This window comes from Gorilla gorilla, chromosome 4 (assembly GCF_029281585.2).
Source record: "Gorilla gorilla gorilla isolate KB3781 chromosome 4, NHGRI_mGorGor1-v2.1_pri, whole genome shotgun sequence".
In the NCBI taxonomy this organism is placed as follows: Eukaryota; Metazoa; Chordata; class Mammalia; order Primates; family Hominidae; genus Gorilla; species Gorilla gorilla.
The window spans coordinates 184,957,441-185,029,094 of NC_073228.2; the positions used below are offsets into that span (position 1 = coordinate 184,957,441).

Genomic DNA, 71,654 nt, shown 5'->3' on the forward strand with positions numbered 1-71,654 from the left:
GAAATGTTTCAAGTATTTTATTTCCACAATTGTTAATGAGTAGTATAATTTTTTCACTTCTGAAGTTTTGTAAAAGTTCCTTAGTTGAAAAGTATTTGTTCAAAAATGTAGCTGTAACCCTGGAGGAAGTGTACATAGTAAGGACCCAGTAAGTTAGTGTTGCTGACTCACAACCCTGACCCCTCACGGCGTGGTGGTGCACACCTGTAGTCCCAGCCACTGGGGAGGCTGAGGCAGAAGGAGCACCTGAGCCCAGGAGTTCAGAGAGTGCTGTAGAGAGCTAGGATCACTGGACTGCACTACGTACAGCCTAGGTGGCAGAGTGAAATCCTGTCTCTCTAAAAAAAAAGCCAAGGCCAGGTGCGGTGGCTCACGCCTGCAATCCCAGCACACTGGGAGGCCAAGGCAGGTGGATCACCAGGTCAGGGGATGGAGACCATCTTGGCTAACACGGTGAAACCCCATATTTACTTAAAAAAAAAAAATTAGCCGGGAATGGTGGCGGGTGCCTGTAGTCCCATCTACTCGGGAGGCTGAGGCAGGAGAATGGCGTGAACCCGGGAGGCAGATCTTGCAGGGAGCCCAGATCACGCCACTGCACTCCAGCCTGGGCGACAGAGCGAGACTCCGTCTCAAAAAAAAGCCAAATGATAACTCCTAATCCCCAAATCTAACATTTTAGAAAGTAATAACACAAAATAATAACAGTACTCTTTTAAATACATTAAAAAGTACTCTTTTAAACGTTTCTTGCATTAAAGGACCTCTAGCATTTAGAAGGAAGGCACTGTTTGAAGCCCAGTTGACAATATTTTCCATATGATCTTATTTGATCCTGGCTCTGCTGGGGGTGTACTGGGGCGTAGGGAGCACACAGTCCTGGTGAGGCCAGGCTGATGGGTCCTGACAGGCACTGCTCATTAAGACCAGGGTCAGAGGACTTGTAAGAAAAGCTGTTTCTAGGCTGACGACTTGTCAAAGTATAATTTTCAAAAAACTTTTAAAACATGACTCATTCAATTATAAAATGATCATGTGTAATAGATTTTATTCAATTCCTTAATTTGAGGTAACCAATGATGTGGTAAAGACTAGTTCAAACAGCACTTCAGGAATTAGATGTTTAAAAAAAAAAAGGAATTAGGTATTTAGAGGCAGTTTAATACAGAAACGTTGTGGTAAGACTGCTGCCTTATCTACAGAACTGGATAATCTCTTACAAGGCGATAAACCATAACCTTCTGGGTTATATTTTTCTACTAGGTAGAAATTAGTTGGATGCATGCAGTGGCTCGTGTATATAATCCCAGCACTTTGGGAGGCTGAAGGGGGAGGATTGCTTGAGCCCAGGAGTAAGACCGGTCTGGGCAACATAATGAGAACCCCATCTCTATAAAGAAAAAATTAAAAAATTAGCTGGTCACCTGTGGTCCCAGTGACATGGGAGGCTGAGGTGGGAGGATCACTTGAGCCTGGGAGGTTGAGGCTGCAGTGAGCTGTGACTGTGCCACTGTACTCCAGCATGGGTGACAGAGCAAGGCCCTGTCTCAAAAAAGAAAAAAAAATTATTTGCAACTCTACTGGACAAAAGTCTACAAGTTAATTATGCAAATTCACTAAATCTGGGGTTTTTAAGTAATGGCAAACAGTAATCAAAGTACACTTCCATAAGTAATCTGTGGCTGGGCCAGTGCCCACATGACACTCAAAGGACATGTTACCTACCTTTTTGCCTTATTTGGAAATTTAACATAATTTTTTTTCTTCAAACGTTTTCCTCCTGTTAAAGCAAACAGTATTATTTGTTCACTAAAGGTGCCTGGAGAGAGTGTGGATGAAACAGGAGAACCCACCGTCTGCTGGGGACAGCAGGTTTGAATAACCAAGAGCACCCTCTTTAAGAAACGACCTGGTTATTTGTTTTTAATTTGTAATGGAGACAACGTTTCACTGTGTTGCCCAGGCTGGTCTAGAACTTCTGGGCTCTCGAACTCCTGGACACAAACAAGACCCTTGCTTCAGCTTCTCAAAGTGCTGTGATTACAGGCGTGAGCCACCACGCTCAGCTCCCCCTAGTTTATTATTATTATTATTATTACCACCTGTTTATGCAACTCAAACCCTGTCAAACTCTGCGTTTTGACTGGCTCTCTGAAAAGGTGTAATATAAGGGCACCAACCCACTTCCCTCCTACAAATGGTCAGTACTCAGATGAGCGCTGTTCTCACAGGGTCTCCTCCATAACCAATGGTCGGGACTCAGATGAACGCTGTTCTCACGGGGTCTCCTCCATAACCAATGCTCACTCTACCTGGCGTAAGCCCGCAGCTGGAGCTCCTTATTCTACCCACTTCTGCGTGTCAGGAGAAGGTGCTGGCTACTTCCTTGCGGCGAAGGAATTCCTCCCAGCTAGGGATGCTCCGTGCTGATCCCTTTGGGCAGCACCACTCAAGTCACCCTCTAAAATGGCTTGCCTTGGGGAGGTCAGGCTGTTTGGGAGTAGAGGGTGTGTGTGGCTCCTGCAGCCCCCACAATCTCAGGAGCCAAAGATGAGCACCTGTGACTCTGAGGGCAGCAGTGGGCCTCTCCTATCTCCCAGTGCCTGTGCACGTCTCTATCTGTGTGACAAAGCACAATGGGGGGCACTGTGCCAGCTGACAGGCACAAGAATGTCAGTGTGAGCTCCCTGGAGAACGGAACAGGAGAAAATGAAAATGTAGTAAGGAGGCTCAGGGGCCGTGTTGTGGGCTGCCGGGGAAGGCGGATGGGGGATCGTCAGAAAAGGAGGAACTCACTACTTGCGAGGCTGGCATGACTTTGCTTCTGTCTCCTCTGGTAGCCCACGCTGGGCGTGAGAATAGCCTTTGCCCTGGGGATGAGGATTCTCCCATTAGCCCTTCCAGAATGCCCTCAGACGACCTCATGGTGAGGGCTGCTGTGCACCACGGAGACTATATAATGGGGCATGTTCTCCGCTGTCCAAGTGATGGCTCCATGCTAGCCTGGCTAGCCCCTAGCCTTTTCCTACCCCACACGTGCTAATCACCTCCCTCCACGTGATGGCCGCTGCCATCACAGGGGCTGCAGCAGGGAGGCCTGGCTGGGGCTGCATACTTCACGGAGCCAGTAAGAGCTCCGCCCCTTCTGAGATGGGGCGGGAGCTCCCCGGGTACCGCTGCAGTCACCCAAACTGTGACTGCAGACCCAGGCCTCCTGCTGTACAGATCAGGCAGGATCCCAACCCTCCTGTGTGGGTCTACAGCCACCCAAACTGCAGCTGTGGATCCAAGCCTCCCTGAGCTCCTGGGTGGGAGCCGGGGGCAGGCAGGATCTGCCCTTCTGCATGCAGCTGCAGCCACCCAACCCACAGCCGCAGACGTCGGCCTCCTGCTCCACAGAGGAGGCAGGAGCCAGGACAAGCAGGAGCCCTGCCCCTTCCGAATTGATGGGGCAGGAGCTCCCCAGGTGCAGTTTCGGCCACCCTCCCAGGAGCAGGACCCTGGCATCTGTGCATCCTGCACCTCCAGGGCCTGGGAAGAGCCACCCTGTACCCAGGCCCCCAACCCCCATCCCTGCAGGCTCAGGGCTGTCTGCTTGCCACTGCCTGGCCTCTCTCTGCTCCCACTCTCAGAGCGGGGTTGGGGCCTAGCCAGGGACCATAAATGGCAGTGGGAGGCAGACAGAGTCCCTGGAGTGAGAAGGCGGGTCCCCAGTAAGTCCCCACCTTCAGGCCAGGGAGGGCCTGAAGGCCTGGCTGCCAGTCCCTCCGACTGGAGTGGGGACTTATGGTGTCTCCCTCTGGCTGCCCATGGACCAATCAGCATGCACTTCCTCCCCTCTGAGGTGCATAAAAGCCCGAGGCTCAGCCAGAGCAGGGCAGAGGATGGAGAAACGATGGGATGGCCAGCTGCAGAGAGGAGCTACCCTCTCTGCCTAGAGCTTCAGAGACCTGCAGAGGCGTTCAGAACAACTTGCCTGTGGAGAGGAGCCACTCTCTCCAGGGACTTCTGTCTGCTGAGAGCAGCAGGTGGCAGGAGGACCAGTGGGCAGAGAGGAGCTACCCTCTCAAGGGCCTTCTCTGCTGAGAGCTGAACACTCAGTGGGAGGGGAGGACTTACCTACAGAGAGGAGCTCACTGCAGATCACCTCTGAGCTGTTCTAGCATTCAGTAAAGCTTCTCTGCATCTTCTTCACCCTTCACTTGTCTGTGTACCTCATGACCTCATTCTTCCTGGAGGCAGGACAAGAACTCAGGTGCCACAGAGGTTTCTGGGAAGAAAATTGACACCCAAAAATCCCACACAAGGACAGATGAGGGTCCATTCTCTCCAGTGGCACCTATAGTCCGCCAGGGGTTCAGCACCTACCTTCATTTTGGATCTGAGCCTTTATGCATCTACTGGGTCTTGGAATGGGAGGTTCGGCTGGCAGGGCACAGCCGCTGTCTACGTCTTTCCTACTGCATGATGCACCTGATATGCAGGCGGTGGTGGCAGGTGGGGTCCCCCTCCCACATCCCACCAGGGCTGTGTCTGGGAGCCACAGAAGTGGACTCTGCCCATTTCTTTCTCTCTTTGCATTTCTGCTGTGACAATCTCGCCTCTCCCCAGGCAGCATGGAGGAATCCAACCTAAGGGCAATGAAAAGTTTAGGCCATGTTCTCGTTTTCGAGCAGCCCCTCTCTACAAGTGCAATTTTCCTTCTCTTTCACTTCCCTATGTGGCATGCAAGGGCCTCTGCAATATGGTCCCATCCACTTCTGTTCAACCTTCCCTTCCACTAGTGAGCCACACACTGGTCTGGCTAGCCCCTAGCCTTTTCCTACCTCCCACATGCTAATCACCTCCCTCCACGAAGAATGTCTGTCCTCGCAGGCTCTGTCCTCCCGGGCTGCCCATGGCTTCCCTGATCCTACTGTTTATGCAGCATCCATCTTAAGTATACCCTGTCCTTGAGCCCTCCTCTGTCTCCCCAGGCCTGGGGAACTGCACCCACTGTTTGAGCTCACTGTTCAGCGCCTTTTGCTGTCCTAGGGACATCTGTTCACATTAATAAGCTTGGGTGCCCAGTCTCACCAGCCTGTCTGAGCACAGACAGTCACCTCCAGGTCCACTCCTGAAACTTGCTGGCTCCTGTCTCCCACCCATGTAGCGCCCTGTCACCTGCACAGGCCCCCCTACAAACACAGGCACTTCTGGGAGTCCCTGGGGTGTGCTACTGAGGCAGAAAATTTAAAAATACATATGCATTCATTCACTCCAAGAAAAGTAACAGGCAAGGCAAGGGTTAAAAAGTAAAGGACAAGTTTTCCTCTGCCTAGCAAGCCCACTGCAAGGACAGTTATAACAGTGTCCAGAAAGCCAAGGCCAAAGGAATTGGCTCCAGATACCCCCCGCCCCACTTCCAGAGCAAGGTGGAAGGAAAAAGAGAGAAAGACAAATTCTTTTACTGTTACTGTTTTCCCAGGCTTCTTAAGCATGATTGTGTTTTACAAATATCTGTACTTAGCCAGTTCTTGTTTTTCTTTCAATGCAGCTACAAAGTCACCAGCTGTGCAAGGCCACAAGTTATGCTATGCTCTAGATTATGTGACCTGTCATATGATTAGCTGCTTTTGTTTTATTTATCGTAAGTCCACTTACAAAAACCCCGCTCTGTCTTTGTTTAATGCTCAGCTTCTTGGATGTGAGTCCACTGAGCCAGTGTGTACCTAAAATAAACAATCCTCCTGCTCTTCACATCGGTCTCTCCGGTCCTCAGTTTACCACGACACTGCATGTGCTCCAGCTGCTCGTGCCTCAGCTCTGGCCTGTTCCCTGGAGGGGACGTCAGTGTGGGCTGCAGCTGGGTGGCTGGCGCCTCAGTCCGCTGATGCCCAAGTTGCACCATGGCCTACAGTAAGATGGGGTGGGTTGGGGTGGGGTAGTGCTTGCTGCTGCTTTTCTGACCTCTTCTCCACTAGAGAAATCCCAATCCAGCACCCTCCTGCATTTCTAAGTTGCACGTGAACAGGTTTTGCAGGTTGCGCTAACGACAATGCCCCCAGGATTTATTCCTTACTGACCTTGCCCTGAGGAGAAGGTTATGGCGGGTTAAAAATTGGGCATCAGCCCCTTCCTCGTGGTTAGTTAGTGGAGACTACAGTCTACTCTCTTTCACTGTTCAGGGACTGCTACCCTTCCTCCTTGGAGTCCGAGCTTCACCGGCACAAAGACCCTGAACCCAGCTGGAGCGTTTTCTCCTCACTTTGAGCCTCTGCAGCTGTCGCTCTCTACAAAGCTCTCAGATACCTTTCCCCTCCTTCTGTGACCCTGGAGAGATATTTTACATGGGAATTCAAGATTTTTCTCAGAGACAGGATGTGACGACTTCCTTCTTTTGTTCTATCCATCTTGGTTTTCATAGCCAAGGGCAGAGCAAACAGCATATATCTTAGGGTGGAAGATGGATAAATAATTCTGTCACACGGCCCTGGCCTCTGGAGCTCAGCTGCGAGTCCATGTCGAGGGAATCTTAGCATCTGGGACCAAGACACTTTACAGCAATCATCACCCTTTGCAGAGGAGGTGAGATCACCAGGACTCATCTGCCATTTCAGACCTTTTGCTGCTACCTGCCAGGTAAGTGGCTCATTCTCAACAGCTGCCTACACCTCCATCTTTCAGAAACGGCAATCAGAAAATGAAGGTGGGAGGCTTTGGGAGGGCGTACAATTAGTGGCACTATTTTATTATCCGAGCTTGGCCGCAGCATGGGATGTTTCGAGTGTGGCCAAGAGGAGATGTCCACGCCCGTTTAGGTGGGCCCCATCTCAGGAGGCAGGATCCTGATACATCCCATTGCCCCTACCAGATGAAAAAGGTTTCAAGCCTCATTGCAGTTCCCTTCTTGGGGCAGTCCATCTTCCTTAGAGACTAAGAGGGTGGCAATCCTCTTGTGGACCTATCGAAATCAAACCAGTGCAGGCAGTGAGCACTAGCTGGGGTCTGCCGGGGGGAAGGGCATTGCAGGGGGTGTCGGGGAGGCTGGTGGGAGAGGGCCAAGGCCCCACTGACACCTGTGGACTTGCAGCTTGGGGAGTGGAGGACAGGAGACAGGCAAAATTCACCAGTTACACAGCTTACAGAAGTAGCAAAGCAAAGACTATACTCCAGGGATAATTTCCGTACTTTGTTACTAGAGAAGTTTTCCACTCTGGGACCCCACAGTCTCTGCAGACACATGCAGAGCAACAAATGCTTCCTGTGTTTGGGAGAGCAAGAGACATGGCATTTATTAATAACATGGATTTTCCTGCCAGGTTTCATAATGTGGTCATTTAAGTGTGAAACGTAGTCTTAAAATTATGTTAGAGAATCCCCAAGGTTTTGCTCTGCCCCCATGGAAACACTGGGATCACTCAGGACACCAACAGCTGCATAGCAGGCGAGGGAGTCCTGTGGGAGGACGTGGCCCGTGGACACCGCCAGGTTCGGAGATGTCCTTGGGAGATTTACTTTTTTGTCAGGAAGATAGTGTTAAGTTCAGGTAAATAATTATATGTGTGGACAGAATCTGAAATACGCCAATATAGCAAGTAAGAGTGAGAGATTGTGAATGTGTAATACAAATGGAAAAGCAGGTTTTATTTTGTTAAGTTATTCACTAGGGAACCAACTGAAGTTCCTTCTAATCCTCTTTTTCTCCATTCTTGCTTTGCTGAAAGTTGGAGAAAAGGACATGTGTAGAGAAAAATGGGATGCTTCAGGGTGGCTCAGAGGACACCAATCCATAGTGATTTGCGTGAGTTTGTCAGGTGGAAGCAGTGATTTTTAAGTCACTGATTAAAAACAAACATTCCTAAGTGTATTAGGGAGATGCTGTTTATTTGTGAATCAAAAACCTTTTTTCTCAGTCTCTTAAATTATGGTTTTCCTGTAATAAGAATGATTTATATTTTTAGTGAAAAGTTGTTTTCGTTTCAAATACAGACTTTTTAAAAAGACTTAGTTTGAGTAAGTACCTTTTCATTTGACGCTTTTCTTGTGCCTAATCTTAGGAAATCCAGAATAGTATTTGACAGAAATTATGTTTTCAACTTGCCTTTGACATCTGTCCCACTGCATTTTGCTTTAAAATTCTTTATTTAACAACAAATTATCTAAAAAATAACAGTAGCAAAGCAAAAAGTACTCATCTCTAAAGACAGACTCAAGACTGAGGGACTGGAAATCAGAATAACGTCAGGGTTGTTTAGGAATTGCAGGTGCAGGAGGAGAGAACAGGAGTGGGGCGGGCTGGGGGCAGTGAGAGAGCAAGAAGAAAAGAAAAATAAAAAGAGAAGGAGAAGAAAGAAATGGGCTTTTGCTGGGTGCAGGCAGTGACATTTCTCAGGACCCCTTATTTCTCCCTGTGCCTTCCGGAGGGAGCAGTCCGGGGCTCCTGGGAGGACAAGCAGCACGTGCCCGCCGGCAGAGCTCAGCTCCAGCTGGAGGATCCCTTTGTGGTCCTTGCACACACTGGGTTTTTCATTTTCCCCAAATATCCGATGCGTCCAGTCCCTTACTCCTTCCCCAGGCAAAACGTCCTCACCAGGAACAACCTGAAATCAATTTACACTGTAATCAAAATAGCAGAGAGTGGAAAGTGTTTCCTTCGAGGAGGGGACTTGCGCGTCAAGTAAGGATTGAGCACCCTGGAGAGTGAGGTCAGAAAGGGCAGACGCGCAGCAGCAAACGAGGAGGGTGCTGTTCAGGAGCCACTGACTTTTCCCTTCAGGAAGCTGCCAGACCATCTCTCTCTGCTAAAGGCTTTCAAGATGATACCCTTGAGTGTTGGGAGCAAAGGGACCAGGTACCTGTTCCTCCTGGCTGAGAAGATGCTCTTGACAAAGTCTTAGGCAGACCTCAGTTTTAAGTTGTTTTATCTGGCAGCGGGATTTTAAACTTTGTATTCATTAGTTGGTTGGTTGGCTGGTTTTGTGGCTGGCACCATGTAGGCTGGTCGCTTCTTCGGTGCCTCTGTGTGATGGCAGGTTAGGGTCAGTGTTTGGTCTGTGGCCAGCTGGTTCCTGAGACGGTCATGGTTTTGGGTAACAGGAGTGACTGAAGGGTGTCCCCAGACACACGACGTAGCTGGTGAGGAATCTGAATTCGAGAAGTGCAGAGCGAGGCTCTGGAACCAGACAGTGGGTGGAACCCCACCCCACCACTCACCCACTGTGTGCAGGAGCAAGTCACTCAGCTCCTGGGCCTCCATTTCCTTATCTATAATTTGGACCTATTAGTAATAATAATAATAAAAATAATAATACTGAGGTATAGATAAGTGCTTGATAGATAGGAAGTACCCAATGCATGTTAGTTTTTATTACTGTCAGCACGTGTGTGTGTGTCTATGTGTGTGTATGTGTCTGTGTGTGTGTCTATGTGTGTGTCTGTGTGTGTGTGCATGTGTGTGTGTCTGTGTGTGTGTCTATGTGTGTCTGTGTGTGTCTATGTGTGTGTGTATGTGTGTGTCTGTGTGTGTGTGCATGTGTGTGTGTCTGTGTGTGTGCATGTGTGTGTGTCTGTGTGTGTGTGTGTGTGTGTGTGTGTCTACAATCCTCCTCCCCTGAAGATTCCATGATGGGAATCACACGGGTGTATCACAACAGAGAACTGAGGTCCCTCTAGCACTTCCACGGTTCTGGAACATCCTGCCCCAATCCCCTGTCCCCAGGAGGTGGCAGCCTGCCCCCAGTCCAGGGAAATTGGAGTGAGTGCTCCTTCTGTGAGGAGGCCAGCTGTGGGAGCTGTCTCGCGCCCCATTACCACCTTATGAGCAGACCTGTGTCACAACCTAACACACCCTCGACTAATTCCCCAGAACCCAACCCATCCGAATGGATGCATAAACACACCCTGAGCCCTCTTGGTTTTGGAAGGTACTAGCTGAACACTGACGTGCCCCTCCTGGCTTTGCTGTCATGGGGCTCTAACCTGTGTCTAGAATCCAGAAGAAAAGACTGAAGTATAAAGGAAAAGAGAAGGGAACAGAAGAGAGGGTGAGAAGGTGCATGACCAGTGTAGACCCCTTTGCTGGAACCCTTCCTTGCCAGCTTCCCCACCTGTTGCAGAGAGGCTTCCACCAGTAGCCACAGAGGTTGAGAGTCTGGACTGTCCAGCCAGGGCCTGGACCCTGCCCGAGGCCTCTGCCCGTGCTGGTTATTGTGTGAATCGTGTTCCAATAACTGAGAGGTGTCAACACGGCCCCGCTTCGGGGGGACCCCACCTCCTGTCCTTGAACCTTCTTGAAACACACCTGGAGCTGTCCCAACCTGTCCTCTGTTTGTCCTCTCAATTTTAGCTCTAGGAGACAGGGCCATCAGCCCACGCGCCTCACAGGCCACCCCTCCTCCCTTGTATTCCTGCCTGTCTGGGTCCCTCCCAGCCTAAGGGTCCCTGGGGAGCCTCTACCACCTCATTAACTCACCCTGCACACCTCCTCTGATCCTTCTGCCTCTGCATGGCCCAGCAGCTTTGAAAGTCCTTCCTGCACACCTGCTGATGGTGTTGCTGACAGTGTGGCCAGTGCCCTGTGGCCACAGGACACCAGAAACACCTGCCATGCCAAGGTCTCAGAAGAAAAGCCAAGCTGTGGGGGCCGACGGGGAGACAGAGAGGGTTGGAGAGAGGATCCCACCGTGGCCTTCCCCAACAAGGGCACTGTGATGAAGTGAAAGGCAAGGGGTGCAGTCCCAGGATGAAGACAGTGCGTGGACGTTGGGAAGGCAGAGGGGAAGGGAGGTGCTGACTTTGATTTCAAGAGCTCCCAGCAACCCATGGGAGTGGGCATTGGTTTCTTCCATGGTTCAGGCAGAGATTTCGGTCCAGCCAATGACAAAATCTGCCTAAAATCTTGCAGAACTAAATGCAAGAGAAATATGGAGAGTTTTGTGTATCTCCAGAGACTCATTGGCAGCAGCACACTCTCTGGCCGTGAGTCATTAGTGGGTCCCAAGGGAGCAGAGCATCAGGAGTGAGGGGTAGCCCTTGTCTGGGCTGGGTCTGGGCCTCCTGGGTCATAGATGAGGAAGGGGTGGCTAGATGGGATGACTCCATCACTGTGGCCCCGAAGATGCTATCAACACAGAGACAGTTACCAGCTGGCCTCCTGAAGGCACAACTTGAGGTCCCAGGCCTGGAGAAGAGTGTCCTAGGATGTCATTGAGGCTGGCAGGCAGCCACGTGCATGCACTCCACTTCTGAGAGAGCAGAACGCTGTGTTTGTTCCTCTGTTTTGCAGACTCGATGTTCCAGACCAAAGGGAAGTGGGACGAAGGTTGGGTTGGTGGTGGTGAGGCAGGAAGAATGAAAATGCATCTGAGATCTTCAGAGATTGCCCTTTGTTTGAGGAAAGTCACTAAGCCCAGAAAAGGGGGGGCGCTGAGCCCCCACACATTGTGTGGCTCTATTCCTGGCTCTAAACAATAAGCAGCACAGAAGCTGCTTCCTCTGGGATCCTTCAGCCTCGTCCCCTTGCAGCTCTGTGAACCTGGGCAAGGCCACGGATGCCATTAACAGTGTCCCTTGGGAAAATTAGAAGCAGCTCTCCCCTCTGGCCATGGAAGAAGCCAAGCGCTGAGGCTTGTAAGGAATTTGAGAACTAGACAAAAATAACTGAGGCCACAACAGACTTCAGGTCTGATGGAGTGAGTTCCAGCTCCCCCTACCTTTGCACGTCACTCCAGCATCCCTTTGTCCCTCTCCAGGTGGCCCCCACTGCTGACAAGAGATGGTGGATCTCCCAGTCTCCCTGGACTCCTTGAAGCCAGTATCTCTGACCAGCAGTCTTGTCTTCCTCATGCACCTCCTCCTCCTTCAGCCTGGGGAGCCGAGCTCAGGTATTGTGTCTGATCTGCAGCCTAGCTGGCCAGGATGTGAACGCCACCCCTCCTGCCAGGTGCTCCCCAGGGCTACGATCTTAGCACACTACCAGGGCGTGCCAGATGCTAAAATACAAAAAAGACTTCCATCCTGGTTGTTAAAGAGCCACTACCCCAAGCATTACCCAGCCTGTAGTGATGTTCCTCCACCATCTCCCCAGCCCCCGACACCTCCTCCACCATCTCCCCAGCCCCCAACACCTCCTCCACCATCTCCCCAGCCCCCAACACCTCCTCCACCATCTCCCCAGCCCATAGTGTTCCTCCACCATCTCCGCAGCCCCCGACACCTCCTCCACCATCTCCCCAGCCCCCAACACCTCCTCCACCATCTCCCCAGCCCATAGTGTTCCTCCACCATCTCCCCAGCCCTCAACACCTCCTCCACCATCTCCCCAGCCCCCAACACCTCCTCCACCATCTCCCCAGCCCCCAACACCTCCTCCACCATCTCCCCAGCCCCCAACACCTCCTCCACCATCTCCCCAGCCCCCAACACCTCCTCCACCATCTCCCCAGCCCCCAACACCTCCTCCACCATCTCCCCAGCCCCCAACACCTCCTCCACCATCTCCCCAGCCCCCAACACCTCCTCCACCATCTCCCCAGCCCCCAACACCTCCTCCACCATCTCCCCAGCCCCCAACACCTCCTCCACCATCTCCCCAGCCCCCAACACCTCCTCCACCATCTCCCCAGCCTGTAGTGTTCCTCCACCATCTCCCCAGCCCTCAACACCTCCTCCACCATCTCCCCAGCCCTCAACACCTCCTCCACCATCTCCCCAGCCTGTAGTGTTCCTCCACCATCTCCCCAGCCCCCAACACCTCCTCCACCATCTCCCCAGCCCCCAACACCTCCTCCACCATCTCCCCAGCCCTCAACACCTCCTCCACCATCTCCCCAGCGTGTAGTGCTCCTCCACCATCTCCCCAGCGTGTAGTGCTCCTCCACCATCTCCCCAGCCCTCAACACCTCCTCCACCATCTCCCCAGCCCCCAACACCTCCTCCACCATCTCCCCAGCCCCCAACACCTCCTCCACCATCTCCCCAGCCCCCAACACCTCCTCCACCATCTCCCCAGCCTGTAGTATTCCTCCACCATCTCCCCAGCCCTCAACACCTCCTCCACCATCTCCCCAGCCCATAGTGTTCCTCCACCATCTCCCCAGCCCCCGACACCTCCTCCACCATCTCCCCAGCCCCCAACACCTCCTCCACCATCTCCCCAGCCCCCAACACCTCCTCCACCATCTCCCCAGCCTGTAGTGTTCCTCCACCATCTCCCCAGCCCCCAACACCTCCTCCACCATCTCCCCAGCCCCCAACACCTCCTCCACCATCTCCCCAGCCCATAGTGTTCCTCCACCATCTCCCCAGCCCCCAACACCTCCTCCACCATCTCCCCAGCCCTCAACACCTCCTCCACCATCTCCCCAGCGTGTAGTGCTCCTCCACCATCTCCCCAGCGTGTAGTGCTCCTCCACCATCTCCCCAGCCCTCAACACCTCCTCCACCATCTCCCCAGCCTGTAGTGTTCCTCCACCATCTCCCCAGCCCCCAACACCTCCTGCACCATCTCCCCAGCCCTCAACACCTCCTCCACCATCTCCCCAGCCCCCAACACCTCCTCCACCATCTCCCCAGCGTGTAGTGTTCCTCCACCATCTCCCCAGCCCCCAACACCTCCTCCACCATCTCCCCAGCCCCCAACACCTCCTCCACCATCTCCCCAGCCCATAGTGTTCCTCCACCATCTCCCCAGCCCCCAACACCTCCTCCACCATCTCCCCAGCCCCCAACACCTCCTCCACCATCTCCCCAGCCCATAGTGTTCCTCCACCATCTCCCCAGCCCCCAACACCTCCTCCACCATCTCCCCAGCCCATAGTGTTCCTCCACCATCTCCCCAGCCCCCAACACCTCCTCCACCATCTCCCCAGCCCTCAACACCTCCTCCACCATCTCCCCAGCCTGTAGTGTTCCTCCACCATCTCCCCAGCCCTCAACACCTCCTCCACCATCTCCCCAGCCTGTAGTGTTCCTCCACCATCTCCCCAGCCCTCAACACCTCCTCCACCATCTCCCCAGCCCCCAACACCTCCTCCACCATCTCCCCAGCCTGTAGTGTTCCTCCACCATCTCCCCAGCCCTCAACACCTCCTCCACCATCTCCCCAGCCCCCAACACCTCCTCCACCATCTCCCCAGCCCTCAACACCTCCTCCACCATCTCCCCAGCCCCCAACACCTCCTCCACCATCTCCCCAGCCTGTAGTGTTCCTCCACCATCTCCCCAGCCCTCAACACCTCCTCCACCATCTCCCCAGCCTGTAGTGTTCCTCCACCATCTCCCCAGCCCTCAACACCTCCTCCACCATCTCCCCAGCCTGTAGTGTTCCTCCACCATCTCCCCAGCCTGTAGTGTTCCTCCACCATCTCCCCAGCCTGTAGTGTTCCTCCACCATCTCCCCAGCCCTCAACACCTCCTCCACCATCTCCCCAGCCCCCAACACCTCCTCCACCATCTCCCCAGCCCCCAACACCTCCTCCACCATCTCCCCAGCCCCCAACACCTCCTCCACCATCTCCCCAGCCCCCAACACCTCCTCCACCATCTCCCCAGCCCCCAACACCTCCTCCACCATCTCCCCAGCCCCCAACACCTCCTCCACCATCTCCCCAGCCTGTAGTGTTCCTCCACCATCTCCCCAGCCCTCAACACCTCCTCCACCATCTCCCCAGCGTGTAGTGCTCCTCCACCATCTCCCCAGCGTGTAGTGCTCCTCCACCATCTCCCCAGCCCTCAACACCTCCTCCACCATCTCCCCAGCCTGTAGTGTTCCTCCACCATCTCCCCAGCCCTCAACACCTCCTCCACCATCTCCCCAGCCTGTAGTGTTCCTCCACCATCTCTCCAGCCCCCAGTGTTCCTCCACCATCTCTCCAGCCCCCAACACCTCCTGCACACTTCCCAGCACTCCGAAATCCACAGGCATAGCAGGGAGCAGAGCAAGACGGTGCCAGGAAACTCACTGGCCTGTGTTTGTGCTGAACCCATTGATATACGTTTTTACTTTTACCCCTTGCAAAGCTTCTCTCATGAAAGATGTAGCCAACAGAGGGTGCAAACTAATAATTCAAAGGTAATTTCCTAATTTCCCGGGCTGGAAACCAGGAATACCAAGGTGACTGCAACATAGCCCAGGTCTTCAGCAGTCTGTAGTCAAGGGAGGGGTGTGGATGTGGCATAAATGGCTGTCCATTTATGTGACCATGGCTGAGAGAAAGAGAGAGAGCGAGAGAGAGAGAGCGAGAGAGAGAGGGAGAGAGAGAGAGAGAGAGAGAGAGAGAGAGAGAGAGAGAGAGAGAGAGAATTGTGTCCAAAGACTTTGGGAGCACAGCTAAGAGCAATGATTTGTTCCCGGAAAGCTGAGGAGAGCCGTAGAGTGGGAATATAGTTGGAGCAGAGGCTTACAGGATGCACATTCTCCAGGAAGTTGACAGGTAGGGGATTAGCTGAGGTAGGGTGTGCCCAAGGAAACAGTCAGACATCGGTGTGTGGAGAGAGACAGCCGGAGAGAACCTGGAGAGGGAAACTTGTAGGAAGGGTATTGGATACTCACCCAGTGGGCAATGAGGTGCCTCAAATGGTGTGAACAAAGGAAGGTCCCTCCATTTCCTGTGGGCCAAGTGCAGGACAGGGGTGTCCATGACAAGAGAGCTTCGGGATGGAGTTTTAGCTGAACTTGGAAAGAAAGGAGAGGAGAGGTACAGAGGCCAGAGAGAAGAGTGAGTGCCTGTGGGGTGGCCGGGAACCATGCGTGTGGAAGAACTGTGCAGGAGCAGCAACTCTCACGGGAACTGCAGACAACAGACCAGACCAAAGGGAGCAGAGAGGCCCCATGAAGAAGCCGTCAAAGAGGAGGGTGATCAAATGAAAGATCCCAACAAATGAGTCTCAAAGGAAGGATTTGGTTGGCCTTTTGATAAGAAAACCTGTGGAGCAGGGAGCCCTCATGGATGATTTTTGATACCCTTTGTAGAAGCTGTACATGTGAATTATTTTTTAAACTTGGAAAATCAGACAAGCAAAAATGAGAAAATATCTATTCTCATCATGCAGAAATTATCACCATCAGCAATTTGATGTCTCCTTTCAGGTATTTTTCTCTGCACATTTATGCAAACACGTATGTTTTTTACTTAAGATAATATTCTACAGATTATTTTGATACTTGCTTTTTTGATCAAAGATTCCATTTCACTTAATGCCTTGGTCATATTTACATAATTGTCCCCAAAATAACATTTGTACCTGGTTGGATGAAACCAGTTACCAGCTCAGCACCACAAATCTGGTTGTGATGTCACCTGTGTATTTGTTTAATCGTGCACTCAACGTTTTATCGTAAAAATTACTTGTTCAAGGATCCAGGCCAGTTGTCCTGTAGAGTATCTCGCCTTTCTTGTTTGTATGGTTTACTGTAGATTCCTCAGCTATAAAGGGGTGTGATAACTTTTTTAAAAATTGGATGAGGGTTGCTTTTGCCTGTTCTGACTTGTCATCCTAGAGGTCAAGGTGCTAGGCCCTGAGTATCCCATCCTGGCCCTCGTCGGGGAGGAGGTGGAGTTCCTGTGCCACCTGTGGCCACAGCTGGATGCCCAGAAAATGGAGATCTGCTGGTTCCAGAGCCACACCTTAAATGTGGTACACCTGTACCAGGAGCAGCAGGAGCTCCCTGGCAGGCAGATGCAGGCGTTCCGGAACAGGACCAAGTTGGTCAAGGACGACATCGCCTATGGCAGCGTGGTCCTGCAGCTTCACAGCATCGTCCCCTCCGACAAGGGCATATATGGCTGCCGCTTCCACTCCGACAACTTCTCTGGCGAAGCTTTCTGGGAACTGGAGGTAGCAGGTGTGTGGACTGACCTAAGGCCCTGCAGGGGAGAGGGAAATCCAGGTGCTTTGCCAAGTAGAGGTGGAGTCACAGAGAACAGAAGAATGTCGGTGATTTTTAAAAAACGTAAAAGCTGATGGATAGGTCCATTCTCAAATGAACAAACAAAACAAACAGTTCACCAAAAAATACACAAATAGCCCTTAAACATATGAAAAGGGCCGGGTACAGTGGCTCAAGCCTGTAATCCCAGCACTTTGGTAGACCGAGGCAAGCAGATCACTTGAGCCCCAGAGTTCGAGACCAGCCCAGGCAACATAGGGAGACCCCATCTCTTAGCCAGGTGTGGTGGTGCATGCCTGTAGTCCCAGCTACTCAGGGGGGTAAGGTGGAAGGATCTGGCTGCAGTGAGCTTGAATTGCCACTGCACTCCAGCCTGGGTGACAACTCTGTCTTGAAATATATATATATATACACGTATATATACGTGTATATATATACACATATATATACGTGTATATATATACACATATATATACGTGTATATATATACACGTATATATACGTGTATATATATACACATATATATACGTATATACACATATATATACGTATATATGCATATATATAGTATGCTATATATTATATAGTTATATAATATATAATTATATTAGTTATATAATATATATAATATAGGATATATAAATATATAAAATATAAAAATAATATATATAATATATTATGAGTAACAAAATTACTCATAGTGAGAGAAAGGCAAATCAAAGCTATGTCAAAATGCAATTTTTTTTTAACTGTCAGACTAGCAAAATTTCAAAAGCTCTTCCATGTACTGTTGATGGAGCTATGGAGAAGAAAGCTGTCTTATACTATGTTAGTGGAATTCAAAGTTGGAAACCTCCAGGACAGGGAAACTTGGTAATACTTAAGAGGACTAGCTGTGTGGCTACCCTCTGACACAGCAATCCCACCTCCAGGAACTTACTCCACCTCCGATACCTCCAATATGAAAAAAGCATATGTATGAGTTTAATCTTTGTAAAGCTTTTTAAAAACAATTGCAAAATAGTGGAAACCACCTAAATGTCCAAGCATAAAAGCTGAGTATGCTCTATCCACCCAGTGGAGTAATCTGTATTATGCACCTGAAACAATGATGAGGTGGTCTCTGAATGGATGCAGAGTGATTTCTAGTATTGTTAAGAGAGAAAAGTAAAATGCAAGGTTCAATAACATACACTTGCATTGTAAGAAAGAAGGAGAAACATTGCAAAAGGGAACATAGGAAGGATAAACTAGAAATTGATGAGATTGGTCACTGAGGGTGAGGTGTGATGACAAGGAAAGGATGGAGCTTTTTTCCTGATATACATTTCTATACAGCATTGGCATTTAAACCACATTAATGTTTTGCATACTCAAAATATAATGCTAGTTCCACAAGGATGGAGAGATAAGGGAGTGTGTATAATGCAGGCACTAGAGCTCTGGGGGAATTGAAGAGAAGGAGAAGAGTCACAACTCTAATTATTAGAATTTAGGGTGCTGCTATTCTTCATTCTAGGGAAACTGTCCCTTGCCTAACATGATTAAATGCCAGGAGCCCTTCCCCACCCAATGACCCCCTTCACATTTCCAAATGTCCCTCAGGGGTATTACTGTCCCCACATGCTACCACTGATTTAGACTGTCATTTCCTGTCCATGGGTGGGGAGCATCAAGCCCACACACGTCTTAATAGCAGTCACACTTCATGATGCTTTATGGTGACTGCAAATGCTGAACAGTGGCGTGAACGTTATGAGTGATTTCTCAGAAGGAGCCTGACCTTTCCCACTCCTCCTGCCTCCACCAGCGCTGGGCTCAGACCCTCACCTCTCCCTTGAGGGCTTCAAGGAAGGAGGCATTCAGCTGAGGCTCAGATCCAGTGGCTGGTACCCCAAGCCTAAGGTTCAGTGGAGAGACCACCAGGGACAGTGCCTGCCTCCAGAGTTTGAAGCCATCGTCTGGGATGCCCAGGGCCTGTTCAGTCTGGAAACATCTGTGGTTGTCCGAGAGGGAGCCCTCAGCAACGTGTCCGTCTCCATCCAGAATCTCCTCTTGAGCCAGAAGAAAGAGTTCGTGGTCCAGATAGCAGGTCAGTGGTTGTTAGCTCACACCCATCTTCCTAGTCCTCATGTGTACATACACATTGGCCCAAAGGCAGTCTATAAAGACACAATGGTACTGTGCCTGTATGCATATAGGGTGTGTTGGCCTTGACACCTGAAAAGTCAGCACCTTGGATATTAGGAACACACTAAGAACGCTACTGAGAACCCAAACGGTCGATGAGAGAGGCCCCAGAGAGCCCGCCTTTCTGTGCCTAAGGCCATACACTAAAACCCATCAACTCTGCTCATCAGAGGCATCATGGGAGCCAATAGATTCGTAATGCTGTCTCTCAAACAGTATGTATTGAGTTTCCACAACGCGACCCCAGTCCCTACCCTCAGGTCCCCATGCCAGTGGGGGATACAGACAATAAGCAAAAGAAGTGCATCCTGTCACATCACGTTAGAAGGTGGTAGGTGCAGCCAGGTGCGGTGGCTCACACCTGTAATCCCAGCACTTTGGGAGGCCAAGGCGGGTAGATCACGAGGTCAAGAGTTCAAGACCAGCCTGGCCAAGATGGTGAATCCCCATCTCTACTAAAAATACAAAAATTAGCCTGGCATAGTGGCAGGCGCCTGTAATCCCAGCTACTCGGGAGGCTGAGGCAGGAGAATCGCTTGAACTGGGGGCAGAGGTTGCAGTGAGCCGAGATCTGCACTCTCCAGCCTGGGCAACAGAGCGAGAATCCGTCTCAAAAAAAAAAAAAAAAAAAGAAGAAGAAGGTGGTAGGTGCTGTAGAGAAAAATGAAGCAGGCTGAAAGTAGTGAGGCATGTCCACAGATTACAAAAGGCACGTCCAGGAAGTGGGCGTGTAGGCAGTGAGCTGAAGGCAAGGTAATTATTAAAGTCTTCTTATGAGGCAGCCACCGAAGGGTTTCAAGTTCATGGTTCTAATTGTTTTACACTTTGAGGACAAACCCAACATACGGGCCATTTTTCACACGAGTCCAAATCAAAAGCTATTTTATTATAACAGAAAAAAACTCCCCCTTTGATATAGTCAGTCAGATACAAGCCAATGCACACATGTTCTCAAGATAAATGATAACTTGTCTGCAAGTAGGAGGACCTGGCAACACCACTTCCCACAGCAGTTCTAAATCCCCTGGGAATTGGGATGGCCATCTGTGTGAGCCAACTGTCTTTAACCAAAGGAAAAATCAAGCTTGTGATATGTCTAGGGCAAGCCTGTAGTTACAACTTGGAGCCACGCAGCTAAGCTAAACTCCCATGAGACAGGGATCTCCACGGCGGTGCTCTCTCTTTTACATTTACATTTCAAACAAGTGGCCCTTAAGAAAAACATTCTTGGGTTGTAAAGAAAGAATTGATATATTTTCTAAGGAAAATGAACTAAGAGAGGGGAAGAGGAAAGAGTCCCTCTTTTTGCACCAGGAAAAACCCAATATTTTCTTTTTAGCTTTTAATATAAATCTTAATTTATATTATTGATATTATGAAACAAGTTTATATAAAAATGTTTAGATGGGTAAATGTTTGCATGCACGGACCCCTCTACAGAGGGCGTGACTCACATGGATACCTTTGGGAAGGCATGCTGGTGGCGGGAAGGGCAAAGCCAGGGGCCTGGGAGGGAAACTGCCGGCTGCTGGCAGAATAGCGAGGAGGCCAGAGGGTCGAGGGGGAGGGTCACAGGTCAGAGAGACAGTCCGCCCTGAGCCCTCGCCCTTGACCCCAGGCCATTGCTTCAGACACCATCTGTTGTGAGGACCAATCCATTGTGACCCAGTGTTTTTGTACCATACAATAAAAACGCACTGCTAGAAAAACAAAATTAAAAACCACAGTCCACTGATGTCACTTATAAGCCAGACACACAGAACAAATGCCGTCTGATTCCACTGATGTGGGATTACCTAGAGGAGTCAAGTCCTCAGGGATGGAAGTATACGGAGGGCGCCAGGGGCTTGGGCGTGGGAAGAGGAATTACTGTTTAATAAGTACAGAGTCTCAGTTTTGAAAGATGAAGAAACTTCTGGAGATGGGCGGTGGTGATGGTTGCACGACATGGTGAATGCACTTAATGCCCCTGAACTGTACACTTAAAAATGGTTAAGATGGGAAAGGTTGTTACGTATATTTTACTACGATAAAAAGAATATTTTTTAAAGATCTGAGATAAAGGCACCATTTTCTAATAATTAGATGACACAGACAGAAAGTTACTCTATTAAACCGCCACAGGGTTTGTGAAGGGCCAGTGGGTTCTGCGCGTCCCTGCGCCGGCTGGTGCTGTCGGTGCTGCCCCCGGCCACGTCCTGCCTGCGGCGGGTGCTCCCTGGGGAGCCGGGAGGGACGCGCACGTGGTTTCGTTCTCACTTCTTCCAAAAGCGTGGTAAGAACCGAGGTAGAAGCCGGATGTTTGCAAACAAGCGAGGAGACGACTTGCGGACTAGACAGCGCGGGTGCGAGCAGGAGCTCCCCGGACATCCGCCGCCGGCCAAGCCCCTGGGGCCCTCCCGCCTGCGGACGCGGGGCAAGAGCGCGAAGACGCGGAGCGAGGGCGGCGCTGCGGCCGCAGAAGCCTCGAGCCGGGCTGGGGCGCGGTTCCCTCCCGCACACGCTGCGGCTCGCCCCCGCCCCCTCCGCTGAGCCCCGTCCGCTGCGCGCGCTCCGGCCCGCGCGACCCCGGCTCCCACCTCCAGCGCGCGGCGCTCCCGCTCCACGCCCGTTTCGCAGACGGCTGCGGTGGGCGCGGCAGCTTCGCCGCCCGGAGAAGGTCCCTCGGGAGGTTTCCCGGCACGCGGCGGGCAGGCCGGTCTCGCCTCTCGGTGTTCAGCGGCGCCTGGATCGAGACGGCCCCTGCGGGTGTTTTCCAGACGTGTTTGTACCCGGAGCCTCTCCGTGGAAGAGCGCGTTCGTCGCGACCCTGCCGCCGCTGCTGTTGGTCCTCGCGGCGCTGGCCCTGGGCTTCCTCCAGAAGCAGCGGAGAAGCCGAGGTACCGGCGCGGGCGGCGGGGCGGGGAGGGGCACCCGGCCGGTCCTGGACCGCGGGGCCACGGAGGCGCCTCCTCCCAGGACGCGGCGCGGGAAGGCGGCCTGGAAGGGGCAGGGGCGCGCACTCAGCCCTCTCCCCTCCCGTTTTCCCTTCAGAAAAGCTGAAGAAGCAGGCGGAGAAGAGACAAGGTGAGCGGGGACAGGGCGTTCTGCACCCACCTCCCCAGGTGCCAACCCGCCGTCATCTAAAGGCTGCGGGTCCCGTTACGAGGGTTTATTCCAGTGCAAGGTGTCAGGGCGGCCACCCGGGCACGGGGATCGGTGACCCCGGTGGGGAAGAGGGAAGATCGTTCATATGGACGAAAGCGGAGGTGCTGAACGGCTGCATTATCCGCAGAGGCTAGTGCACAGATGTCAGGGTTGACCGGCTGCTATCGATTACACCCTCGGAGCTTGCTTCACATCACACTGTACAGAGGGAACAGTGACCAGGGTCTCTGCCGCCAGCGCCATTTCGTCCAGGTTCTCATAACGCACAGGGAGCCGGGCTGATGCGTAACATCTCAACACAGGGTCAGGAAGCGGCGGTCAGGCACCGGAGAAAACAGCCGAGTTACCTGAGGCAGTGTCCGGGGCCTCACGTTTCCGCTGAGCTAATAGATTTGGAAGGCTCCGACACTGATTTTCACACTAGCAGGAGGGAGGGCGCTGGGTCACCCTCCTATGCAGAAGGGCAGCCAAGGGTGCGCACTTCCCCATCCCCCGCCTGGAGCCTCACTTCGAGCCCAGCCTGGGCCCGCAGAGCACCGCGGGTGGGAGTGCCGCATCGGAGGTGAGGCCTCAGTGTTCACCCATCTGTTCTGTCTGCCTCATTCCCCAACCTGAGAGTCTTTCCCCTTTTCTTCATCTTTTTTTTTTTCTTTTTCTCTAGAGAAGCTCACTGCAGAGCTGGGTAAGTTCTGGGTGCCGGGCCACAGTGCTGCCTGTCAGCCGGTGGGGTGGACCCTGTGCCTGGGCAGTGGGAGGAGGGGCTCCCTTTGGGCAGCGGCTGGCAACTATCTAATTCTAAACCATCCCTGTGAGCCTCCACCTCTTCCCTTGCTAAGGGGCTGAAAGGATGGCTGCCTGCCACCGTGCAGCTGCCCGAGACCCTCTGGACAGACCCTGCCAGCTCCTCCCCTGCAAATTAGACAATTAAGTTAAAATTCATCATAAAACGTTTACTGTCTCCGGTTCATCTTCTTAAAATATCCTTTTTAATGCAAATGGTGCTAGGAAGGGTAGCACCTTTAATTTGCACCAAAATGGAAATAATTTCTCAGATTCACTTTTCTCCCCAGAGGGACTCAGAGACGTGAAACCGTGGGATGTGTCTCTGTAGAGAGGAAGAGAGTGAACCCAAGGGAGGGGGAATGGAGGAAAAGGCCATCATGCTGTTGGGGTTGGGAGGCAATTCAGATGAAACTGTAAGGTTGGGAAAGCTTGTCTGGCAGTCTACCTCGCCCTTCAAGGGGAATGAAAAAAAAATAGCCCTAATAAGTCATTAAGGCTATAGTCTGAATTGTAAGTCATAACACTATAGCATGAATGCTTCTCCCAGGAGCATTTACTTTTGAAAGAGCTTGACATTGGGTGGACAGATCAAAGGAATGCATTTTTAGTAGCAAAATGTTGGAGTCCTTGGTAATTATTTGGGGAAATAATTGGGTGTGATGTCCTTCCAGTCCTTCAGATAACGCACCCGGTGAGTGACCGTGAGGCTCACGTAGGCGGCCCTCAGTGCACTTAGGTGGGAGCTCCGCCCCAGGAAGCTTGTGATTTCAGGCAGAAGGAACAACCCGAACCCTGGGAAGAGGCCTGTCAGTACTAAGATCTGGTTCCCCTTCTAGGCTGTGTGCAGATTTCCACCTTTGAGCTAAGATAGGATGAGGCATAAGAGTCCTGCAGATGGGCCTCTTTTTGAGGGCAATGAAGGGGCAAAGAGGAAGCTGTAAAAAAAAAAAAATGAAGCTGTGATTAGCAGTGGCTTAAGACTAAGGAAGCTCTTCCCAGTGGCCTGTCTTGGGAAGACGGTTCCACCCACCTGCAGGCTGAAGTTTTCTTTGTCTGTTCTGCTTGCAGAAAAGCTTCAGACAGAGCTTGGTAAGTGACCCCTCTTAGAACTATTTCTCCTCAGGGCCGGGCCCGGTGGCTCACGCCTGTAATCCCAGCACTTTGGGAGGCCGAGGCGGGTGGATCACGAGGTCAGGAGATCGAGACCAGCCTGGCTAACACAGTGAAACCCCGTCTCTTCTAAAAATACAAAAAAAATTAGCCCGGCGTGGTGGTGGGCGCCTGTAGTCCCAGCTACGTGGGAGGCTGAGGCAGGAGAATGGCGTGAACCCGGGAAGCGGAGCTTGCAGTGAGCCGAGATGGCGCCACTGCACTCCAGCCTGGGCGACAGAGCGAGACTCTGTCTCAAAAAATAAAAAAGAAAAGAAAAAAGAACTATTTCTCCTCATTCATCATTTTGCATATGATTCCCCATATATCTTCTTCTCATCTCCCAACCAGGTATGATGCCCAGGCAGGACCCCTGCTGGCTATGTGGGTGGTGGTGGGGGGGAACAGGGTGGGTGCAAGATGTGATGTGTGAGCAGGGAAGCTTGAGGTCCTGATGTGCTAATTTCCTGTTTTCCCTTGGTTGCTTCAGACTGGAGACGGGCTGAAGGCCAGGCTGGTGAGTGGAACCCATCTCTCTCTGACTCTTCCTCATTTATATCTGAGCACCCCAGTCCAACTCACCTGATTAACCAATCAGGCTTCATTCTGGTTGCATTCTGTGGCCTCACACAGCATGTGTTAATCTATGTCACTGGGTAGAGGTCATACTCTGTCCTGAGGACTAAGTGTACTGCAAACCACTAGTTCCAATCCTGGTTACATATCAGAGTTACCTCGACTCCTGGTGCCCATCCTCCAAGACTCAGACTCATGGTTCTGGCATGAGTGTGTTGCTGTACATGTAAATACTTCTCTGCATACCTCCCTCTATTCACCCATAATGCAGACAGTCTAATGTATATATTTTGTATATATTCTTGCAAAATGTGAATATCGATGTATGCATATGCATCTTAGTTCATGTAAGTGACATTTATGGTTCTGTGATGTTCCTTGCTTTTCCCATGCATCATCATGCTTTAATATCCATTGCTGCCACTCGTGTGCATTCAGTCTGTTTTTCCTCCTTACTGCAGAGTGCTTCATTTTAGCCAGCCACACTCCTGGAGAAGGTATCCAGGCTGCCTCTAACTCCACAACAACACTGAACGCATAGTCTCAAACGTGTTGCCTTACGGCGCTGTGTGGAGATTTCTCTGGGGTATATAACTAGGAGGGGGACTGCTGGCCCATGGTGGGTATGTCCACTAAGGGGACAGTGGGATCCCATGAAGGCAGTGTCGTTATCCTGCCACCAGCCATGCAGTGAGATTCCATGTGCCCACATCTCATGTGAACCAGCATTCCAAGTTTGCCAATCAGTGGGGATAAGTGATGGCTCATTGTTCTTTAGGTTTGCACCCTCTGAATGCTGAGAAGATTGAGCATCTCTGTATATGCTAGTTGGCTCTGGGGACTTCCTCTACTGAAAATTGCCAGCTCACATCACTGACCCATTTTTCTTATGGGATTGCTGTCTTTTATTATTAACAGGAATATTATATCTCTGTGTGTGTGTGTGTGTGTGTGTGTGTGTGTGATTAATCCCTCGTGGGTAAACATCGTGGATTCCTTCTTCTGTTGTGCCATCTGCCATTAGCTTTGTCCATAGTTCCCCTTATTGAAAAGGAATTATTAATTTTGATAAAACATAATCCATCAACTTTTTACTTTATGGTTTGTGTTTTTGAAGTTTTGTTGAAGAAGACCTTCCTCACACTTAGGTCACAAAGATTCTCTTACACTTTCTTCTATTTTTTTTTTCTTTATGTAACTACAAAAACCTTTCTACTCTCTTTATGTTATATTTGCATCTTTAATCCCTCTAAAATTTGCCATTTTATGAGGTGTTGGGTGAGAATCCTGTGATTTTTCTCCATATAGTCAGTTGGGCTTACCAACGCCATTTACTCCACCATTCCAGGGTTGCCACTGATGTGGGGAACCACCTTTGATGCATATTGGATTCCCATCTCTATATGAGTTTGTCCATTGGCCACCTATTACATCATTGTTTTTACTGCTATGGCATTTGTAGTAGCTGAAAGTACAAGTTTTCCTTCTCCATTTCCACTTCCTTTTTTAAAGTGAATGAACATTTTTAAAATATAAATTTTAGGATAAATTCATAAATCTCCCCAAAAAATCCAAAAGGAGTTTTACATAGGATTACTCTGAACTTACAGATAAACTAGGGAAAATCAACATCTTTGTAGAACTGAAGATATTCCACACAAGAGCTATGGTGTTTAAAGCTTCACCAGTTATCCTGATGCAAAACCGGGGCAGCAAAGCCTTGCTGTAAATATCTGGAGCTCTGAGAACGTCTTGTGTTGCTTTTGCTTTTGCTTTTGTGACTTGGTGATATCTTTGTTGCAAAACAAAACAAGATAAAACACAACAGAAATCCACTCAGATTGATTCACATTAAGAATGGAGGCATGTCAGGAAAAGACAGGACATCTAGAGGGCATCTTTGGGACCTGTCAGGCTCAGCTGGGCCTCCTGGGCACAGCCTGGCGGGTCAGAGGCTGAGGCTGCACTTCTGTCTCTCAGGGCATCCAGGCTGCTTATAGAGTCTCTTTACCTACGCTGCTTATAGAGTCTCTTTACCTACATGCTCCACTCTCCTGCTTTTTCCAGCAGAATTTCAGCCTGCACGTAGCTCTGGCATCAATGACACAGGCCTCTACTCAATCTAAAATTTCTCAGGAAAATACATGGTGAACCCCAAGACCAGTCTGGATTCAAACCAGTTGTCACAGTGGGAATGGGGTCATTCGATCTGCATGCATCCCTCATACATCTGGAGACTTCGTTAAGGTTCCAGAGTTACTGATTGAGATTTCTGAACTTTTTTCCCCTTCTCTGTTTGGTTTCAGAGTGGAGAGCAGCCCAAAAATATGCAGGTAACTGAAGCCAGGAAACTGATTTGTGTTTTGGTTTGGCCGGATCTTAAACAGAAGGGAGGTGGAGAGATCTGAGATTAGAGGACGGGGCTTTATAGGAGCCAAGTATGGGGCCTGCACACACAAGACACCCACGCACACTTGCAAACACGCCACACGCCACATATGCCTGCATGTGTATGCACACACATGCACACGTGAGCTCCCAAACACATCGCTCCTTGGGGTTACACTAGGTTTGTTTCCATCTGGCTTGGGGCTATTTGCAGGCGAGAGTGCAGAGTCTGTAATGAACCTTCCAGATTCTCTGACGAAGGGGTCCCCTAGGTTCCCATCTGTCAAATGGGATGGGGTGTTGAAATGTGGGGCACTGGACTAGATGATCTCAAAGGTCCTTTTAAAATCCTTTTAAAAACTTTTCTGAAGGACTGTATGTAAAAAAAAAAAAAAAAAAATCCAAAATTTCTGTAAAATGACGCTCAGCGCTCTCCTGATTATGCCAAGGTCACACAGGGTGGTCCCACCAGCAGGAACTAGAACCAGCCCATAGGTCCTTCCCCTTGACCGGGACGTGGCTCCCTCCCCGCCAACCTACTTCCTTTGCTATCTCTGGTATGGAATTCAGGGACCTTCCAGTTCAGGAAAGGACAGGATTCCCTGTCACTATCAAACACTCAGGAGTGACTTACACATGCCACTTCAGTCCTGGGGAGGGGGTTTGCAGGGGTGAGGGTCGGGGTAAGGGGTTCATTTCCTTGATTATTCCACCAAGAGAAACTAGAGGTTTGTCTGCCTTGGGGAAGACACGGACGGGGCCCAGACCGTCCCGGGCGGGCACTAACGCTGTGGCTCTGCGCAGTGGATGTGACTCTGGACCCGGCCTCGGCGCACCCCAGCCTGCAGGTGTCGGAGGATGGCAAGAGCGTGTCTTCCCGCGGGGCGCCGCCAGCCCCGGCGCCTAGCCACCCGCAGCGGTTCTCGGAGCAGACGTGCGCGCTGAGCCTGGAGCGGTTCTCCGCCGGCCGCCACTACTGGGAGGTGCACGTGGGCCGCCGCAGCCGCTGGTTCCTGGGCGCCTGCCTGGCCGCGGTGCCGCGCGCGGGGCCTGCGCGCCTGAGCCCTGCGGCCGGCTACTGGGTGCTGGGGCTGTGGAACGGCTGCGAGTACTTCGTCCTGGCCCCGCACCGCGTCGCGCTCACCCTGCGCGTGCCCCCGCGGCGCCTGGGCGTCTTCCTGGACTACGAGGCCGGAAAGCTGTCCTTCTTCAACGTGTCCGACGGCTCCCACATCTTCACCTTCCACGACACCTTCTCGGGCGCGCTCTGTGCGTACTTCAGGCCCAGGGCCCACGACGGCGGCGAACATCCGGATCCCCTGACCATCTGCCCGCTGCCGGTTAGAGGGACGTGCGTCCCCGAAGAGAACGACAGTGACACCTGGCTACAGCCCTATGAGCCCGCGGACCCCGCCCTGGACTGGTGGTGAGGCGCCCTCGTGGCCGCAGGACTGGCCCCGGGAGGCTCCCTGGATCCCAGGCCAGCGCTTTGCTCTCCTGCTCCGTCTGAAGGGAGCAGGTGCACCAGCCAAAATGTCAGCGAGGGGGACAAAGAGAGAGACCTTTGCCTACGTAGATGTGTATGTGTAATGCGATTTTCTTCAAGGAAAGGAGACAAGTCAAAGCTCGTTTGTGGATTGTGGGACTGAGCGAAGGAGTACAAATATATCCACGTCGCTGAGAGCCGGGATGCTCACGGTGGGCGGTGCGAAAGAAGCCAGCATGGAAGAAAAAAGGGAGAAAACTTTGGCGACTGCATTAGAGGGATCAGTTAATTTGTATAGTTTTATATTTTTTGTATATGTTTGCTAGCTCTAAAAAGGTCGAGATGCAATAACACTTCGTAAGCAACGAGTTCACCTAAGTAAGGCTCAGATCCTAGTTTTAAATACCATTTCCCATTAAAATGAAGTCGGAGGAACAGCTGCTTCTGGGGCCGGGGCAAAAATTTCAAGGTGAGCCTGGAGCATTGTGTGTGGTAAAGTAAAATAAGGGCTCAAAACGTGACGGCAACCCGGCAAAAGGGTAGGGAGCCAGGCTGAAGGGGCCTCACTGACCAATTGTGGGACAATTTGAACATCAGGATGAATAATGACAGGAGAGATTATAACACACTGAATAGAAACATAATCCATGAGTTCATGCTGATACTCAAATTTCTTTTTAAAAAGGAGAAACAGGAAGGTTTCTTTTGGAGGTGAAATCTAATTATTGGTGAGAGTCTTTTGGAGAACAGGCTGTTTCCAGTCTCAAAGCAGTAACCTTATACACTACTTATAAGTTTGAAAGGGGAAAGGTTACCTTTACAATGGAGACATCTACCAGATCATCCAAGTGATTAAATTTAACATCATCAATGATGGGACCAAGGACATTATTAGTTTGACAATTGGGGAAAATGAAACAGGAACAGGATATCATTGGAGAAGTGTTCTTCACCCCCTACCCCCAAGACAGTCTCTCTGTCGGCCAGGCTGGAGTGCAGCCTCAACCTCCCGGGCCCAAGTGATCCTCCCACCTCAGCACACAACACCATGCCCAGCTAATTTTAAGTGCGTTATACAGACGGGGGTCTCACTTTGTTACCCAGGCTGGTCTCAAACTCCTGCGCTCAAGCAATCCTCCCACCTGGGCTTCCCAAAATGCTGGGTGTACAGGTGTGAGCCGCTGTGCCCGGCTTCATTTTCAGAGTGAGACATTTGTACTGTGGCTATGTAGGAGAACATTCTTATTCTTAGCAAACATACTGAAGTTTTTAGATATTAATTACCACAGTGTCTGCCACTGAATTTCCAGTGACTAAGTGGAAAAATATAAAACATATGAATATAAAGAAAGAGACAAGTCAAATGTAGCAAAATGACAACACTTGGTGACTCTAGGTGACTGGTCGACAGATGTTCATTGTATTATCAATGTGGCTTTGCTGTGGGTTTGAAATTTTGCAAACTAAGAGTTGGGTGGCGGGGAGAAGGATACACCAAAAAACTAAGTGATTATCTTTGGATGGGAAAATGTTTGGTAATTGCATTCTTAAAATGTCTTCTTTGTATTTTTTAATGTTCAATAATGTATATGTATCAGTTCTGTAATAAAGGGGAAAACACTGTTGTTTTAAATACTCATATTCAAAATCATTCATTTGAAAGGAGCTATAATGAAACTGCTGGACGATCTCCTAGGCCATTGTTTCAGAGTAAGTAAATATGGCTCTCACCCCTTCCCCTTAATCCAGGCAGAGCTTTCCTTGCCCGTCTTGTTTGAGAGGGGGAATGAGGAAGGGAGACTGGTCTGCAGCCAAGCTTTCTAACTGGTCTTTCCTCCTTCTTCCCTCTTTCCCTCTCCTTTTCTCTTCCTCTTCATGGGGACTGAGATTTTTACTAGGGCCTTTAGCACCAGGATGGGAATGGATGGGGCAGGGACACCTCTGGGGATGAGCTTTCACCCCACAGGCCTGGGAGTTTGGTTACGTACCAGAGGGGGGTGTGCAAATAAAAAAATTCACTAAGTGTGCTGAGAGTCGGGTTTCTCTATCAGTGAAGGGAAATACGAAATACAGAAAGGGGAAAGGAGAGGATGAGAGTGACTCTGAGGTGGACTGGAATGAGAGGTATCAATGTGAATGCGTGGGTTTTACTGTACGTAGAGAGACGGAATGCACGCACACACGTGGACAGATACACAGATATGTGTGCGTGCATGCAGATCGTTCCCAGCTCTGTCTTGTTTGAAGGCTTAGCAACAATAACACCCCAGTCCCAACGGGCACACCAAGACCCAGAACTTAGTTTTTAGTACGATTTTCAGTAAAAGGAATAAAGTCTCCTTGGAGAAATGGTTGAGTCCAAGGCTGGGGCAGGGAAAATACAAGGAGAGCCTACAATATCCTACACCAGAAAATAAGGAAGTAGGTTGCACAGAAGAGCCATGTTGAATGGATTTAGACGTCAGAATGGATTTTGAACCCCTGAATCAAATAGGAATCCATATGTATATTTCCCCACTGATATACGTACATACATACATACATAAACAAATTCATGGAGAGAAGAGAAAGCTCTGCCCTACAATAGGAGTCTCAAAATATTACTTCTTAACTCATAAGTACAAAACACATACCAATTAACTTTACAGTGGAGGAGGCTGGCAGGCGCCACCTTAGCCAAATGACAAAAGTTAACATCACCAGATGCGAAAACAGTTTACATCACATTCTTCCTGATACAATGGAGAATACAAACGGCATCACTTTTGAGGTATTCCTGCACCCAAAAATGCATAAATCAGGAGGAAACATCACAGAAACAGACTGGTACTCTTCAACAATGTCAAGGTCATGAAAGACAGGACAGCACTAAGGAACTGCTTCAGACTAAAGGAAACAGGACAACTAAATGCAACAGGTGACCCTGGATGGGATCCTGGATCTATAAAAAACATCACTGGGCCAGACAAGTTGGCTCAGGCCTGTAATCCCAGCACTTTCGGAGGCTAAGGTGGAATGATTGCTCGAGCCCGGGGGGGGGGGGGGGGGGGGAGATTATTGGGGTAAAAAAGGGCATTTTGAAAGAGGTGAAAGAGGTGTGTGGATTAGATAATAATATTGGATAAATGTTAATTTCCTCATTTTGATGTAGAAGAATGCTTTTAAGAAAATGCACACTTACATATTAAGGGGTAAAGGATTATGATGTTTATACCTTATTTTCAAATGGTTCATTAAGACATATAGTAATATAAACAAAAGAGAGAGAATGACAAAGAAATGCAGTGGTGTCTGATAAATGTTTAATAACTGGCTTTCTAGGCTGGGCGCAGTGGCTCACGCCTGCAATCCCAGCACTTTGGGAGGCCGAGGCGGTGGATCACAAGGTCAGGAGATCAAGACCATCCTGGCTAACACGGTGAAACCCCGTCTCTACAAAAAACATAAAAAATTAGCCGGGTGCGGTGGCGGGCGCCTGTAGTCCCAGCTACTAGGGAGGCTGAGGCAGGAGAATGGCGTGAACCTGGGAGGCGGAGCTTGCAGTGAGCCGAGATCGCGCCACTGCACTCCAGCCTGGGCAACAGAGTGAGACTCCATCTCAAAAAAAAAACACAAAAAAAACCTGGCTTTCTGAAAAAAAAATATTGAGCCAATTTCCCTGGTGCAAGTCCTCCCACCATGGTTGATTTCAAGCTAAAGATGTGACACCACTGAGGGCAGACTGGGAAGTGCCTTAGCTCTCGCTGCTGTTAACAAAATACCACACATGGAGGAAGTGCCTTAGTCAGCTCTCGCTGCTGTTAACAAAATACCACACATGGAGGAAGTGCCTTAGTCAGCTCTCGCTGCTGTAACAAGATGCCACACACGGGGGAAGTGCCTTAGTCAGCTCTCGCTGCTGTAACAAGATGCCACACACGGGGGAAGTGCCTTAGTCAGCTCTCGCTGCTGTAACAAAATACCATACACGGAGTGGCTTGTAAACAACAGAGATTTATTTCTCACAGTTTTGGAGGCTGCAAGTCCAGGATCAGGGTACCAGCACGGTCAGGGTTGGCAAGGGTTCTCTTCTGGGTTGCAAACTGCTGACTTTGCTTTGTATCCTCACATGGCAGACATCAAGAGAGTTCTCCAGGGTCCGTTTATATTTTTGTCTTTTAAATTGAGACAGGGTCTTGCTATGTTGCCCTGGCTGGTCTGGAACTCCTGGCCTCAAGTGACCCACCTACCTCAGCCTCCCAAACTGCTGCGATTACAGGCATAAGCTACCTCACCCAGCCCCTACAAGGGTCTGTTTCTGGTTTTTGTTTTTTGTTTTTGAGACAGTCTCACTCTGTCGCCAGGCTGGAGTGCAGTGGCGCGATCTCAGCTCACAGCAACCTCCACCTCCTGGGTTCAAGCGATTCTCCTGCCTCAGCTTCCAGAGTAGCTGGGACTGCAGGCATGCACCACCACACCCAGCTAATTTTTGTATTTTTAGTAGAGACAGGGTTTCACCATGTTGGCCAGGGTGGTCTCGATCTCTTGACCTCATGATCTGTCCTCCTCGGCCTCCCAAAGGACTGGCATTAAAGGCGTGAGCCACCCAGCCTCTAACAGGTCTGTTTTTACAAGTGCATTAATCCCATCATAAGGGCTCCACCCTCATGACCTAAGCACCTCCCAAAAGTCCCACCTCCTACTACATTGCATGGGGTGTTACGATTTCAACATGTGAGTTGGGCATGGTGGAGACAGACACATTCAGACCATAGCAGGAAGAGACACCCATGATCAGCTCTCATGAGATGCCAGCTCCAGACACCATTGTTTGTGCAATTCTAGAGGGAGATTGTAATTTGTTTCTCCATCAAGCCAGATAAGTGCATTTTAAGCTTATGAAAATATTCTCGGTCACCTGTTGGGAGAAAGCTATTCCCCTTATTAACACATGATATTCAGAAAACGGAAATTTTATTTTCTAGAGTCATTTGCATTAGTGTGAAAATATTTAGGGTTCTTACTCATGAATGTTTTTGTGATAACATTAAAAATATGTTTCCTCTCCATCTGTAGCTATTATTCCTTTAAGACTGTATTTATGTGATAAATAAGAAAAGCAAACATACAGCTAATATAAAAAACAACACTAAACTGTGTTTAAATAATCAGTGGACACCATCAGCCCGCTTTAAATGATGGGCAGGCTGTTTTCCAGTGCAGGAGGGCTGTAGGCAGCCAGGGTCCCCAGCTGGAATGGCATTAAGTTCAAACCCCTCTCTCACAAGGGCTGACAGCGGCACACAACCATGTGCTTCAACCAGCCAGCCAAAGATCCCATCACCCCGACCCCCGTTCCTGGGCCCATCCAGCCCATAGTAAGGGGTCTCGTGGTAAGGCATCACACCAAAGTAGGCAGGGTCTGCAGCTTGGAGGAGCTAAGGGTAGCTGGCATTCACAAGAAGCTGGGCCAAACCATTGGCATCTCTGTGGAGCCAAGATGACCGGACAAGTCCACTGAGTCCCGCAGGCCAATGCACGGCAGCTAAAGGTGCATGGGACCAAACTCATCCTCTCCCCAGGAAGCCCTTGGCCCCCAAGAAGAGAGACAGTTCAGCAGAAGAACTGAAATTGGCCACCAGGTTGACAGGACCCGTTATGCCCATCAGGAATGTCTACAGGAAGGAGAAAGCCTAAATCGTCACTGAGGAGGAGAACTTCAAAGCCTTTGCTAGTCTCCACATGGCCTGTGCCAACACCTGGCTGTTTGGCATATGGAGAGCTGATGCAAGCTGCAGAACAGGATGTCGAAAAGAGAAAATAAATACCCTCCGGGGATTTAAAAAAAAAAAGGGAGGGGGAGTCCAATACCCAACCTTAAACTCAGACCTGAGACATTCAGGTATACATTTTGTGAACCATGAAGGCCCCAGGAGAGGCTGCCCAGAAGGCTGGAGCATGCAGAGTAAAAACCCACATTTCCCTACTGCAAGCGGCCTCATGCAAGTGTATACAAATAGCACATGGTGGATGTCCTTCCCCCTACCGTTCACATTTTCCATGCAGCTAACCCTCAAAACTACGAAAAGGGTGAATGCAGCACTTTTGTGTGTATCTCTGTCCAGTGTACAGAATACACCAGTGCTGAACCTGGTTGGGAGGCTTCTGCTGCTTGAGCGTGCCTGAGGATGGGAAGCTCATTGGTGGAAGTGTTATGGGATCTCTGGGGTGCTGATTTTGCTGGTGTAGCTCCTGGAAACCTCTGTGGCTGTGGCACTTTGCCCAAGTTCTTGTTCTTTTCCTGTATCATATGCAGACAAGTGAGGGGTGAAGAAGAGTTTTATTTAGTGCTTGAACAGCTCAGAGGAGTGGGTAGCTCCTCACTGTAGGCTGGTTGCCCACGGAGTGTTCAGTCCTAGGCAGAAAGGAGGCCCTGGAGAGGGTAGCTCCTCTCCACAGGCAAGTCATTTGGATGACTCTGCAGGTCTCTGAATCTCTGACAGCAGAGAAAACACCTCCTCTCTGCCAGCAGGTCTCCGAAGCTCTCAGTGGAGAGAATACTAGTCTCTCTCCAGCTGGTCGTCTGTACAGTAGTCTCTCTTCCTTCTTTGTTCTCTGGTTGTTCTCTGGCCTGCTCTGGCTGGTCTCGGGACTTTTATAGACCTTAGGGGGGAGGAAGTGCATGCCGATTGGTCCATGGGTGGCCATGGGCGGGTCCAGAAGAGGCACCACAAGTCCCCACTCAGGTCCGCAGGACTGGCAGCCCAGACTTCAAGGCCCTCCCTGGCCTGAAAGTGGGACCTTTCCACGAAAAGATATGTAACATTTTCAATTTTCTATGTCATCTGTAAATTGTTACAACAAATCCAGGTAGACTGAAGTATATGGAGACTGCATAGTGTGAATTCTAAAGTTAAGAAAAAAACAATAAAATAAAATGCCAAAAGACGAAGATTTATACTGAAAAAATCAATAGAGGTGATAAAATAAAATACCAAACAATTTTGATTAGTCCAATAGGATGCAAATAAGAGGAACTGTGTTTTTTGAAAAGGGTACAGATACGTAGAAAACAAAAAGCAAATGTTAAGATTTAAATCTTACCAGAGAGATAGCTATAATGACTACAAACAGAATAAACACTTCAGTTAAAAAGAAGAGATTGACAAACAACTCACTTTAGAAATAAAGAATTGATAGGGCAGTAAAGTAATAGACAAAAATACACCTTGCAAAAAGATATTCCATGTGCATGGATACACAAAGATAGCAGGGTTAGCTATACTTGTATCAGACAAAATAGTCTTTAGGTCAAAAACTGTAAAAAGAGATTAAGAAAGTCATTATGTAATAATATTTCAATATTAAGAGGATATAACAATTATAAATATATATGCGCCCAAAATTAGAGCACCTAAATATATAAAGCAAATTTAAAATAATTTAAAGGGAGAGATAAACTAAAATGCAATTGTAGGAGATGACTTTAATACTTTTTTTTTTTTACTTTTTGTTTAGAAACAGCGTTTCGCTCTGTTGCCTGGGCTGGAGTGAAGTCACACAATCATAGCTCACTGTAACCTTGAACTCCTGAGCTCAAGCAATCCTCCTGCCTCCAGCCTCCTAAGTAGCTAGGACTACAGGTGTGTGCCACCACCATGCCTCGCAACTTTTTTTTTTTTTTTTGGTAGAGACAGGGTCTAGTATGTTGTGCAGGCTGGTCAACTTGAACTCCTGGCCTCAAGCAATCCTCCTTCCTAGACTTCCCAAAGTATTGGGATTACAGGTGTGAACCGCCAGCATGAGCCTGGCCAATATTTCACTTTCAACAAGGAATAGAACATCCAGACAGAAAATCAAAAAGGAAACATTGGCCTTCAAACCAAGTTGACCTCATAGACGTATACAGAACATTTCATCCAACAGCAACAGAATACACATGCTTTTCTGGAGCACATGGAACATTGTGCAGGATAGATTCTATGTTCCAGCACAACATAAGTTAAGAAGACTGAAATTATATCAAGTGTCTGTTCTAATCACAATGGTATGAAACTAGAAAATAACAACAGGAGAAATCTTGCAAAATGCACAAATATGTGGAAATTAAAAAACCTGCTTCTGAATAACAATGAGCCAAAGAAGAAATCACAAACAAAAAATATCTTGGGACAAATAAAAATGAAAATATAACACAATATGAAAATGGAAAAATCACAAGAAGCAACCTAACTTTACATCTCAAGCAACTAGGGAAAGAACAAACTAAAACCCCAAGTGAGCAGAATAAAAGAAACAATAAAGATCAGTGCAGAAATAAGTGAAATTGAGACTAGAAAACAGCAGAAAAAATCAATACACAATTGAGAACTGGATTTTTTGAAAAGATAAGCAAAATTCACAAACCTTTCCCTAAGCTATAAAAAAAGACAGAAGACTCAAATAAAACCAGAAATGAAAGAGGAAACATTACAATTGATACCACAGAAGTAAAAAAAAGATCATAAAAAGCTACTATGAACAGCAACCAATCAGATAATCTAGAAGAAATGGATAAATTCCTAGCAACATATACCAAGTATGAATCATTAAGAAATAGAAAATACAGGCTGGGCATGGTGGCTCACGCCTGTAATTCCAGCACTTTGGAAGGCCAAGGTGAGTGGATCACTTGAGGCCAGAAGTTCAAGACCAGCCTGACCAACATGGCGAAATCTCATCTCTACTAAAAATACAAAAATTAGCCGGTTTCAGGGCATATGCCCTAATCCCAGCTTCTTGAGAGGCCAAGGAATGAGAATTGTTTGAACCCGGGAGGCAGAGGTTGCATAGCCAAGATTGTGCCACTGCACTCCAGCTTGGGCAACAGAGCAAGACTCTGTCTCAGAAAGAAAGAAAGGAAAGAAAGGAAATAAGGGAAGGAAGGAAGGAAGAAAGAAAATGTAAAAAGTATAAGTAAGGAGACTGAATTAGTAATAAAAAGTCTCCCACCAAAGACAAGCTTAAAAACTGATGGCTTCACTGATGAATTCTACAAAACAGTTAAGGAGAACACCAGTATCTCTGAAGATCTTCCAAAAATTGAAGTGGAAATAGAATTTCCAAACTGACTTCATGAGACCAGCATTACTCTAATACCAAAGCCAGACAATAACACTACTAAAAAAACTACACGCCAATATCTCCAATGAACATAGATGCACCAATTCTCAATAAATACTAGCAAAACCAAACTCAACACATCATAAACATCATATGAACAAGTGGGAATTATCCCTGGGATGGACAAAGCAATGCATATGATATCCCACATTAACAAAATGAACGATAAAAACCACATGGCTATCTCCGTTGATGCATAAAAACTATTTGACAAAATTTAACATTCATGTTTTTTTCAAAAAAGCTCTCAACAAAATTGGTACAGAAGAAAACTTCCTAAACACAGAAAGGTCATTCATGAAAATCCCACAGCTAGTACCATAACGAGGAAATACTGAAATATTTTACTCTAGGATCGAGTGCAAAGCAAAGATGCCCCCTCTCACCACTTCAACACACAACTGAAACTAATAGCAAGAGCAATCAGAAAAAAAAACATTTGAGGTACAAAAGAAAAACTAAATTATCCCTATTTGCAGAGAGCATTGTTTTAATGTAGACAACCTTAAAAACGCCAACAAAAAAGTTAAACCAATGAATTCCATAACGTTGCAGCATAAGAAAAACCAACATACAAAAAGCAATATGCATTTCCATACATTTAACAAACTATCTGAAAAAGAAATCAAGAAAACAACACTTTCAATAGCATCAAATTTAAATACTTAAAAATAAACAACCCAGAAAACGAAGTATCTGCACACTGACAACTCTAATACGTTAATGAAATAAATTGAACACACAAGTAAAAAGATATCCCACGGACATCATGACAAATGAAGTGTGAAAAAGAGTTTTATTTGGTGTTAGAACAGCTCTGAGGAGTGGGTAGCTGCTTACTGCAGGCTGGCTACCCATGGTGTGCTCAGCTCTCAGCAGGAAAGAGGTCCTGCAGAGGTTAACTCCTCTCCACAGGTAAATCATTCAGATATCTCTGCAGGTGTCCGAGGCTCTAAGCAAAGACAGTAGCTCCTCTCTGCCGACAAGTCTCTGCATCTCCAGTGGAGCGAGTACTCTTCTCTTTGCAGCTGTTCGTCTGTCCGGCAGTCTCTCGTCTTCCCAGGCTAGTCGTTCTTCTGCGGGGTCTGCCTGGTCCCGGGACTTTTATAGACCTCAGGGGGGGAGGAAGTGCATGCCGATTGGCCCATGCGTGGCCATGGGCGGGTCCAGAAGAGGCACCACGAGTCTCCACTCAGGTCCGCAGGACTGGCAGCCCAGCCTTCAAGACCCGCCCTGACCTGAAAGAGGGACCTTTACTGGGGACCTTCCCCCTTCCGCCAAGGACTCCGTCTGCCTCCTGTGGTCATTCAAGGCCCCCAGGGCTCGGCCGCAAATCCGTTCCAAGATCGGAGCAGTTGCCAGGAGTGGAGAAAAGCCAGGTAGTGGGAGCAGACGCCCCAGAGCCTACAGGGACAGAAGCGGGGAAGGGAGGGGTCCTTTCTGGGGCCCCCGAGGGTGCAGGCTGCAGAGATGCCCGGGTCCTGCAGGTAAGAAGGCAGCTGCAGCGCCTAGGAGGGCAGACGCAGCCACACCCCTGAAGGCAGACCCTGTCTGCTCACAGGCCCTCCCCCAAGAGCACAGAGGGGGCTCGGATCCACAGGTGCAGTTTGGGCTGCTATAGCCCCGGCCCTCCTGCCTGCTCCATAGAACAGGAGGCCTGGGTCTGCGTCTGCAGTTTGGGCGCCTGGAGCTCCAGTCCCAACTCAGAAGGGACAGGGCTCCCACCAGCTCCCTGGAGTGTGCAGCCCCAGCCGTGCCTCCCTGCTGTAGGCGGCATATTGGCAACAGCCACTGCCATCAGCAGAGTGGGGGAAAGACCTCCTCAGCCAAGCGGGCATCAAGTTATCCCCAGCTCGCCAGGGAATCTCAATGGGAAGACAACGATTCCCCAAGAATTGGGCATTCCTGCACATTTTTGGTGGGCTTATAAATTGGTGCAGCTTCTTAGAGGTCAATTTTGGTATTATCTACCAATTTATAAATGTGAACATCCTTTGACCCAACAATTCCACTCCCAGGAATCTGTTCTACAGAAATACTTGCATTAGCACCTAAAGACATAAGATATTCAATGCGTCAGTATGTACGCAGAGGTTGAAAACCATCTACCTGCTACCAGGGGAACAGGTATAGTTTATTCATACTATGGGGTACTATGGCATTGTAAATTTTATGATACACATAAATTTTTACAGGGAGCATGTATCGCTTTGCAATTAAAAAGGAAATGAGGTGGCTACACCCTCCCCAAGTCCTCCTTATTCCTCAGCTCCCTCAGCTGTGCTTTGGCTGAACCCCCAGCCTCTTTTCCATGCCATTTGTGTCAGGACATTCCCATGCACTCCCCACCCGGCAGACGGCCTGGGAAGGAGGCAGCCAGATAGCTCAACATGGCTCGCTTCCCAGGTAATCTGACCCACGGGAAACACAGGCTGGCACTGGGGAGGGTTGGGCGGGCTCTCTCTAAGGTCTTCATCTCCCAGTTTTCTTTTCCTCTGGGCAGGTCGTCCAGCCCATCAGAACAAGATACCAAGCTCCTCTTCTTGCAGGCATCCCCCAAAGTTCCATGTGATTCTTTTAGGGGCAGCTTGGGGAGTGGCAAGTACTCCTAACTCCATCCCCATGGAGGGCAGGGAATCACCTCTTTCCAGGAGCACCATGCCCAGGGCCATGGTGACTCCCTCTCCAGCCTACTTCCCACCCCCAACCCCTCCCAAAGAAATGAGCTCCTCTTTGGATCACTTTTTTATTTCACATTTATTTCTTTTATTTATATTTTATGGTCAGTGCAAACAATTCCATAAAGTAAAAACTTATGAAGAATCAAAGCATGATTATTTAAATTCAAAATAGACAGTCGATGCAAAATAATACAAGTACAAAAGTGGCTTCATTTGCACACACAGCAGCATGCGTTTAAACACATATCAAGGATGGCGAATGGTTGCTTTTTATTCTCTTGAAGACTGTGACAACATCAGATACTACAATGAATCTGTGTTCACATCAGCCAAAATTTGTTTCTAAAAATACTTTTTCACATTTAAACTACTGTCAAGATATTCTTTCCAGAATTAAGCCTCTAGTTTCTAACATCTAATAACTGATACAAAGCTGGGTACAGTGGCTCATGCCATAATCCCAACACTTTGGGAGGCTGAGGTGGGAGGATCACTGGAGGCCAGGAGTTCAAGACCAACCTAGGCAACAAAGCAAGACCCCATCTCTGTAAAAATAAATAAATAATTTTTAAATAAATAAAAACTGATCTAGAAAGTGTTCCAAATGTAACTCTTCTGGTTATTAACGGTTAAAAAATAAGTATTTTCAAAAGTAATTTAAAATAATTGTTTCAAGTTTAATAATGCTGGTGCTCTTCCACCCTAACTCCAGGATGGGAGCCTCTGGTTTGGAATCTGTAGGCCAGGGCCAGGCCTCCCAACAACTCCACTTCTTTTCTTTTTCCTTCCCGGGATCTTTGTCTACCCTGGCTCCAGGCAGGGCAGTGTCTGGGAATTGTGCTGCTGCCAAGGCCCAGAATTCAGTCCCTCAGGGGCCAAGGCTCGGGGGGTCCTCCACACTGATGAGACTTAGGGGGCTCCTCCTCTAGCCAGCGGACCCCGGAGTACCGGCTGCCACAGTCCACATCAGGCTGAAGACCTCTCACCTCTGTTCCCAGTAACAATTTGAAGATTTTGTAGACAAAGGTCCAAAACCATGTCATTGCTGGGGCCCCACGCAGTGGCGGCTGTGGCTGCCTCCCTGAGATGTTCTCCAGTCCTCCCGTGGAGTGTAGCCTTGGAAAAGAGCTGGTCAGCAGGGGCCCTGGGGGAGCCCTGGAACTGGGAAACAGGGAAGCAGCAGGTGAGCTGGGCAGCACTGGCATTGGCTGGGTCTTTGTTGGGCCCGAGGCTGGTTTTGGAAGGGTGAACCCCACACGAGCTGGAGCCCAACTGCCATCTATTACTAACCTGAGAGCTCATTGTAGGGCCAGAGACTTAGTGCGTCTGACCACAGCTTTTAACTGTCACCTTCTTGCCGAACAAGTTGCTCTCAGTGTGTCGGGGAAGCAGGAGGATGGACGGAGATCACGAAACTAAGCAAGGTCAGTGCAGAGAAAATGCTGAAGTATAATTAGGTTTCTCTGTTGACCATCATGGGAGGGAACCTCTAGCATAGTAAAAAGGCATCCTAGACTTCTGATTTTTGCTCTGCCATATGAAGAGCTCAGCGGCGTCACTCCCACACTTACAAGAAAACAACTGAACAAACTAAAATACAATAGCTCCTCATAAATCACAGGGCAAACTGCTGCCCTGAAAACTGGAGAGAGAGAGGCTGATACAAAACATCACAGCTCACCATGAGCAGAAGCCTGAGAGGAGAAGCCTCCCTGGAGCCAGAACAAGCAGGAACAACTAGACTGAAATAAACCAGCTGCTGGAGGCAGAGGCTGGACCAGTTAGAGTTAAAAACCCCAGCCTTGAGGGCTCCCACACTTTCTCGAGTTTTATCTCCAGGAGCCCCAGCAGGTCCCCACTGTGAAGACTGGAGGGAAATCTCATGCCTCCAGCCAGGGCAGAGGAAAAGCAACCATTTGGAAATGCAGCAAAGCATTCTGTTCTCCTCCAGTTCCCTGCAACAAAGGCTGGCACACGTGGGAGTCTAGACAAAAGCCTGACCTGACCCAGGGAGGGTCGATGACCCAACGCCAGCCCTTATAGCCACCCTGCCACATCTAAGTGGAAGGGGAGCTGAGCAGCACTTGCGGAAGTCATACAGCAAGAGCAGAGACCACAGAACCACTGAGACCTAATCACAAGATGGGGGAATACTCCCCTCCCCACCTCCCACCTCCACGGCAGCAGGACCCCTGTACAGCAACGGGGGATCACAGTAGAGAACTGCAAGGCTCAGACTATTCAGAAGGGCTTTCCAGAGGAGGCAAATGCAACACTAGAGGAAACTGGAGCCTCAGACACCTACAGCTACAGCAAATAGTAAACACAGCATAATTCTCCTAGCGAGATAAACACCAACCATCTCCCTATAAACCAATATATCTAAGTTCCTATTACCCAATACATCATGTCTGGTTTTCAACAAAAATGTACAAGGCACGCTAAAGGGTAACAGAAAACAATCTAAAGAGGAAAAGAAAGCAGGAGAACCAGATTCAGATATGGCAATAATTTTGGAATTATCAGAACAGGCACTTAAAATAAGTATGATCAACGTGCTAAGGATGCTAATGAAAAAAGCAGACAATATAAAGAACAATGGATAATATAAGTAGAAAGATTGAAACTCTGAGAAAGAATAAAATAAAAAGAGGCTGGCTGCTGTGGCGCACACCTGTAATCCCAACACTTTGGGAAGCTTGAGTCCAGGAGTTCGAGACCAGCCTAGGCCACAAAGTGAGACCTTGTTTCTATTAAAAAAGAAAAAAAATGCCAGGTGTGGTGGTTCACACCTCTAATTCCAGCACTTTGGGAGGCTGAGGTGGGTGTATCACCTGGGGTCAGGAGTTCAAGACCAGCCTGGCCAACCTGGTGAAACCCCGTCTCTACTAAAAATACGAAAATTAGCTGGGCATAGTGACGGGTTCCTGTAATCCCAGCTACTTGGGAGAATGAGGCAAGGTAATCACTTGAACCTGGAAGGCAGAGGTTGCAGTGAGGCGAGATAGCATGATTACACTCCAGCCTGGGCAACAGAGCAAGACTCCATCTCAAAAAAGGAAAAAAAAATTAATTTCCAAAAATATTTTTTTTAATTTTAAAAAGAAACACTAGAAATGAAAACCCCATAACAGAAATGCAGAATGCCTTTAATGGACTTAGTTGTAGCCTGGGTATAGCTGAGGAAAGAATCTCGGAACTTAAGAATATCTCAAAAGAGAATTTGCTACAGAGAATATCTCAATAGAAACTTCCCAAACTGAAGTACGAGAAAACAGCAGGAAAAAAGCCAGAACAGGGCCAGGTGTCGTTGCTCACGCCTGTAATCCCAACATTTTGGGAGGCTGAGGCAGGAGGATTGCTTGAGTTTGAGACCAACCTGGGAAACATACTGAGACCCTGTCGCTACAAAAAGTAAAAGTAAAAAAATAGCCAGTCATGATGGCACGTGCCTGTGGTCCCAGATATTTGGACGGCTGAGCTGGGAGGGTCAGTTGAGCCCAGGAGGTCCAGGCTGCAGTGAGCCATGTTTGTACCAGTGCACTCCAATCTGGGCAATAGAGAAAGACGGGATGAGGAAAGAGGGAAGGGAAGAGGAAGGGAGGGGAGGGGAGGGGAGGCATTTGGAGTAATAATGGCTACAAATTTCCCACAATTAGTGTCAGACACCAAACTACAGATCCAGGAAGACCAGAGAATACTAAGTAGAATAAAAAACAAAAACGCTTTACCTAGATAAATAATAATCAAAACCAGGGACAAAAAGGGAAACCATGAAAGAAGCTGAGAAGGTGCAGGAAGGTTGTTGGGGGGGGAACACCCTACTGGTAGAAGAACAAGGATAAGAATTATATCGGAATTCCTGTCGTAAACCATGCAAACAACAAGTGAGTAGTGAAATATTTAAGTGTTAAAAGAAAAAAAATGCCACCCTAGAAACCTATATTCAGTGAAATTATTCTTCAAAAGTGAAGAAGGAAGTAGGATTTATTCCTGGGATGCAAGGTTAGTCTAACATATGCAAATCAATCAATGTGATACATCACATCAACAGAATAAAAGAGAAATAAATACCAAATCATCTCCATAGATGCAGAAAAAGATTTGATTCCGTACAAGGCAAGGATCCACACTTGCCACTTCTAGTTAATAAGCACAAGAAATAAAAGGCATCCAAATCAGAAAGGAATGCCGGTGCGATGGCTCACACCTGTAATCCCAGCACTTCGGGAAGCTAAGGTGAGCAGATCGCTTGAGCCCAGGAGTTTGAGACCAGCCTAGGCAACATGATGAAACCCTGTCTCTACAAAAAAATTCAAAAGCTATCTGGGCATAGTGGCACATGCCTGTAGTCCCAGCTACTCAGGAGGCTGAAGTGGGAGGATCACTTGAGCCCAGGAGGCAGAGGTTGCAGTGAGCCAACATTACGCCACTGTACTCCATCCTGGGCAACAGAGCAAGACCTTTTCTCAAAAAACAAACAAAACAAACAAACAAATAAGCAAGGAAGAATTAAGTTATCCCTGTTTGTAGATGACATATTCTATATGTAGAAAACCCTAGGGACATCATTAAAAAATGGTTAGAACTAATAAATAAATTCAGTAGACTTGCAGGCTACAAAAATCAACATAAAAAATCAACAGCATTTCTTTTTTTTTTTTGGAGACACAGTCTCACTCTGTTGCCCAGGCTGGAGTGCAGTGGTGCGATCTTGGCTCACTGCAACCTCCACCTTCTGGGTTCAAGTGATTCTCCTGCCTCAGCCTCCCAAGTAGGTGGGATTACAGGTGTGCACCACCCAGTAAATTTTTGTATTTTCAGTACAGACAGGGTTTCACCACGTTGGTCAGGCTGGCCTCAAACTCCTGACCTCATGATCCACCTGGCTTGGCCTCCCAAAGTGCTGGGATTACAGGCGTGAGCCACCGCACCCAGCAGAAATCAACAGCATTTCTATTTATTAACAATAAACTGTCAAAAAAGGAAATCAAGCCATTTACAATAGCTACCCCCCAAAATATGTAAAAATAAATTTTCCCAAGGAAGTGAAAGATTTGTACATAAACTATATAACATTGATGAAATAAATGAAAGACCACAGAAATAAAAAGATATCCCATGTTCATGAATTAGAAGAATATTGTGAAAATTATTATACTACCCAAAGCAATCTACAGATTCAATATAATTCCTATAAAATTCCAATAACATTCTTCACAGAAATAGAAAAAAAAATCCTAAAATTCATATGGAACCACAAAAGACCCCAAATAACCAAAGGAATCTTAAAAAGAACAAAGCTAGAGGCATCACACTACCTGACTTCAAAACATACTACAAAGCTGTAGTAATTAAAACAACATGGTACTGACATAAAACCAGACACATTGAACTGACTAGAGAGCCTTGAAATAAGTTTTATGTATTTACAGTCAATTGGTTCTCAACAAAGATGCCAAGAACTCACAATGGGGAAAGGACAATCTCTTCAATAAATGATGTTGAAGCAACTGTATATTCATGTGCAAAAGAATGAGATTAGACTTTATCTCTCACCATATACAAAAATCAACTCAAAATGAATTAAAGATCTAAATGTAGAACAGTGGTTACCAGGGGCCAAGAAGTGGGAAAAAATTGGGAGACATTGGTCAAAGGGTGCAAACTTGCAGTTATATAAAATAAACAAGTCTAGATATCTAATAGACTGTATGAGGACTACAGTTAATAATATTGTATACTGAAATTTTGCTAAGAGTAGATTTTAGATGCTCCTACCATACAAAATGTAACTATGTAAAGTGATGGATGGGTTCATTTGCTTGACTATAGTAAATCATTTCACTATGTTTGTATATATGAAAACATCATGTTGTATGCTTGAAATATATACAATAGAAAATAAATAAAAATTTTTAGAAAATGAAGGAGAGTTAAGGGCTTTCTCGGACAAACAAAAATTGAGGGAATTTGTTGCCAGTAGACCCGTCTTGTAGGAAGTGTTAAAGTTCTTCAGAGAGAAGGAAAATGTTACATTTCTGAAACTTGGAGCTACATAAGGAAGGGAAGTGTGTTAGATAAAGAATAAATGAAGGTAAAATAAAACCTTAATTTTTCTTATTATTAATTGACCTAATAAATAACTTCAAAATAATAATAGCAAAAATGTTCTGGGTAAATATAGCTTATGGATAAGTTAAATGAATGATAGCAATGTGAATGCTTCTGTTATAAAGTACCCACACTACCATGAAGTGGACTTGAGAATGGATTTAAATTACTTATAAACTAGCCAGGTGCAGTGGCTCATGCCTGTAATCTCAGCAATTTGGGAGGCCAAAGCAGGAAGGCTGCATGAGCCCAGGAGTTTGAGACCATCCTGGGCAACATAATGAGATCCCATCTGTACAAAAAATGTTTTTAAAAAATTAGCTGGGCATGGTGGTGCATACCTTAGTCTCAGCTACTTGAGGGGCTGAGGTGAGAGGGCTGCTGGAGCCCAGGAGTTCAAGGCTGCAGTGAGCTATTATTGCAGCACTGCACTCAAGCCTAGGTGACAGAGCAAGACCTTATTTCAAAAATAAACAACAAAAATTACCTATAAGTTTGTTGCAAAAGTATCCTGAAAACCCTAAGGAAGCCTTAATTTTTTTAAATAGAGATAGGGTCTCACTCTATTGCTCAGGCTGGTCTTGAACTCCTGGGTTCAAGCCATCCTCCTACCTTAATCTTCCAAAGTGTTGGAATTCTAGGCATGAGCCACCAAACCCAGCCTAAATTATTTTAAAAAGAAGTTTAATTGCTATGCTAAGAGATGAGAGAAAATAAAATAATACAAAATGCTCAGTTAAAACTGGAAGACAGAAGGAAAGAAAGGTTTTTAAAAAAAGAAGTGAAGAACAAGTGAATGAATAAAAAAGTTACAAATGTGGTAGATATTAATCCAACTATACCAATAACCACTTTAAATATAAATGGTTTAAATACACCAGTTAAAAGGTAGAGACTCACGGAGTAGATAATGAGACTCAACTACATGTTGTCTACAAGAAATTCACTTTAAATATAAAGACGCAGATAAAGAATAAAGGGATGGATGAAAATATATAATGCTAACACAAATCAAAAAAATCCTGGAGTAGCCATATTAATTTCAAACAAGGCAGACTTCAGAACAAAAATTATCAGGGATAAATAGAAGCATGGCATTACAAAGAGGTCAATTTCCATTAAAACACAACAATTCTTAATGTGTTCCCCTATGAAGAGATTGTCCAAATACATGAGGCAGAAGGTAATATGTCAAACAACTCAACCATAGTTGAACTCAACCATCAAACAACTGAACTTGACAATTACAGAATATTCATCCACTGACAGCAGAATACACATTCTTTTCAAGTTTACATAGAATATTCAGAAAATAAATCACATTCTAGGCCATAAAAAACACCTCAAAAAATTTAAAAGAAAAATATCATACAAAGTATGCTCTTGCACCACAATGGATAAAAACTAGAAATCAGTAACAGATAGCTGGAAGTTTCTCAAATATTTGGAGATTAAATAAGACACTTCTAAATAATACATAGGTCAAAGTCTCAGGATAAATTAAAAATGTTTTCACCTGAATGAAATATGAACATAGAACTTACTAAAATGTATAGGACGTAGTGAAAGCAGTGCTACAAGGAAAATTTATAGCATTAAATGCCTATATCAGAAAGGAACAAAGATCTAAAATCAATAATCTAAGCTTCCATCTTAGAAAACTAGAGAAAAAAGCATACTATAAGCCTGGAAAAAGCAGAAAAAAAAGAAATAATAAAAATTAGAGCAAAAATCAATGAAATTGAAAACAAAGACAAATAGCAAAAAAAAAAAAAAAAAAAAAATCAATAAAATCAAAAGCTGTTTCTTTGAAAAGACCAGTAAAATTGGTAACTTACAGCAAGGCTAACAAAAAATAGAGAAAGGACATAAATTGCTAATATCAGAAATTAAAAATGGGACATTACTACTGATCTCAGAGACATTAAAAGTATAATAAAATATGTTCAACAACTATGCTCACAAATTTGATAACTTGGATGAAATAGACTAATTCCTTAAAAGATACAATCTACCGAAATTCACACTAAGAAAAGAGACAATATGAAAAGACTCATATGTATTAAATCAAATCAAGGCCGGGCAAGATGGTTCACACCTATAATCTCAGCACTTTGGGAGGCTGAGTCTAGTGGATCACTTGAGTTCAGGAGTTCGAGACCACCCTGGCCAACATGGCGAAACCCTGTCTCTACTAAAAAATACAAAAAATTAGCCAGGCATGGTGGCATACCCCTGTAGTCCCAGCTACTCAGGGGGCTGAGGCAGGAGGATGTCTTGAGCCCGGGAGGCCGAGGCTGCAGTGAGTCCTGATCATGCCACTGCATTCCAGCCTGGATGACAGAGTGAGACCCTGTCTCCAAACAAACAAAAAACTATGTAATTCATGCCATCACCAGGCTAAGCAAGAAAAATCATATGATCACATAAATAGATGCAGAAAAGCATTTGACAAAATTCAACACCTAGTTATGATACAAACTCTCAGTAAACTAGGATAGAGGGGAATTCCTCAAATTGATAAAGAACATCTATAGGCAGAGCATGCTGGTTCATGCCTATAATCCCAGCACTTTGGGAGGCCAAGGCAGAAGGATTGCTTGAGGCCAGGAGTTTGAGATCAGCCTGGGCAACATAGAGAGATTCCGTCTCTAAAAAGAAAGACACACACACACACACACACAGAAACATCCACAGAAAAAAACTAGCTAACATCATACTTAATGGTTAGTGAGAAACCAGGTGTTTTCTCCTTAAGATCAGGAGCAAGGATGTCCCCTACTATCATTCTTATTCAACATCGTAATGAAGTCCTAACTAATGTAAGAAGATTTTAAAAAGGAAATTAAAGCTATACAGATCAGGGGGAAACAAAGAAACTGTCTTTCTTCACAGATGACATGATTGTCTATGTAGAAAATACCAAAGTATTGACCAAAAACTCCTGAACTAGTAGATGATTATAGCAAGATTTTTTCTTTTCTTTTCTTTTTTTTTTTTTTTTTTTTTTTTGAGATGGAGTCTCACTCTATTGCCCAGGCTGGAGTGCAGTGGCTTGATCTTGGCTCACTGCAACCTCTGCCTCCTGGGTTCAAGGGATTCTCCTGCCTCAGCCTCCAGAGTAGCTGGGATTACAGGCACGATCCACCACGCCCACTAATTTTTGTCATTTTAGCAGGGACCAGGTTTTACCATGTTGGCAAGGCTGGTCGTGAATTCCTGACTTCAGGTGATCTGCCTGCCTCGGCCTCCCAAAGTGCTGGGATTACAGACATCAGCCACTGCACCAGCCAGATTACAGCAAGATTACTATGTAGTGAATTATCATAATTTTATGTTGCCTCAGCACCCATTTTTCAGGGAAGTTTAACTTTCCTATGCCGGAAGGAGAGCTCAGTCACCCTTGACACAGTTTTCAGGTTCTACATCTCCTTCCAGTTCCTCAAGGTGGTCAGTCCAGATATCTGCTGTGCACAACTGCCTCCCGGTGCCCACCTCTGCATGGCACAGCTACATACAGCCCACTTGACTAGCCCTGCATACTCTGTGTAGTGGGATGGATGGCTGCACGTGAGATTTCAAGTCATAGTGGGTACCTTCGGACTGCTTGTTTAATTATGCTCATCAGCTGCCTGACTCAGGTTTCTCCAGTAGCCTTTAGTGTCTCTGCTACTCAAATAGCACCCATGATAAGGCACAAGGTCTAATGCCTAGACATTACACGGTCAATTTCAATGGTATTGACACAGCAGAGGTTGCTGCCTACGTATTAGAAGTAGAACACCACACCCTAATGGCCCAAGCCAGTGGCCAAGGATAAAAACCTTGGAGGAACCTCTTCTGCCTGGTTGACTGGGCTCCCCACTTTCCCACCGCTTCCTTTAAATGGACCATTGAGGTATTTGCCCTTGAACTTAAAGCCACCCACACTGTATTCTCCAACATACGCTTCTAATTTCTGCATTCTTTCTCCCTGCCTGTACTCCCTAAACTAACCTCTGCGTGGGGGGCCTCCAAGCATGTCATATACTACCAGAACCTATAAGTAATAAAATCTTTATTTCTATTTTGTGTCTCTCCTAATCATTGAAGGGTTGCTCTCCATTTTAAAGATCATAAGTTTTAAAATACAGGACACAAAGTTAATAAAAGTCAATTGCTTTCCTATATGCCAGCAATAAACAATTGGGATTTAAAAATTAAAAATACAATAACACTAACATTAGCACTTAAAAAGTACTTAGTAATAAATCAAAAAAATGGGTACAAGGTCCATATAAGGAAATCTAATGAAGTCAAAAAAAGTTCTAAGTAAATGGAAAGATATTCCATGTTCATGGATAGGAAGGTTCAATCTTTTAAAGATGCCAATCCTTCCTAATTTCATCTACAGATTCGATGTAATCCAATCAAAATCCCAGCAGGTTATTTTATAAATACTGACAAACTGATTCTAAACATTATATGAAAAGGCAAAAGACCCAGGAGAGCCAACACAATATTGAAGAAGAAACAACTTGGAAGATTAATACTACCTAAAGGCTTACTATAAAGCTACAATAATCAAGAAAGTATAGTGTTGGCAAAAGAATAGACAGCTAGATCAATGAAGAAGAATAGAGAACAAACAGATCCACACAAATATACTTAACTGATATTTTGACAGGAATTAAAAGCAATTCAACAGATAATATATGGTCTTTTCAAGAAATGATGCTGGAATATTTAGGCATGCATGTGCCAAAAAAAAAAAAAAAAGGAAAAAAACATGAATCCAGACACTGATCTTACACCTCTCACAAAAATTAACTCAAAATGGATTATAGACCTAAATTTAACTGCAAAACTACAAAACTTTTACAAGAGAACCCGGGGAAAATCTGGGGAAGTTTTTCAAAGCATGATCCATGATCTATGAAGAAAAATGGGTATGCTGGACTTCATTGAACTTAAAAACTTCTGCTCTGCAAAGACATTGTTAGGGAAATGGAATGACAAGGCACAGACCGGGAGAGAATATTTGCTGAATACATATCTAACAAGGCACTTGTATTAACCAGCAATACCAGCACTTACGGAGGCTGAGTTGGAAGGTTCACTTGAGCCCAGGAGTTCCAGATCAGCCTGAGAAACATAGGGAGAAAATTTTTTTTTTAAAATGTGCTGTGTGTGGTGACACTTGCCTATAGTCCTAGCTACTCAGGAGGCTGAGGCAGGAGGAACACTTGAGCCCGGGAGTTGGAAGCTGCAGCAAGCCATGATCATGCCACTGTACTTTAAGCTGGGTGAAAGAGCAAGATTCTGTCTCATAAAATAAAACAAAACAAAACAAAAAAAACTGAACAATAAGAAAACAATTCAATTAAAAAATATGCAGGCTGGTGTGGTGGCTCACACCTGTAATCCCAGCACTTTGGGAGGCTGAGGCGGGAGGACTGCTTGAAGCCAGGAGTTTGAGACTGGCCTGCACAACACAGCGAGACCCCAGGTCTACAAAAAAATAAAAAATTAGCTGGGCATCGTGGCATATGCTTGTGGTCCCAGATACTCAGGAGGCTGAGTAGGGAGGATCGCTTGAGCCCAGGAATTGGAGGCTACAGTGAGCTATGATTACACCACTGCTCTCCAGCCTAGGCAACAGAGCAAGACTCTGTCTCAAAGAATAAAAATAATGATCAAAAGATCTGAAGAGACGTCTCACCAAAGAAAATGTACAGATGGCAAATAAACATATGAAAAGATGCTTGATATCATTCATTATTAGAGAATTGCAAATTAAAACAATGAGATTTCACTACATGTTAAAATGGCTAAAATCTAAAACAATGACAGACACCAAATGCTGACATGCATGGGGCAAGCGATAGTCACCTGAAAAGACAGTCTGACAGCTTTTTACACACAGCTAACCCTAACCTTACCACATGATGCAGCAACTGTGCTCCTCGGTATTTACTCCAATGAGTTGAAACATTTGCCCACATAAGCATCTGAACATGAATGTTTATAGTAGCTTTATTCATAACTGCCAAAAACTGGAGGTAACCAAGATACCCTTCAAAAGGTGAATCCACATAAGCATCTGAACATGAATGTTTATCGTAGCTTTATTCATAACTGCCAAAAACTGGAGGTAACCAAGATACCCTTCAAAAGGTGAATCCACAAAAGCATCTGAACGTGAATGTTTATAGTAGCTTTATTCATAATTGCCAAAAACTGGAGGTAACCAAGATACCCTTCAAAAGGTGAATCCACAAAAGCATCTGAACATGAATGTTTATAGTAGCTTTATTCATAATTGCCAAAAACTGGAGGTAACCAAGATACCCTTCAAAAGGTGAATCAACCCATTGTGCTCTGTCCTCATAATGGAATATTATTCAGCAATAAAATTAATGATCTCTCAAGCTATGAAAAGACACGGAAGAACCATAAATGCATGTTACTAAGGGAAAGAAGCCAGTCTAAAAACTGCATACTGTATAGTTTCAATTATACGAAATACTGGAAAACGCAAAATTATAGAAATAGTAAAAAGATCCGCGGTTGCCCCGGTTCAAGGAAAATGCATGGATAATAGGTAGAGTGCAAGAGATGTTCTGAGCATTGAAACTATTCTGTATGGTACTATAATGGTGGATACATGGCATTTTGCACTTAGCAAAAGACTTTGTAACAAAAGAATAAACCCTAATGTAAACCACGGAGTTTAGTTAATACTTGTTTAGTTAATACTAGCGTATCAACGCAGGTTCATCAGTTGTAACAAAAGTACCATAGTAATTCAAGATGTTAATAACGGAAAACTGGGAGTTGGGGAAAAAAAGGGTAAATAGGAACTTTCTGTACTGTCAGCTCAATTTTCTGTAAACCCAAAAGTTTTCCAAAAGCTTAGAGGAAGGAGGGCTAGGATCCAATGGCCCCATACTCACAACCACTCATAAATCGTTCCAGAACTATGGGAAGAGGGAGTCACCATAGAATTCGGAGAGAAACATGGCAGTGCTTCTGACTGCAAAGGGGGAGGACTGCAGGGAGCCATGTGGCAGCTCAAACAGCTCTGAAGAGTCTGGCAAGGTGGACACAGAGTGCCGCTGGGCTCACCAGACCTCAGACACAGCAGAGGGCCCGGTGGACCACTTGGATCCCACCTTCAGAGAAGAGGCTTCACCTAGCAGCAGGTACTTGGCAAATCCATCTGTTTCAGGACTTAACTTGTGTTCCCAAAGCCTAGAAAGCATCAGGCCCTGTGCCTGGGGGCCAAGGATCCAGTGTGAACACAGATGAGACACCAACTGCTGAAATAGGAGCCTGCAGGCTCGGTACTGGGGGGTGAAGGGTGCACAACGCGACAGGACCCCTACCTGAGCGGGGGACCGAGTGGGGACAGAGAGGGTCCTGGGAGGACGAGAGGCCTGAAGAACGAGGAGTTAGCTCAATGTGGAGAAAGCGCCAGGGACACGGAAATGCAATCAGTGCCGGGGAGGCAGGAAATGCAGAAAGAAGCTGAAGTCACAGCAAGGCTGGACTAAGAAGGTCTGTGAACCACATGAAGGAAGCCAGGCATTCCCTCAAGGGCAACAGGAGACCATGGAAGACTGGCCACATCTGCAATTCAAATCAGACTTTGACTTTTGAGCACTCTTTCAGAATACAGCAGTTAGAACATGGACGGGCTGGATGTAAAAAATTGAGTGTGGGGAGATGGGTTAGGTCATTTCTCAGGCTTGGCAACAGGGGATAGTGGCTTGGAGAGGGTGGCAAGAGAAACTAGAATGTCTAAGCGGCGTTGCAAGCCTAACCCGCACACAAGAGGCCCCTGCTGCTCCCTCCCCCAGCCCGCCCGCTCCTCACCCTTGTGGGTAACGGTAACTCACGTCACTCTTCCCGTTGCTCAGGACACACACGGCCCTGGTATCACCCTTAACGCCTTTGTCACACCGCAATCTAGACCGTCAGCAAATTCTGCCAGCTTTACCTTCCAAATAAGTTCAGGAGGCCACTTCTTATCACCGGGTCCAAGACACCATCATTTGCACCTGGATTGCAGCACTAGCTCCCACCTGGTCTCCCAGCCCACCTCTGGCTAAATCCACTTTGATGCACCCTTAGAGCTTGTGGGATCCCTGACACCTTAAGCCTCTGTAGAATAAAGCAGAATGGCCATCACCTCATCCCAAAACCAGTCAGTGCTGCCCAGATTTACACTGTGTACTCAAATCCTACTCTGGGTGCCATTCGACTGCCTTCTTGCCACCCTGAGGATGTTCAGCTGGTTTTACAGCCACGTGGAACTCTATACTGAATCCCAGCACGTTCTTCTCCAATTTAAACCACTTTCACCAGGGATTCTGTTTCTGCTTTCAAATGGGGCCCTGTCCCGCCCCAAGGGCCGTCACTGACGTGTTTTATTTGCAGGCTCGGCATCTCCTCCAGACTGTGGAGCGGGATGGGCCCCTCCAGCAGGGCGCTGAGCCACTGTGTGAGTTGACCAGTCAAAAAATACAGCTACCTGTGCTCCCCCACCAGCTCACTCCCCCACCTCCCCCACACACAGGCAGGAAAGGCAAACCTTAACTCAGGACCCACTGAGTTCCAGGCACTGGGCACCAAGACAAAGCTGCTGTCAAGGAGCTCCAGCCACAGAGAGACGGCAAGAAATTCAGTAGGCAAGGCTCCAGGACAGGTGGCAGGTGGGAACAGCCAGGGCGGGCACAGCTTGGGAAGCCCCAGCAGCAGGCGGCACTCAAGCCTGGTCTTCACACTTAGATATCACGTGAGATCTTGTCATAAACACGGATCCCAGGCTGCACCCCAGATACTTATTCAGGCGGTCTGGGGTGGAGTCCTGGAACCCGCAAGTGTAACAGGGCCTGGGCGAGTCTGACTCAGGTGGACTCTGTTAGAAGCTGCAGGGAGAAGAGGGGCTGACAGTCATCACCACTGCACATTTCCTCACAGTTCTGGGGAGCGGGGGGCAGCGCGGGGAGGTGCGGGAGTGTAGACAGGGAAGAAAGAACAAGGCCAAAGGGCAGCCCTGCTCGACAGAGGTCCGGACGTGGAGCCACGGTCTCTGGCATTATGTGCGAGTGAGGATATTGTGTGCCTCCCAGTGAAGACTCAGTGAGTGGCACCTGATCCTCCCATCACTTTTCTGGAGCAGACTATTGCTTCTTTCAGCCCACTCAGTTCTCCATTTGCACCTGTTTTCCAGCTGCAATGCAACGCGAGGCTCCCTGACTTCCCAATCCAGTCTTCCACTCCAAAATGGCCTTACTCAGCGCCCCCGCCAGCTGCTGCTCTTTGAGCTACAAGGACTCCTGCCCGTGTCGGCCCTGGGGGATCAGTGCTAAGGGCTAGTATTTACTTATCTATTGTTAAATCTGCTGTATGGAGTTTCAGAACAAGAATCAGAAAATCTCAGGAGCTGCCAGGGCCAGACGATGGGCTTGAGGTCAGAGAACTGTTGGGTGTCAAACCCCAGGGAACAGACTCTCCCTTCCCCTTCCCTCCCCTCCATTGGAGATTTTTCTGCCCCAAGAAAAAGAGCTGAGAAAGATGCCCACTGCCCCTGCTAGTCAGTAGCGACAATAGAGCTCTGCGTCCAGTAAGTGGAAGGTAAGTGGAAGGCAAGGGAAACTCGGTCCCTGGAGCGTGTACCCAGAATGCAGGATGAGGTCTGTGCTGTTGGAGCAGGGTGGGCCGATTACAAGGAGAGCAGGAGCAGGGACAGGAGGAGGGTGGGATGGATATCACCAAGTAGAAGCCTTGAGGAGATGTGAGGGCTGAAGGCCAAGGACGAGAAACTGGCCGCGGGTGCTGGGAAGAGGTCACAAGACAGAAGAACGTGGTTTTGTACTTCCCTTAGCTCTTACTTGACGTAATGTGTGATGACTGGGCTTTTCTCTCCGTTTGTTTTATGCATTGGTATTTTGATAAACAGATATTATGTTCAAGTACCAATGTTTGTGATTTCTTCGTTAATTTAGAAACGACCTTTTAGATCATTCACTTAGAATGATCTTCACCTATCAACTGAAGGTGAACATAGGCCTCAGCTTACTTGTTTACTACAAATTCTTTATTTTTTATAAGAGGTCTGTTTCTGGCTGGGTGCATTGGCTCACACTTGAAATCTCAGCACTTTGGGAGGCCAAGGCAGAAAGAGGCCAGGGGTTCAAGACTAGCCTGGGCAACATAAGGAGACGGCCCCCACCCCATCCCTATCTCTACAACACTTAAAAAAAAAAATTATCTGGGCTTGGTAGCACACTAGAAATCGCCCGGAGTCCCAGCTACTTGGGAGGCTGAGGCAGGAGAATCGCTTACAGCCAGGAGTTTGAGACCCGTGGGGGCAACATAGTGAGACTTTGTCTCTGAAAAATAAAAATGAAGAGGTCTGCTTCTTCTCTAAATAGTAAGCACATTATTTTATTATTCATCATGCTGAAAAATACTGGAAAAGAGAAAAGCACCCCTGACAATTCAAACCTGGCCTGGAGCTCTCAGCCAGGCTTTCCACTAGGAACATAAAACGCTCCACAGGAGCGCACCAAACACCAGACAACGCCACTCTGTAATTGTGATGAAATGAGGAAAAAACAAGATAATCTGTCATCTCTTCTGAGCACCGACAGAAACAAGGTCACTGTGCTAGCCACAAGAATATTAATACCGCAAATCCCTCCCCTGGCTAATGTGAGTGGCTCTGGTCTGCCCCTGCTGGACAGGACTTATAGCCACACCCTTTGTAGAATCAGCCCTGCTTCTCAGGAGCGGGAAACCTAAGCAAAGCTCTGCGTCCTTCAGTGCTCCCCAAGATCACTAACAAGAGTGCTAACCCCATGCTGAGTCTCCTCTAACGCTCTCTTACTGAGATGACCTACAGTTCCCACGGGGCGAGTTCTTCCTCACCGCAACAAGGAAGAGACCCAACTTGTGTCATTCGGTATTATATAATGAATGATAATGGTATCACTCGGTATTATATAACGAATGATAATGGTATCACTCGGTATTATATAACGAATGATAATGGTATCACTCGGTATTATATAACGAATGATAATGGTATCACTCGGTATTATATAACGAATGATAATGGTATCACTCGGTATTATATAACGAATGATAGTGGTATCACTCGGTATTATATAACGAATGATAGTGGTATCACTCGGTATTATATAACGAATGATAGTGGTATCACTCGGTATTATATAACGAATGATAGTGGTATCATTCGGTATTATATAATGAATGATAATGGTATCACTATTATATAATGAATGATAATGATATCACTCGGTATTATATAACGAATGATAGTGGTATCATTCGGTATTATATAACGAATGATAGTGGTATCACTCGGTATTATATAACGAATGATAGTGGTATCACTCGGTATTATATAACGAATGATAGTGGTATCACTCGGTATTATATAACGAATGATAGTGGTATCACTCGGTATTATATAACGAATGATAGTGGTATCACTCGGTATTATATAACGAATGATAGTGGTATCATTCGGTATTATATAACGAATGATAGTGGTATCATTCATTATTATATAACGAATGATAGTGGTATCATTCAGTATTAGAGAACTGCAAGTTAAAACAATGAGATTTCACTACATGTTAAAATTTGCAGCTACAGGTGTGTTGCAGGCAGCCTCTGGCAAGAATCCAACAATGCTTTATTATTATTATTTTTGAGACGGGGTCTCTGTCACCCAGGTTGGAGTGCAGTGGTATGATCACAGCTCACTGCAGCCTCTGCCTTCTGGGCTCACATGATCCTCCCACCTCAGCACCCCCAAATAGTTGGGACTACAGGCATGTGCCACCACACCTGGCCAATGTTTGTAGTTTTTGCAAAGACGAGGTTTTGCCATGTTGCCCAGGTTGGTCTTGAACTCCTGGGCTCAAACGACCCACCCACTTCAACCTCCCAAAGTGTTGAAATTACAAGCATGAGCCACCGTGCCCAAGCTATGCTTTCTTATTCTAGGATCCTGCGTGTTCTTGTTTCTAGTTTTTCAAAATATTTTTTGGTTATATATTCCAGCATTGGCATCATAGCTCACCTGACATCTATTTCCTCCTCCACATCAGGCACAGGGCTGGGGCTTGGGATATGAGTGTAAAAGGGAAGACAAGAATCCTCCACTCATAACAAACTTCTCCAGGGTTGTTGCATGGAGAAGGAAATAGACAAGGGCATGGGAGGCCTACTTGTAAAAACTGCCAAAAAATATGAAAAACCCTCTCATGTACCCCTCCCCACACATCTGTGCCAACGAAACCTGTTAAAGCTCTGGCATGAGGGAGGTAGGTCCACCCAATGCTCCCATCATCTCAGGGCCCTGCTTACCCCACCCCTGGCCCTCCTGAGGTCTGTCCCTTGGTGCTGAGACCTTGCCCCAACTGGGGAAAGTGCCTGTGGTCAGACTTCCAGTTTCTGGCCCACCACAGAAGGAGCCTGGAAGTCGTCACTTGGTCCTAACAACACGTAAAAAGCTGAACAGACTGAAAAAACCAACAACTCTTCTTAGATCCAGAGAAATGAGGTCACAGGGCAAACCACTGCCTCCCAAGTATGAGAGGCAGACAGGCAGACATAAAGAATCACGACTTACCAGAGCAGAAACTCATGGGCGCCAAAGCCACGGCAGGAAGACGGAACAGTAGCTGAAGAATTGCTGGAGGTTCCCTGTAGACGAGTCTGAGAGTTGAAATCTCCAGGGGGCCTCAGTCATAGGGGGCCCTACACCGTAATGCATTTCACCTCCAGCTCCGCCAGGTTCTCCGTGAAGATCCCAGAATAATCCCCTCCTAATTACAGTAGGGGGAGGGGAAATGTAGCCATTTTGAAACACACAAGAACATTCTGCTTTTCACCCGGCCTGTCCTCAAGAAAAACTACTTTACCAGAGGCTAAATGACCTGGGGGAAGAGAAATACCCAACTCCAGCCCCCTCTAGCCCTCCTGTCCCACCTAAGAGTGGGAAGAAACTGAAAACCAGTGGTAAAGTTCATAGCCCAAGGGCACAGGCTCACTAAAAGTCTGACACCTGGGTAGTCCCAGTGGCTCACAACTGTAATCCCAGCAATTTGGGAGGCCGAGGCAGGTGGATCACCTGAGATCAGGAGTTCAAGACCAGCCTGGCCAAAATGGCAAAACCCTGTCTCCACTAAAAATACAAAAATTAGCCAGGCATGGTTGCACATGCCTGTAGTCCCAGATACTCGGGAGGCTGAGGCAGGAGAATCACTTGAGCCTGGGAGGTGGAGGTTGCAGTGAGCTGAGATTGCACCACTGCACTCCAGAACAAGACTCCATCTCAGAAAAAAAAAAAAAAAAAAGACTGAGACCCAACCATAAAGCTATAGAACACTCCTCGACTGAGACCCAACCATAAAGCTATAGAACACTCCTCGTCCCCCACTTTAATGCCACATCACTAAAAGCCTATTTACCAGAGTTCCTTTTATCTAGTAGTACATTATTTTGTTGTTCAGCAACAACAAAAATTACAAGGCACATTAAAAAGCAAAAAGCACAGTTTAGAGAGACAGAGCAAGCATTAGAACCAACTTCAGATATGTCAGGGATGGCACAATTAACAGACCATGAATTTAAAACAACTATGTGATATGCCAAGGCTCTCATGGAAAATGTGGACAGCATGCAAGAACAGATGGTGATGTACACAGACATGAAAATTCTACGAAAAAATCAGAAAGAAATGCTAGAGTTCAAACACTAACTGAAATGGAGAATGCCTTTGGTCTCATTAATAAACTGGACACAGCTGAGAAAAGAGTCACTGCGCTTGACTCTATTGACACATCAATAGAAACTCCTAAAACCGGCTGCGTGCAGTGGCTCATGCCTGTATTCCCAGCACTTTGGGAGGCTGAGGCAGGTGGATCATGAGGTCAGGAATTTGAGACAAACCTGATCAACATGGTGAAACCCCATCTCTACTAAAACTACAAAAATTATTTCTTGTAAATTTGTTTAAGTTCTTTGTAGATTCTGGATATTAGCCCTTTGTCAGATGGGTAAATGGTAAAAATTTTCTCCCATTCTGTAGGTTGCCTGTTCACTCTTATGGTAGTTTCTTTTGCTGTGCAGAAGCTCTTTAGTTTAATTAGATCCCATTTGTCAATTTTGGCTTTTGTTGCCATTGCTTTTGGTGTTTTAGTCATGAAGTCCTTGCCCATGCCTATGGCCTGAATGGTGTTGCCTAGGTTTTCTTCTAGAGTTTTTATGGTTTTAGGTCTAACATTTAAGTCTTTAATCCATCTTGAATTAATTTTTGTATAAGATGTAAGGAAAGGATCCAGTTTCAGCTTTCTACATATGGCTAGCCAGTTTTCCTAGCACCATTTATTAAATAGGGAATCTTTTCCCCATTTCTTGTTTTTGTCAGGTTTGTCAAAGATCAGATGGTTGTAGATATGTGGCATTATTTCTGAGGGCTCTGTTCTGTTCCGTTGGTCTATATATCTGTTTTGGTACCAGTACCATGCTGTTTTGGTTACTGTAGCCTTGTACTATAGTTTGAAGTCAGGTAGCGTGATGCCTCCAGCTTTGTTATTTTGGCTTAGGATTGACTTGGTGATGCGGGCTCCTTTTTGGTTCCATATGAACTTTAAAGTAGTTTTTTCTAATTCTGTGAAGAAAGTCATTGGTAGCTTGACGGGGATGGCATTGAATCTATAAATTACCTTGGGCAGTATGGCCATTTTCACAATATTAATTCTTCCTATCCATGAGCATGGAATGTTCTTCCATTTGTTTGTGTCCTCTTTTATTTCATTGAGCAGTGGTTTGTAGTTCTCCTCGAAAAGGTCCTTCACATCCCTTGTAAGTTGGATTCCTAGGTATTTTATTATCTTTGAAGCAATTGTGAATGGGAGTTCAGTCATGATTTGGCTCTCTGTTTGTCTGTTATTGGTGTATAGCAATGCTTAAACAACAGGTGCTGGAGAGGATGTGGAGAAATAGAACACTTTTATACTGTTGGTGGGACTGTAAACTAGTTCAACCATTGTGGAAGACAGTGTGGCGATTCCTCAAGGATCCAGAACTAGAAATACTATTTGACCCAGCCAGCCCATTACTGGGCATATACCCAAAGGACTATAAATCATGCTGCTATAAAGACACATGCAAACGTATGTTTATTGCGGCACTATTCACAATAGCAAAGACTTGGAACCAACCCAAATGCCCATCAATGATAGACTGGATTAAGAAAATGTGGCACATATACACCATGGAATACTATGCAGCCATGAAAAAGGATGAGTTCATGTCCTTTGCAGGGACATGGATGAAGCTAGAAACAATCATTCTGAGCAAACTGTCGCAAGGACAGAAAACCAAACACTGCATGTTCTCACTCATAGGTGGGAATTGAACAATGAAAACACTTGGACACAGGAAGGGGAACATCACACACTGGGGCCTGTCGTGGGGTGGGGGGAAGGGGGAGGGATAGAATTAGGAGATATACCTAATGTAAATGACGAGTTAACAGGTACAGCACACCAACATGGCACTTGTATACATATGTGACAAACCTGCACATTGTGCACATGTACCCTAGAACTTAAAGTATAATAAATAAAATGTAAAAAAAATACAAAAATTAGCCAGGTGTGGTGGCGTGCACCTGTAATCCCAGCTACTCAGGAGGCTGAGGCAGGAGAATCTCTTGAACCCAGGAGGCAGAGGTTGCAGTGAGCAGAGATCACGCCACTGCACTCCAGCCTGGGCGACAGAGCCAGACTCTATCTCAAAAAAAAAGAAAAGAAAAGAAAAGAAAAGAAATACCTGAGGCTGGGTAATTGATAAGAAAAGAGGCTTAATTGGCTCATGGCTCTGCAGGCTGTGCAGGAAGCATACTGCCAGCATCTGCTTCTGGCGAGGCTTCAGGAAGCTTCCAATCATGGCAGAAGGCAAAGAGGGAGCAGGCACATCACATGGCGAAGGTGGGAGCAAGAAGGGGGGGGTGCCACACACTTTTTAAAACCTTATCAGGGGAGAACTCATAATAGGGAGGACAGCACCAAGGCTGTGGTGCTAAACCATTCATGAGAAATCCATCCTCATGATCCAATAACCTCCTACCAGGCCCCACCTCCAATATTGGGAATTACGTTTCAACGTAAATTTTGACGAGGACATAAATACAAACTATATTACTACCCTTAAACAATTGGAAATTGCTTTGTTTTTGAGAAATAAAAGAAACTGCTGAATTCTGTTCTGTTGCTTTGGTTGTACACTTTAGTGAAAATTGAAAGGTTATGTTAATTTCTGAAGAATTATAATGATAAAAAACGGTGCAGACACAACCTTCACTTTGCAAGCATTGCAGAGTTAAGTTTTTTTGGGGAAGCTATAAATAATTAAATAGTTTCCCAGTGAGCTCAGCCAGCCCATTCAGGGCAGTGCCCAGACATATGCTTGTGGCAAACTCTAGCCAAGCAACTTACCTACAGGAGAAAAAAAGACTCACTGTTTCAAGAGGAGCTGTGGTGCTTCTCTCCTTTCTCCTCTTTTTCTTGTATAAACCCTACATTCGCCCGTATTCAAGAAAATCAGCCAACTAATTGGTTTCTGTGTGTGTATTCGAGAAAATCAGCCAACTAATTGGTTTCTGTGTGTGTATTCGAGAAAATCAGCCAACTAATTGGTTTCTGTGTGTGTATTCGAGAAAATCAGCCAACTAATTGGTTTCTGTGTGTGTATTCGAGAAAATCAGCCAACTAATTGGTTTCTTGTGTGTATTCGAGAAAATCAGCCAACTAATTGGTTTCTGTGTGTGCATTCGAGAAAATCAGACAACTAATTGGTTTCTGTGTGTGTATTCGAGAAAATCAGCCAACTAATTGGTTTCTGTGTGTGCATTCGAGAAAATCAGCCAACTAATTGGTTTCTGTGTGTGTATTCGAGAAAATCAGCCAACTAATTGGTTTCTTGTGTGTATTCGAGAAAATCAGCCAACTAATTGGTTTCTGTGTGTTTGTGTTCAAGTGAACGTCCACATTCACTCAGCTGTGCTGTGTCTCTGAGCTACTCTCTGACTCTGCAACCCTCTCCTTTTAAATGGTTGCACTGGACTCTGTATTCTTGTGCGCTCATACCCATGACCAAGCTCAAAGGGACCCACGGAAGCAGCTCACAACTCTTATGAGAAATAAAATACCGCCGTGTGTCGTGACTAATGATGATGGCAGAAAAGCACCAAGCCGGTTTCCGTAGTGTAGTGGTTATCACGTTCGCCTCACACGCGAAAGGTCCCCGGTTCGAAACCGGGCGGAAACACTTCCTTCTACTTTTCACTTAACTGCTTCAAATTTATTACACCGAAGACTAGCCTAGAACACCCCACCAATATCTCCACCCACTTAAGGAGAAAAGGCTATCAAGGGTATTTATACCGTTGCCTTTCCGCCGCAATCATTGGCATCTGGGAAGAACGGAACCCACCTCACTCGCTGTTGACACCAGCACGACGAACTCCCCACAAAGCCCGTCCAGTGGATGGATGCACAATGCCAAATGGAATTCCCGATGCCGGGAAAGCGTGGGGCCCAAGGCGAGTTCCTCCTTTTGTAACCCATGAACGGACAAAAATGGAGGAATCACAACAAGCTGGCAGCGGTGGGATTCGAACCCACGCCTCCGAAGAGACTGGAGCCTTAATCCAGCGCCTTAGACCGCTCGGCCACGCTACCTTCCTCCGGGGGTTCACCTGCATCTTTTCCTTCCTTATAAAACATCCCCAGGGTCCCCGGGCCAACAAGGCGTTGAGGCGAATCCACAGGGCATCGCAGAACCACCGCCTTCCAGCAGGATTCGCTGGGCCAGAGGCACCGGCTGGGAAACGGCTCCACCAGCGCCCCGGCAGAGAAGGTTCGCGACGCGCAGGTCTCGGGATTTGCTTTGGGGGCCACTCAGAAAGTCACCCACATTGGCCCTCTCTGGGGAGGCGGCGTGAGAGGAGGGGAAGCCTTCTGCACTCTTTAAAGAAAGATAAAAATAAATAAACCACGGCAGACCCCTCAGTTCGGGGCCGCGAAGTCCTGCAGCCGCCGCGCCGCACTCCACAGGCAGCAGCGCACAGGGCGCGACTCCGGGGAGAGCCACGGCCCGCGGGGTCCGTCCGTCCTTCGGTCCACAGCCCCGTCCCCTGGAGCTTGGCGCCCGCTCTGCCCGGATCCGCCCCGGCCCGGGGCTCCTGCCCGCCGTCCAGTCCGCGCAGGGACCCCGAGCAGCCTCGCCGTGCACGGCCCCGCCGGGCTCAGTTCTGGGCTCAGTTCTGGGCTCGCGCTTCCACCGCCCCCGCCTGGCTCCCAGTTTCTTTCTGTCTCCCGCGGAACCGACCTCGTTCCCCCGAATCTCCGCCAGCTCTTCTCCCCCTCCCCCTACGCCCCTTGCTTTGCTCTCCCGCTTCTCGCCTCGCCCGGGGCTGGGGAAGGGGAGGGGAGGGGAGGGGAAGGCAGGGGAAGGGAGGGGTGGGGAGGGGAGGGGAAGGGACTGGAGGGGAGGGGAGGGGAGGGGAGGGCAGGGGAGGGGAGGGCAGGGGAGGGGAGGGCAGGGGAGGGGTGGGGAGGGCTCGGGAGGGGAGGGGAAGGGAGGGGAGGGGTGAGGAGGGGTGGGAGGGGAGGGGACGGGAGGGGAGGGGTGGGGTGGGGAGGGGGTGGGGAGGGGAGGGGAGGGGAAGGGACTGGAGGGGAGGGGAGGGCAGGGGAGGGGAGGGCAGGGCAGGGGAGGGGACGGGACCCCACCCCCGAAGCGCCCCGGGGGGCGGAGGTGCACCCGGATTTCCAGTCTCCGTCCGGGCGGGAGTTCCGCGGGTCCCACGCGGCCACCTGCAGCCCCGCCCGTCAGCGCCGACTTCATGAGCAACCTGAGCCTGCTGGGGGACGGCGAGGACTTTTGCGGACGCCGGGACGCCGGGACGCCGCGCCGCAGCACCCACCCGGGACCCCGCCTCCGCCGGGCAGCAGCGCAGGGGCAGCTCGTCCCATCGCAGCGCGTCGCGCAGCCGGTCCCACGCCGACCTCAGCACCAGGGCCGACGAGAGCTCGGCGGAGAAGCGGCTCGCGCTGTCGCAGATCTGCGAGTGGATGGTCAAGAGCGTGCCCTGCTTCCAGGGCGACGGCAACAGCTCGGCGGGCTGCAGGAATTCACTTCGTCATCTTCTGTCCCTACACAGCAAGCTGACTGGCGCGCAGAATGAAGGAACTGGAAAAGGTGCTTGGTGGACGCTGGATCCAGAGGGCGGCAAGGGTGGGAGATCCCGTAGGACAAGAGCTGCATCCATGGACAGCAGCAACAAATGCGCTCGGAGCCTAAGTCAAGCTGCCACGAAGAAAGCATCCTGCAGTCTAGCCAGGGGGGTGCCGGGGACAGCCCTGGACCCCAGTTTTCCAGATGGCCTGCAAGCCCTGGCTCTCACAGCAACGATGACTTTAATAGCTGGAGTGCATTTCGCCCTGGAACTAGCTCAAATGCTAGTACTGTTACTGGGAGACTTTGACCCATTATAGCCAAAGGAGACGATCTTGGAGATGGGGACGCACATTCTGTGGGGTACCCGCCATCTGCGGCAAAGATGCCCCTACTCCACCCAGTCTGAGACAAGCAATCCTGAAACATGGAAAGCTTTCTGAGTGATCTCAGTCTTATCTCCTCACCAACATCATTAACTGTGTCCACCCAGTCGGCACCTGACACCACGATGCTTGCTTGCTTGCTTGCTTGCTTGCTTTTTCTTTCTTTCCCTTCCTTCCTTCCTTCCTTCCTTTCTTCCTTTCTTGATGGAGTCTCACTCTGTCACCCAGGCTGGAGTGCAGTGGCACCATCTCAGCTCACTCCAACCTCTGCCTGCTGACTTCAAGCGATCCTCCTGCATCAGCCTCTCTAGTAGCTGGGATTACAGGCATAGGCCACCATGCCTGGCAAATTTTTCTATTTTTAGTAGAGATGGCGTTTCACCATATTGGTCAGGCTGGTTTTGAACTCCTGACCTGGTGAGCAGCCTGCCTCTGCCTCCCAAAGTGCTGGGATTACAGGCGTTAGCCACCGCGCCCGGCCTCTTTCTCTTCCTTCCTTCCTTCCTGTCTCTTTCTTTCTTTTTTCTTTTCTTTCTTTCTTTCTCTTTCTTTCTTTCCGTTTTCTTTCTTTTCTTTCTTTTTCTTTTCCTTCCTTCCTTCTTTTCTCTCTCTCTCTCCTTTCTCCTCCTCCTCCTTCTTTTTATTCTTCTTTCTTTCTCTTTTTATAATAACCTCCATTTTTTCCTTTTATCAGACTTGGCAGCAAAGACGTTTTTCCTGTACAAGATGTTTGCCAGATGTGCAGGTTATGTGCTGCTGTAGATAAGGACTGAGCTACTGGAAATTGCTTTACGATAAAGTGCCAAACTCACAACAGAGTTAACTGCAGAAAAGACGCACATCCTGGTGTGCTGTCTAGTTTTGTATACATGCAGTAGACACCAGTTGTATGTATCATGGCTCACTGCAACCTCTGCTTCCCGGGTTCAAGTGATTCTCCTGCCTCAGCCTCCAGAGTAGTTGGGATTACACCCACCTAATTTTTTGTATTTTTAGTAGACACGGGGTTTCACTATGTTGGCTAGGCTGGTCTCGAACTCGTGGCCTCAAGTGATCCACCCACCTCGGCTTCCCAAAGTGCTGGGATTACAGTTGGGAGCCAGCACACCCAGCCAATTTATAAATAATTTTAAATGAGAAGTTTATTTTGTGGGTTTAGACTGGCAGTAATCATTCAGTAAAAACTGCGGTGTGGTTTATGGAAATGAACAATCATGGCATTATAGTTGGCCTCTCCTTGAAGTGCGCACAGCCTGACCGTGTGGCCAGGGATGGTCCTGCCCTCCTGCATTCCGTACCACAGTTTGGTAACAATGTGATTCCACGTTCCTGTTCCCATACTCTCTGAGAAGCACCTGATGATGCTGATGTACTTACAGACAAGAGAACAATCTTTGCTATAATTGTTTCAAGCCATAAGTGTACATAAATTATGAAAAGCAACAAACTGCTAGCATGTGTTGGTTTCATAAAGTAAAAAAGGAGAGGAAAAATCTGCACATCCATTCTCTGAGCACCCCCTTTTTATTCTTTATTTTTACTTAATTTGAGCATACCCTGAGAATTTCCCAATTAAAAAAAAAATCATAACCTAGTTTGGCAGTGGCACCTGTATTTTCAGAAACGTCTCCCAGTAACCACGCTGGCCCGGATCTCCAAGGTCTCCTTCCCTGCTGCTGCTGCTGGAGCTTTCCGCCTTTAAACCACATTTGCTCAAGGGACCCTCTTTGGAGAGAACCTTCATCAAAACACGCTTGCTCACACACTGTACAGGAAAATTTTTTTTTTCCTGATTAGAAAAATGCATTTTTAAAAATTAGCAAAATCTAGGAAAACCTATCAAAATAAAAAACACCTAAAACCCCACAACTCAGAGGTAAACATCCATATTTAGTGCCCAAATCTCCTTTGTTTTCTGTTGAGTTTTCCCTGAGCCAATATGTCTATATCCTTAGTTGTGATTTTACTATAGATAAACACTTATACTTTTACAACTTTGATTCTGTGTCATGAAATCTTCCCAGACCTCATTTTGGGGGCCCTAACGTTGGGAGATTCCAGAGGGGAGGATAAGCAGTGCTGGAGTGGAATAAACTGGGATTCTTGCTGCATCCCAGTGCAGATATTTCACTCATTACGGTAAAGAATACAGTGCACATCTCATGACTGTATACAGCTGTCTCTTTGCTCCTAAGCCCGTGTCTGTTTTACAGGCCTCGTGAGCATGCAGAAGTGGTCTCAGCCAAATGTTTTTATAACATGACCTTCCACTCAGTCACTACCCTCTCCACCCCACAGTGAGCTCCCCAGTGTGGTCTAGGAAATGAGTCTGTAAAACCACACAGATTTATGAGTGCACCACAGTCCCCATCATTAGGAGGGCTCCTAGCATCTTCCCATCTCACCAAAGAGGATTATTAACTTCTTACACCAATTTGGAATCTGGAGAGTACACCAATTTGGAATCTGGGATATTTAAAACTTAAAAAAGCAAACCATCTTTTTATTTTGAAACAATTTTAGATTCATAGAAAGTAGCAAAGAAAATTAAAGGGGCTGAGTATGATGGCTCATGTATTGGTTTCATAAAGTAAAAAATGTAATCCCAGTAATCCCAGCACTTTGGGAGGCCGAGGTGGGTGAATTACTTGGGGTCAGGGCTTGGAGAGCAGCCTGGCCAACATGGCAAATGCCATATCTCCTATAAATACAAAAAATTACCTGGGCGTGGTGGTGCGCGCCCGTAATCCCAGCTACTCTGGAGGATGAGGCATGAGAATCGCTGAACCCAGGAGGCAGAGATTGCAGTAAGCTGAGATCATGAAACTGCACTCTAGCCTGTGTGACAGAGCAAGACTCTGTCTCAAAAAGCAAAAACCAAAAGAAAATTAAAGGGACATCCCATGTACCTGCCCTCCTCAGTGATGACATCTTGCTTAATTATAGCACAGTGACAAAACCAGGAAATAGATATTGGTACAATCCACAGAGCTTACTGGGACTTCTCCAGTTACACATGCATTAATTTCTGTGTGTGTGTGTGGTTCTCTACGTAGCAATTTTATCACCTGTGTAGCTTCTTGTGACTATCACCACAATCAAGAATCAGAACTGCTCCATCATGACAGTGCTACACTCTTAGAGCCACACACAACCTCTCCAACTTCCCTTGTCTTCCAATCCCCAGCCCCTGACAACCACTAACCTGTTCTGTGTCTCTACAAATTTGTTATGTTAAGAATGTTACATAAATGAATGATTACAGCATGTGGCCCCTAGTGCCTGGCTTTTTTTCATTTAGCACAATTCCCTTAGGGTCCATCCCAGTTGTATCAATACAGTAGTTCATTTCTTTCTTTTGATGAGTAGCATTTCAAGCTATAAATATACCACAGTTCCTTTAAACACTCACCGGTTGAAAGTTTGTGTTGTTTCCAGTTTGGCCATTCTGTTGCATTTCTCTGGGATAAATGGTTGAATGCAATTGCTAGGTCATAGGCTACGTGAATTTTTAGTTTCTGAAGAAACGACCAAACTATTTTCCAGAGTGGCTGTATCATTTCACATTTCCACCAGCCTTGCATGAGATTTGGTTTCTCTGCACTCTTGCTAGCATAGATGTTATCTCATTTTTTTGAGACACCGGCAGGGGGCTGCAGGGGTGGGGAGTAGGAGTAGGGGGACTGCCAGGGCAGGGGTAAGCGGAGGGTCTCCCTGGGCTTTCCAGCCTGGTCTCAAACTCCTGGGCTCAAGCGATCCTCCCTCCTCAGCCTCTGGGATGGCTGGGACTACAGGCTTGCATGACTACAACAGGCTGTTTTTTTAATTTTAGCGGTTACAATAGGTATATAGTGATATTTCCCCTTCATCTTGATTTGCATTTCCTGAATGGCTAGTGCTATTGAACATCTTATGTACTTATTTGCTACCTTTATTTCCTCCTCCATGAAATGTCTCTTCATATTTTTTGCCGATTTTCTAAATGGATTGTTTTTTTTCTTTTTTCTTTTTTTTTTTAGAAATTGTAACAAAATATACATAACATACAATTTGCCTTTTCAACAGTTTAAAGTGTATGTCAGTGTGGCATTAAGTACTTTCACGTTCCTGTGCAACCACCACCAGTAGCCTCAATGTAGTATCCCATACAGAAACAGTATAGTCATTAAACAATAACTCCTTGTTCCTTCCTCCACCCAGTCCCAGCAACTCCTGTTCTTCTGTCCCTATGAATCTGACCAAACTATTCCTCATAAGTGGAATCACACCGTATTTGGGGTTTGTGTCTGGCTTACTTCACTTAGCACAAGGTACTAGAGGTTCATCCGTGTTGTAACCTGTGTCAGGGCTTTATTCCTTTTTAAGGTGGAATAATAGCCCATCACGTGTACAGACCACATTTTGTTTATCTACTCTTTCTTCAACGGACTTTTTGGTTGTTTTCACCTTTTGGCTGTTGTGAATAATGCTGCTATGGACACTGCTGTACAAATGTCTTTTCCACTCCCTGCTTTTAATCTTTTTGTGTTTATACCCAGAAGTGGAATTTCTGGATCATATGGTAATTCCATTTAATGTTTCAAGGACCCACAATACTATTTTCTACAGTGGCTGTATCATTTTACAATCCTATCAGCAATTCACAAGCGTTCCAATTTGTCCACATTCTCACCAACACTTGGTTGTTTTCTGTTTTTCTGAAAATCCCCTTGTTAATGTATGTGAAGTGGTATCTTCTTGTGGATTTGATTTGCATTTCCCTAGTGATTAGTGATGTTGAGCATCTTTTCACATGCATATCCCACTTCCGTGTCTTTTTTGCAGAAATGTCTATTCAAGTCCTTTGCCCATTTTTTTAATTGGGTAGTTGGTAAAGGGGTGACTTTCAGTAAACCACGAGCTGGTTCAAAACTCTTTTGCACTATTTGCAAGTGTCTGAAGACTTTTGAATATGGGTGGCCATGGACCACCAGTCTGGTAAAAGTTATGAACTCCTTCTTAGAATAATGCTTTTTTTTTTTTTTTTTTTTTTTTTTTTACCTGAGATGGAGTCTTGCTCTGTTGTCCAGGCTGGAGTGCAGTAGCTCGATCTCGGCTCACTGCAACCTCTGCCTCCTGGGGCCAAGCAATTCTTCTGCCTCAGCATCCCGAGTAGCTGGGACTACAGGTGTGTGCCACCACGCCTGGCTAATTTTTTTGTATTTTTAGTAGAGACGGTGTTTCACCATATTGGCCACGCTGGTCTCGAACTCCTGACCTCGTGATAAGCCTGCCTCAGCCTCCCAAAGTGCTGGGAATACAGGCGTGAGCCACCCCACCCAGCCTAAAATAATGCTTTTATATATACAATTTTATTACATTTTTTTTTTCAAGACAGAGTCTCGCTGTGTTGCCCAGGCTGGAGTGCAGTGGTGTGATTCCAGCTCACTGCAGCCTAGACCTCCTGGGCACAAGCAATCCTCCCACCTCAGCCT

At 47.2% G+C, this 71,654-nt stretch overlaps 1 protein-coding gene, 2 non-coding genes and 1 pseudogene across 3 annotated transcripts; 3 read left to right on the top strand and 1 right to left on the bottom strand.

The window, feature by feature from the left end:
• The first annotated feature begins 6,386 nt into the window (after window positions 1-6,386).
• Window positions 6,387-30,216, top strand: BTNL9 (butyrophilin like 9). The gene is made up of 11 exons (XM_004043168.5): window positions 6,387-6,621; window positions 11,733-11,864; window positions 16,481-16,825; window positions 18,681-18,962; window positions 21,820-21,939; window positions 22,094-22,126; window positions 22,869-22,889; window positions 24,059-24,079; window positions 24,630-24,656; window positions 27,022-27,048; window positions 27,908-30,216. The coding sequence occupies exons 2-11, from the start codon at window positions 11,756-11,758 to the stop codon at window positions 28,531-28,533; spliced, it is 1,611 nt and encodes a 536-aa protein (XP_004043216.4). The 5' UTR covers window positions 6,387-6,621; window positions 11,733-11,755; the 3' UTR covers window positions 28,534-30,216.
• A 3,661-nt stretch (window positions 30,217-33,877) lies between these two features.
• On the top strand, window positions 33,878-34,392 carry LOC101132547 (large ribosomal subunit protein eL13-like; annotated as a pseudogene).
• A 29,418-nt stretch (window positions 34,393-63,810) lies between these two features.
• TRNAV-CAC (transfer RNA valine (anticodon CAC)) lies at window positions 63,811-63,883 on the top strand. The gene has a single exon. It is a non-coding gene; the product is annotated as a tRNA-Val (tRNA).
• Window positions 63,884-64,214: 331 nt separating this feature from the next.
• TRNAL-AAG (transfer RNA leucine (anticodon AAG)) lies at window positions 64,215-64,296 on the bottom strand. The gene has a single exon. It is a non-coding gene; the product is annotated as a tRNA-Leu (tRNA).
• Between the last annotated feature and the right edge of the window lie 7,358 nt (window positions 64,297-71,654).

Bases quoted from the DNA above. Each gene is read 5' to 3' on its own strand.
- BTNL9 (XM_004043168.5), top strand. From the start codon at position 11,756: ATGGTGGATCTCCCAGTCTCCCTGGACTCCTTGAAGCCAGTATCTCTG. The intron at 18,963-21,819 runs GTCAGTGGTTGT...GGTGTTTTCCAG, and splicing joins GTTCGTGGTCCAGATAGCAG to ACGTGTTTGTACCCGGAGCC. The intron at 22,890-24,058 runs GTAAGTTCTGGG...TTCTGCTTGCAG, and splicing joins GAAGCTCACTGCAGAGCTGG to AAAAGCTTCAGACAGAGCTT.